The 72089-nt window shown below is 36.1% G+C and overlaps 1 protein-coding gene and 1 non-coding gene across 2 annotated transcripts; one reads left to right on the top strand and one right to left on the bottom strand.

The window, feature by feature from the left end:
* The first annotated feature begins 29780 nt into the window (after nt 1-29780).
* On the top strand, nt 29781-59787 carry LOC131070407 (ras-related protein RHN1). Its single transcript, XM_058005956.2, has 8 exons — nt 29781-30015; nt 32193-32270; nt 32373-32540; nt 48598-48646; nt 48766-48839; nt 51249-51342; nt 59249-59347; nt 59469-59787. The coding sequence occupies exons 1-7, from the start codon at nt 29977-29979 to the stop codon at nt 59344-59346; spliced, it is 600 nt and encodes a 199-aa protein (XP_057861939.2). The 5' UTR covers nt 29781-29976; the 3' UTR covers nt 59347; nt 59469-59787.
* A 7924-nt stretch (nt 59788-67711) lies between these two features.
* TRNAT-AGU (transfer RNA threonine (anticodon AGU)) lies at nt 67712-67782 on the bottom strand. The gene has a single exon. It is a non-coding gene; the product is annotated as a tRNA-Thr (tRNA).
* Between the last annotated feature and the right edge of the window lie 4307 nt (nt 67783-72089).

Genomic DNA, 72089 nt, shown 5'->3' with positions numbered 1-72089 from the left:
TAATTCAAGCATGCAATTGGAATAAATCATATATGCCCCTTCACTTATGTTGGGACAAGGTATGTCTACCTAAGGCAGGAATGTTCCTATGGGTTACCATACAACATAGAATCCTAACGGCAAAATGTTTTCACAAGGTTGGGTATGTAGGTCCTTCCAGATGTCCACTATGTGAAGAAAAAGAGGAATCAGTTGATCATCTATTTGTAGGTTGTAGTTATGCATCTATGTGTTGGGATTGGTTAAAACATAATTTACAATGGAATGTTGTCATCTCGCAAGATCTAAAGACGTTAATATATAGATGGCCTTCACTTCAGAAGAAAGGTGTATATAAAGATTTATGGAAAATCTCACCTTCAATAATGATATGGGAACTATGGAAAGAAATAAACAGGAGAATATTTCAGGATAAAAATAGGAATTCACAATAATTATGTAACAAAATAGAGGCTTCAATTGTAGAAACTGTAAACCACGAGCTATAAAAGGACATACTTAAAGAAATAACTTTTTCAACATGGGATAGTCATATGAGGAAAAATTGGTTTGGTCTAATAATACCAGCTCAGTACAGATCAAGAGGAGTGCATACAAAACTTCTTAGGGAACAATGTAGATGGACTAAACCAGAATTCAGATGGTTTAAACTCAATTTTGATGGGGCAGCTAGGGGTAACCCAGGGAAGGTAGGGATTGGATGTATCATCAGACACTAGGGGGCTTGACTTGTGCCAAAATTGCAAAACCTATTGGCAACACAATTAATAATATAACATAATTCATGACTCTTGTGGAACGATTAGAATTTTACAAAGCCTTGGGAATCAAGAAACTAGCTATCGAGGGTGACTCTCTTATCATTATTAATGCTATTAGAACTAAGAAAGCACCTAAATGGATATTGAGAACTTTTGTAGACAAAGCCATGAGACTTATTAATTCTTTCAAAGCCACGACAGTTAATCATATTTATAGGGAAGGAAATTTGGAGGCTGATAAATTAGCCAACCTAGGGGTAGAAAGCAACTTCATTGAAAAAGTAGGGGATTAATTCACTCACGCTTGTAATCATATTTATTACAAGTTTAATGCTAAAGATACCCTCTTTAGTAGGATTGATAATAATAATAATAATAATAATAATAATGACACATCACGGCATAGGTATTTCGGCTCATATGAACCAACGATAATTATATCACCGCCAGCTACCAGTTATTATCAAAGGCTCTTGGGTTAGAGGAAAGGGCAAAAATGATGACGAGGCCTCGAGTAGCACTGCAGGGAAGGGTCGAGTTGAGGTTAATCCCTCTCACACAGATAGCTTAGTTTTGAAAGTAGCATATGTTCCTAGGATAGCTTAGTGCTATAAGCCTAGATATTGGCAATAGGTGCATATGGGTATATTGTTAAGACCTTCCGATAGACTTCAATTTTACTTAGCAGTAACAGACTTACTAAATATATTTAAGATATTGGTTGTTTGTATTAAGAAGGTGGACATACTTTGGTTTATGCATGGCAGGACATGCTCACTTTACAGTAATATAAGGAGATAGCTTACTATGTGGTGATTAGTAGAGTTAGATGGGTATTTCTTTTAAAATTTTCATTCATGATTAGTATGGTTAGCTTACTGTCAAATCTTTGGAGCTTTTGCATGGCTATGCATGTCGACAGACATGGATTTCGTACATATAGTGGAACCTATGGTGGCTTTCCCTCTCTGGCAGTATGCATAGACATGCACGAGGTCCTAAGATTCCTCATTGACTTTCTTGCCTCTGAATGTATTCTTTGTTCTTGTTTTGATAGGATTTTTCCTTTATCTATCATGGTTTATGATGAAAATATAATATTGGACAATGGTGGGTTCGGTTGTTTGGTTGGCTTTTGGACATGATACAGATCAAACTTCTAAGCCAAGCAACAGGCCATCCCCTAGCATAGATGGCTCAGGTTTGGAATGGCAGCGTGGGGTACGAATTTGTAAATTAATCGGTTAGTTAAACTGGGTATCATTACATTATGTCATTAAATTTGGCCACTTTGTTATCAGAAGTATATGCTAACCTTTGATGCAGGTAGCTAGATTTATGTCAGGTATGGGCTGCAGAAGTAAGCAAAATGTGGCTTAGTGAGGATAGTACATTACATCCACTTCCAGAGACATAGCTCTTATTTTCTGAGCACAAGAGTTATAGCTCCTGATTCCTATGTGTTTTTTCATATGTAAAGTAATATTTTGTATTTGGAGGTTCCAACACTCATTTGGATCTCCCATTTTTGTAACTGTATAAGTTTTTGTTATAGATCGAACCCGTCTTTATATACGAGATTTTAAGGTGAAGGGTTGAATAAGCCCCGGGCAAGACTGAAGGTTTTCTTATCTATTCTTTCCTACCAGTGCCCACACGAACAGATATGTATTTGCTTCTTATCTAATTAATAAAATCATCTGGCTTCGATCGTTTATTGATAAAAAAAAATAGTTGGACTATAGTTAGTAATTTTTAATTTAAATAAATTTATGAAATTTATTTAATTAGATTAGAAGAATAGGTTCAAATGAATTAATTAAATGTAAATTTAATTAATAGAAGAATATTAGTGCATTAAATATTTATTTAATTAGTGGACAGATCTATGTGTCTACATATTAGATCTTAGAATTTTGTTTAAAAACAATTTCATTGATAAAATACAATATTTTTTATAATTAGATACATTTTTTTTATTTTTTTTTAAAAGTAGATTTTCTTGTTAAAAGTGAGACTGTAAATAAAATAGAATGTTTTTAATTAATATATATCTATTTGATATTTAATACATTTAATTTACTAGTCATTTAATAATTCTAATATGATATGATTTGCATGAAAAAAAAAAGGATTATATTAGAATTGAAAGTTAATTTAAATCTAGATTTTAGTCTTTAACTTACTTTAGAATTATAATTAGTAATTGTTGATTTATTTTTAAATAAAAAATTAATTTTATTCATTTTTTGTATTAGATAATAAATGTTTATGTATTTTAAAAATACAATTTATTATAATTTTAGAGTAAATCGTAAACTTAAAAAAATTGTGGTGATTTGATTAATAATTTTAGATCTAATAATACTTAATTCCACATAGAAATAGAATTGTACTTAAAAGCACTTAAAATATTTATTATTAATGTCAAATTTATAATAATCCTAACCATAACCCTTATAATACTTAATTATGGTTTAATTCTATCCCAAGGTGCACACATAATCAATTGAAAATAAAAAACCATAATTATAGTTAACTTATTAGACACAATACAATATCTGAAGATCGTATCTAAATATTATGAGAACATACCCTAACTAACTACATAATGCATCATTCAAGATGTGATAAATCTTAAGGTTAAGATTTGGATTGTGGTTCAATTAATGTTTATGTTGTTTGTAATCTATTAATTATATGTTTTAGGTATATGATTTATTAATATTTCAATTCTAATAAATTTAAAAAATTAGTTTAATTTTTTATTTAATTATTTTTCATTTAAAAATATTTATTATTTATTATTAAATTTTTTAATTATTATTTTTATTAACATTTAGATTTTCATATATTTTGACTTATTTATTTTATTCTATTTTAATTTTAATTTTATATTGAAGTTTGAAATTTATTTTTAAATATATATGTCATTTTACAAAATTACAAATAATAATTAAAGTTATTAGAATTAATTTAATTTATAATTGTTTATCTTATTAAAAATTTAATTTATTGTAGAATGGTTATATTTTAAATTTTTATTTTAATTCATATAATACATTTAATTTATCTCTCCATCACTCTCTATCTCTCTATCTTACCCTCTCCCTCTCTCTCTCCTCTCTCTCTCTCTCTCTCTCTCTCTCTCTCTCTCTCTCTCTCTCTCTCTCTCTCTCTCTCTCTCTCTCTCTCTCTCTCTCTCTCTCTCTCTCTCTGTTACTCCCTCTTCCTATATCTCTTTATTTCTATATCCTCTATATATCTATTTCTCTAAATCTTGCTCACACACTCCTTGTTACTCCTCCCTATCTCTATCACAATATCTCTCACACTTTTACACACACTCCTTGTTTCTCCCTCCCTATCTCTATCTCCTCCCTCTCTCTTCTTCTATATATTACCTCCTTTATCTCTCTCTTGCTCCCTTTAGCTTTATCTTCCCATCTCTCTCTCTCTCTCTCTCTCTCTCTCTCTCTCTCTCTCTCTCTCTCTCTCTCTCTCTCTCTCTCTCTCTCTCTCTCTCTCTCTCTCTCTCTCTCTCTCTCTCTCTCTCTCATTTCTTTATTTTTCTCATTTCCTCTCCCTCCCTCTCTACCTATTCATATATCTATCTCCCTCTCCACCTATTGCAAACATATCATGATCTTGTTGGTAATGGAATCTAGTTCTTCCCAATTTAGAGATTTTTTCAGTCATGTTTGGATCCTTATAACTAGATGCATAGTTCATTTTAAGCTATCACTTCTTGATTGAAACCTTGGTTTCACAAACAATATCAATTTTTAAATTCCCTACCAATTGAACTTACACATTGAACAAATGTATGCAAAATACACCAATTTTTTCCCTAATTGACTTTTCACACCCCTTCAATGTACCCATTGCACACCAAAGTGCAATTGCTAGTTATTTAATATTTTTTTAAAAGACCTACTTTTTAAGGATATCTTTATCCATATCATTCTTATGATTTATTAATATAACATAGTTTTTAAAATATTGAAAAAAGCCCCCACTTTCTTGTTTTTTTCTAACCCCTCGTCGAGGCTCTCTCCATGTGGTTTTTGCAGTTATTGCAAGCGTGAGTGGAGGTGGGTGCATTCAATGCTCGATGGAGGCAGATTCAAGTGGACTGGACGTGACCCATCTACCCTCTTCAAAATCCATGAAAGAAGGACTTATTGGCAAGCCCTTTCAAGACGCCATCGTCGGTGATGTTGTGCAGGTCCCGCGTGAGGCCAAATTCAATCTGGTAAGAGCTTCATCTTTTGGCTGCCATGGTGGAGATGGAGAATGAAGTAAGGACCCTTCCTTGGCTCCTTGTACCTTTTCTATTTCCCCTAATGATTCCATGGCCGAATCCCTTGAACTAGAAAATAAGAGGCTCCAAGACATTACCATTTTCTTTGCAGTTACTAATATAGATAAATGTCCAGCTAGGAAATTTCTTGATGATTGGATGAAAAATATGTGGGTTAGAAAGCTAGGGCTTAATTTTTCTTTTTGTAGAATGATTCAGAAGGGTTTATTTGTTATTTTCTTTAAGGATAATAAATCGTAGACAGAGGTCCTCCATAAACAGTTCTGGGTCGTTGGAAAAACTACCTTCAAAGCCCTCAAATGGTCCTTTGATGCGATTAAAATGAATAAATTCTGGCTATTTCTTGCCCTCGTTGGCTCCTAATTAAAAATTTACTCCCCATTTTTGGGAATTTTGATGGTATGATGAAAGAATAAGTATCTAGTAGAATACTGAGAGGGGGGGTGAATCAGTATATTGAAGAACTGTTACAAAGTTCCCAAACTCAAACTCAGTCAAACAAAGAAAACATATCTAAGTCAAGATCAATATTCATAAGAATACTTGACATCAACCAATTTAACTATTATGACAACTTTAACAGTAAACAACTTCAATCTTGTAAACATCAACAATGCTTAATCATAACTCAACATATTCATCTCTCAATGCTTCTACTTAGCATGCCTTATCAGAAGTTAACTGAATCAACAAATAAGATCACAACCACAAAATCATTCACCACTTGACACAAATGTTTATACATGAAAAACCCAAATAGGTAAAAACCACGATGAGATGAGACTCACAAGGATAGCTATCTGAACTCTTCTGAAGTTCGCCCTGTTAGGAGCCAAGCCTGTTAAAGCTTTACAATAAGTCCTGTTAAGAACTAATTCTAGTTAGGAATCACCTGGTTAAGGGATTTACAAATATGCCTTGATTAAAAGAACAATACCCTGTTAAAAGTAACCTCACTAGAGGATTTAAGAATCCAAGCTAATGGACCACCTTGTTAGAGGATTTAATGAGTAACCAAGCTTGTTAGAGCTTACTCGGTTAAGGGATTTCACTTCTACTATTATTGTTAGAAAACAACATGTTTTCTTGATCTGTTTGAGTAGCACTACATTTGCTTGATCAGATCCTTCTAAGCTTCAATCTGTCGTCACTCAAAGTGCAGATCCATTCACTGGTTAGGCAACTACACACTCAATAGGTTTTCATCAATCTTGCCAACAACCTTTACAAACAACTTCATCGACCTTAAATACAAATCAATTGGGTCGGTAACACAACAAAAACCTAATTCTCATCATCGAGATTACAAACAAGTCGGTACAATCTTGACCATTAGAAATAATGACAATCTCTTCACATTCTTCAAGAAAATTCCAACCACTCCATGATCACCACTTCATCGGACTTTGTAACTCATCACGCGTTGTGCATTAGATGCAATCCACTTTGCTCCTTCCCTAGACAAAAAACAAACGCGCCAGAATGATTTGAACATATCCTCATACAATGATCACACGTGTCTCCATCATTACCACTTATTAGATAATAAACCATCAAACTTGATCGGTTAGGGTTTAACAATTGATAGGGTTTACCGGTTACATTACATAGAAAGGTTTAACCCTTTATACCGATTCACCAGTTCAACTCACAAAATTTACATACCGGTTTACATCATCTTCCACAAAGCTCTTCTTACTGATTACTAGCCAATATCAAAAATAACAATATCAACAATAACATGAATACCATTACCGATTCAATTGACATCAATGACAACATACCATTAATGTAATCTCTATGCAAAATGCCAACAAATTTCATACCTCAAATTCTTGAATCTATCGGCAAAGTGGTTAGGTTGATCATTCTTCGAATCTTGTCCCCCACTTGGATGCTAGAGTCTTGATTTCCATTAATCCTGGCATCAATTTCCCTAGATTTCTCAAAATTAAACTTCAAGACGATACCTTCACTTCCATTTTGGAAACCCTAGGGGGGTTGAACTCATGTTTCCTGTGTAAATGGGAAGGTCACATTAGATGATCATGCCCTATTCTCTCAAATTAAAATAATGGTGTAAAGCGGAAAATCGCGAGCGAACCCTAAGTGTTCCCCCCACCACTCCGAGGAGAGGGGAAGGAGGTCACTAGGGTTAACAGTTTTCACTTAGGGGAGACTTTACATTCAAAAGAGGGGTTGAAACCCACAAGATCCAATCCCACACAATGCAAGATTGGATTCTAAATGAGTTTCAAGGGTTAAGACAGCAAGGTTACCCTCTTTTGTAAAGAATGTAGATAGAAGGATTAAGCTAGGAATGCATGAAAAGTGAGAAAGATACACTCATAAACAGAGATAGGGATATAGGATGAAGCTGCGGACTTGGAATTAGCAGTAAAATATCAAGACAACGCTGTCCTGCAAAATTGAGTGAAAGTTGACGGGACGATGGCGCCCGACGTGCACACGGTCCTCCAAAAAATCCGCGAAACGAAGGGGGATTTGTTCGTCTCTGCACAAGGATTCCAGATCTTCAATTTCAGCCGCATACCTGCAACCTACACACAGAAAAGCGAAGACGATTGGGGGGTTAGGGATTAGGGGTTTGCCCTTAGGTCAAACCCCGGTTTTGGAATTAACCAAGAAATGAGAAATGTTGTAAATGTAAATGATTGTAATGTAAACAAGTACTTGATACCTTGTTGTAAGAATGTTTGTATTCTTACATGCGAACGTGTAGATGTTGTTGTATGTTGTATGTTGTATGTGATCTCCTCTTCAATGGTTGAATCCTTGTCTTGAATGCAACACTTAGCCTTGAATGGAGACTTAGAATGATCAATTTCTTGAAGGAATGCTTGAATGCTTGAATGCTTGAATGTTTGAATATTGCTTCCACCTTTTTTTCCCATCTCTTTTCAAAATGGGAGAGGAAATGTAGTTTATATACTTGCCAATTAGGGTTGATAGACTGATTTTTCCGACCTTAGGCCGACCAGGAAACAATATTTCCCGAATTGCAAACATAAAGACCCGAGGCTCCAAAAGAGACCGGGCCCAAAATAGGGCCAGGGACCAGGGCGCTGGGCACCATGGTCCCACCTCCAGGGACAGCAGGGTGCAAGGAGGATCAGGCCAAGGTGCTGAAAAATGCAGTTTTTGATGTCATGAACAAGTTTCAGGGTCTCCGTTCAGGTTCAGTGTTGCGTCGCCATTGTGAAGACCCAAATGCAGTCGAAATTGCAAGTGTCGCAATTTTAGGATGCTACATTTAGCCCCCACTTTAGCGGGAGTATAAGCGTATGCTCATACTTCCGGTAAAGTACAAGGAAACAACATTGAAAGACTTTCACCATGTCAAGGAGGCAAGACACACTAAGCCCCCAGTGGACTAAGGATCTTACGACTTCGATTTACAAAGTAAAAGGGAAGATCACGAGGGAGAACCATGACTGTCAGTAGTAAGGTTCCCTCACTATGAGTCATGCAAGAGAAATACCAAAAATTTTCAAGGCAAAGCTAAGTTCGCCAAGAAATTTTCAAGTATCCTGAAGGGATAGACGGGGTGTATGCCCCCCTATGTTAAAGTGATCGCACACGCCTCAACGGGGGTGATTGCTTTAAGGTAGTGATACACATAAGAAATGAGAAGGGAAAGGAGCACGTTATCACAAAGATTTAGCCCCCAAGTGTGAGATAAACCCAAGGATAATAGACACAAAACACAATGCACGAGGTGACTTCACTTTCCTCGGGGTTAGTATGCTATATGATAATTCATGTATATCATATGTATGTATTCATAATTGTTCTTCATTCCCCAATCAAGGAAGGTCACCTAGAAGAAGGGAACACATGTGTCTTTTGAGTCAACATGAGAGAGACCAAAAGAGATCTCAATGCTTTGCATCGTCCTCAAGTAGACAACACTAAGGACGAAAAATAGAAGAATGAGAATAACACATAGAAGAATTAACAAAAGAGAGGAGGAGAGAATCTGCTATGCTAATGAAACTAGTCTAGCACGTCATCTACCCCCCGATCTTGCTGATCAATGTTTCGAGAAGGCAGGGAACATGCTAGAGGAGGAACATTCAACACAGCAGATGGAGCTATCACAAGATCCAAACAAGGGCTATGTTCATGTTCCAAGCCACGTTGTTCTTGTCTAGGAGCTAGGATAAGTGCTTTAGAAAATTCGTTAGATAGATGGTTATCAACATCAACAAATTCATATTCACTATCAGAAGCAAGAGAAGTAATATTTTCATCATGAATAACATTTTCATCTATATCATCATCAAGATTTATAAAAATAGGGTCTTTAACTCACACAGGATCAAGATCATCATGCATCTTATGTTTAGGAGATTTTGGAGAAAATGGAATAATGCTTGTTGAAGGTGTTTTGGGGGATTGCAAAGTTTGAGAAGCAGCTGCCTGAGCTCTAAGATGACGCTTTCGTCGGCGTTCACGCGCAGAACGGTTTCTTCTAGTCTTAGTAGGAAGTGGAGAAGATTAAGGAGGAGGAATGTTCTCATCCTTATCACTTGGGTGTTTAGGTTGTGATCTCTTAGGCTGGATAATAGGATAAGAAGAAGGTCTCTTCTCTTTATAAAAAGAAGGAGGAGGAACTGCTCCATATAAAGGAGGAATATTTGGTTTAGGAAGAAGACCAAGTCCATCATGACGTGGAGGTATAGGTCTGCTTTTAGAAAGTTTATTAGACATAGACATAGTCACATCCATAGGAATGGGTTGGGAATCTTCTTGAGGAAAGACATTAGTTTTATCTTTCAAAGGAAGAACTTCCTTCTCAAGAACGATAGGAATATCAAGTTTGGGTGTTCTAGGTTCACTTAGAGATAGGATCATATCTGTTTTCCACTTTTGATAAGATTTGAAAAGATGATCACTTCGCGGAGGAAGAGATTGGAATTGTTTAGGCGAAAAATAATCAATAGGAACGCTAGAAGTTCTTTCAGCTGGTTTAAAGAGACTATGATTGATAGTAACAACTTCACCATTATGGGGAAATTTCAAACATTTATGAATAGGAGAAGCAATAGCTTTCATGGAAGATAGCCAAGGATAGCCAAGCTTCACACGAAATTGTTCGGATGAAGGAATAATAGCAATGTTCACATCAAGGGATTTGTTATGGACTTCAATAGGTAATGTAATAGAACCAATTGCAGGAGAAGAAAATGCATCAAATAATTTCACAACCACATCTGTTTTGTCATAGATCACTTGATTCAATTGCAAAGTAAAAAGGAATTCTTCAGTAATAACATTAACCATGCACGAAGGATCAATAAGCACTCCACGGCAAGGTGTATTCTTGACTTTTGTAACTATGTATAAAGGACCATCAGGTGCCCTGATAGTTTCACTAGAATCAAATGTGATGGAAGGTTCTTTCGGGTTTTCTTGCTGCTCTACAAAGTTAATCACATTCGGAGTCATAGACACGAGACCATCAGATGAGAAAGAGGAATCATTAGTTTCAATCGCATTAGAGGTATGAGAAGGTAATGGATTAGTAAAAATCTTAAGATTTTGGTTAGGAGGAGCTACAGATGTGTTGCCTTTATCATTCACACCAGAAATAGAGATAGTATTATTATCAATCAAATCTTGAATTTTACCCTTTAAGCAAAACATTTTTTAGTATCATGCGCAGGTTGACGATGAAATTGACAAAAAGATTTGTTATCAAAATAGGGTGAATTAATCTTTGTAGGATCGATTTGATTTATAGGAGGAAGAGTAAGCACATTTTGTTCCAATAACTTATTCATAATACTATGCAATGATTCATTCAAAGGAGTAAACTTTCTCTCTTTCTTGAAAAACTTAGAAATAGGAGGCACACCTGATGCTGCATTCACATTCTTGTTGATGATGTTTTCATTGAATTTAATGGACTCTCTGTTCAGTTTAAACTTCCCAAATGGTTGTTGACTACTATCACCCTTATCACTCAGAGCCATAGGATTTGCTTGTTCCATTTGACTCACAGTCAGTTGATAATTGTGAAGAGTTGCACACAACTGTTGGAAAGAAGTAGACTTAGAAAACAGGAGTTTGTCTCGAATATCTTTTTGTAAATTAGAAATAAAGATTCTTTGAATATCATTGTCAGGCACTGGAAAAGAAATTTGAGCATACAAATGCTTATATCTACCAATGAAATCAGTCACTTTTTCTTTAACACCTTGTTTACAATGCATTAAATCAATCAAAGTAACTTTAGGACTTATATTGTTTTGAAATTGTTGAATAAAAGCATTTGCAAGTTGTTCGAAAGAAGTAATAGAATAAGAAGGCAACGAGCAATACCATTGTAGGGCTTTATCTCTTAATGTCCTAGAAAACAGTTTTGCAAGCAACCTTTGGTCATAAGCAAAATCGGTACATATTGTTTGAAAAGTCTTAACATGTGTTAGAGGATCACCTTTACCGTTATAAAGCTCCAAATGCGGGATTTCAACATGTTTAGGAGGGATAGCTCGAACAATGTCAAGAGAAAGTGGGCTCGCAACATCAAATGTGGGCACACTAAACTTAGATTGATTCATAGAGGCAATTTGTTGCTGTAAAGAAGAGACAGTTTGTGCAAGATTGTTAATGGTCGCTTCAGTCGAAGAGTTCATATTAGACGTGTTAGATTGTGATGGAGGTATTATGTTATTGAAAGAAGGTGTTGATTGAGAGTAAGGTGGTGGGACACTATGATAGTTAGTCATAGGAGATGATTGGAAAAGAGGAGCACTACAAGGAGGAATGGAATGGTTGAATGAATTGCCCCCTTGCGCCAGGTTCATTTGTGGAGATGTAATAGGAACACTCATTGAAGGAATGAATGAAGAAGTCAGATTAAATGAAGGAAGAGGGTTAATTGAAGAAGAAGGATTGCCCCCATGACTGGTGATCATAGGCGGAATGTCTTGTATTGAAGTAGCCATTATGTTTGATGTAAAAGTAGGTATGCTAGCAATAGAAGTTGTCAAAGGAATAGAATGATTAACTTGAGTGGGAGGTTGTGTATAACCTAAAGTTTCAGCACAACTCTTCATAGGCATCACATTCGAATCCACAATGTGTGCAATACCACACAAAATATCAATTCCATTCTTATCACTTTGAACCATACGTTTTAGACCCTCAATTAATGAAAGAGCTTGACTATTGGGATACTCTTGAGACATCCATTGTCGAAAATCATCAAATTGGTTATCCAATTTCGAAAGTTGTTCTACAGAAACCTCATGGAGAGATTCTTCATCATTAGGAGGATTAGAGGAATTACCCGTGTCCTTGTTAAAAAGGCCATTCAAATTAGGTTCCATCTCCTCAGTAATTAAACCTTGGAAAGACTTAATTCTAAGGCTTCGTCTAACGAGAATAGTGTAAGTAGGGCTTATGGTTGTAAAACTCATGCACTAGAGAGGGAGAGAAAATTTTGAATTTTAGAGGTAGCAAATTTCAATAAAATCAGCCAATCTCCTAGATTTAAGTTGTTAAATGCAATCACGACAATCTCCCGAAATTTCGAAAAAAATGTCAGGGACCGTGGCGCTCGAAGTGCACACGGTCCTCGCAAATTTTTTCGAAATTTGGAGGGATGAAAGTTATGATGATTTTAAAGATAATATGAAAAAATTGAGTGATTTTACGATCAGTAGATAGGCCAAACTAAAGTTGCAATCTCAAAATTGAACCCTACCAAGATTGTTGAAAAATGCAAAATTTGAATTTTGAAAAAGAGAGGGAAACTGAAATTTTGAACTTTATGATTTTAGAGGGAATACCAAAAGCAATGCAAGTTTTGAATTTTAAAAGTTGACTCAATTTCATGCAAAATTCAATTTTGAAAGCGGAAATCAAAGTTGGTGTAATTAAACACTTAATTTCAAAAGTCACAAATTGCAAGAAATTTGAATAAAGCACTGAAATTTTGAATGAACACCAACACACTTTCAGATTTAGGACAGTAAGAACACAATTTCGACACAAAATTTCAATTTCAACGATTTTTGAATGATTAGAAGCCTTAATCCAAGCAATCCCTAGACCAACTTTGACTTTAATTTTGAAAGTGTTAGAATTGATGAAATCAGCCAAAATTCTGGATTTTAGTGGAAAAATACAGTAAGATCTAACTCCCGAAATTTTGAAAAAAATGTCGGGGACAATGGCGCTCAGAGTGCACACTGTCCTCGCAACTTTTTTCCAAATTTTCAGGGATGAAAGATATTATGATTTTATTGCGGAATCCAAAGTTACAGCTGATTTGGAGATGTTTTGATCATTGAAATTATCGGTCAAAGGTTGAATCAAGAGAGTTTTAAAAATTAGGGTTTTGACACTTAACCACTTAATTTTCAGAATTAAAGCATAGATATGATTTGATAATTTGCAGTAGAAGGGTAGATCTGAAACAAGCATTAATCATTAAACATTTCGCAAGCTCAATTACTAAAAAGAAAATTTAGGGTTTTTATGCAATTAACCTCTAAAATTTGCAAAAGATCAAACATGGAAATGTAATCAAGGCATCCAATTTTTAGATCTAACCATGAATAATCAGAAAGGATGTTCACGTCGGGTTCACCAAAATGTAAAGCGGAAAATCGCGAGCGAACCCTAAGTGTTCCCCCCACCACTCCGAGGAGAGGGGAAGGAGGTCACTAGGGTTGACGGTTTTCACTTAGGGGAGACTTTACATTCAAAAGAGGGGTTGAAACCCACAAGATCCAATCCCACACAATGCAAGATTGGATTCTAAATGAGTTTCAAGGGTTAAGACAGCAAGGTTACCCTCTTTTGTAAAGAATGTAGATAGAAGGATTAAGCTAGGAATGCATGAAAAGTGAGAAAGATACACTTGTAAACAGAGATAGGGATATAGGATGAAGCTGCGGACCTGAAATTAGCAGTAAAATATCAAGACAGCGCTGTCCTGCAAATTTGAGCGAAAGTTGACGGGACGATGGCGCCTGGCGTGTGCACGGTCCTCCGAAAAATCCGCGAAACGAAGGGGGATCTGTTCGTCTCTGCACAAGGATTCCAGATCTTCAATTTCAGCCGCGTACCTGCAACCTACACACAGAAAAGCAAAGATGATTGGGGGGTTAGGGATTAGGGGTTTGCCCTTAGGTCAAACCCCGGTTTTGGAATTAACCAAGAAATGAGAAATGCTGTAAATGTAAATGATTGTAATGTAAACAAGTACTTGATACCTTGTTGTAAGAATGTTTGTATTCTTACATGCGAAGGTGTAGATGTTGTTGTATGTTGTATGTTGTATGTGATCTCCTCTTCAATGGTTGAATCCTTGTCTTGAATGCAACACTTAGCCTTGAATGGAGACTTAGAATGATCAATTGCTTGAAGGAATGCTTGAATGCTTGAATGCTTGAATGTTTGAATATCGCTTCCGCCTTTTTTTCCCATCTCTTTTCAAAATGGAAGAGGAAATGTAGTTTATATACTTGCCAATTAGGGTTGATAGACTGATTTTTCCGACCTTAGGCCGACCAGGAAACAATATTTCCCGAATTACAAACATAAAGACCCGAGGCTCCAAAAGAGACCGGGCCCAAAATAGGGCCAGGGACCAGGGCGCTGGGCACCATGGTCCTGGGGGACCAGGGCACTAGGTGCCATGGTCCCACCTCCAGGGACAGCAGGGTGCAAGGAGGATCAGGCCAGGGTGCTGAAAAATGCAGTTTTTGATGTCATGAACAAGTTTCGGGGTCTCCATTCAGGTTCAGTGTTGCGTCGCCATCGTGAAGACCCAAATGCAGTGGAAATTGCAAGTGTCCCAATTTTAGGACGCTACAAATGGTAACCCCCTTGAACCGCCGTTATTAAAGACGGTTCCCCACCCCCCCCCCCCCCCCCCCCAATTCTTCCTCCAAGATTGGAGATTGGCCGCTTGTCCGGGATAAACTGGACTCTCTCAGTAAGGCCATTAATAATGTGGTGGCTAGTCTCCTAAAATTTCAACTGGTTAACCCTCCTATTATTGAAAAAGATGCTGACTTCAGCTCCTTTAATGCAGCCCCCCCCCCCCCACTCGGTTGTTTCTGCTGCCATCTCCCAAATGGAGGGACTTGAGGGCTCTGGCTTCCGGGTGGTCTCTAGAAAGAACAAGAGGACAAAAAAGAAGAATGCCCAACAATTGGCTCTTGAAAATATAAGGGCTAGAGGACATCAGAAATCATGTACTGCCAAGACAGGCATGGAAGATGATGGATGTAGACCCCCGCCTGAGACTCTAGTAATGAACAACCCTGACAATGACTCTCATATCAAGTCAATTGTTAGGAATTTTGAAGGGATTGATCTTAGAGGTGTGATAATAGAAGAAGGGATGCAACCCCCCTGCCCTCTGAGATCCTCAGTCTACTCCTACTTCTAATCAATTCCAAGCCTCGGATAATTTATCCAATTCGGCCTTAATGCAGATTGACACTGATGATCCCCTCAGGTATGGAGATTGTCCCCCTTACTCTATTCTCATTGCCTCCCCAGATTCTGTCCCTATGAAACCGAAGTCCTTGATTGATGATGATAATGTCTTCTATGAGGTTATCCTGGCTGCTCCAATGATTGACAATCCTAAAGTTTTTCACCCATCTGAGACAGGCCTATCTGAGGGTGATTGCCCTGAAGAAGCCTCCTCAGTTGACATTCATGAGTCTGAGGTTGAGACTGATTTGAGATCCAACTTGTCGATGATTAATGGTGAGGGGATGAAGGATATTGATAATCTGAATGAGGACATATCTGAGACTGAAGCACTCACTAGGAAGAAAAGAGGAAGGCCATTAGGCTCTAAAAATAAGCTCTCTCCCCTGCATAAAAAATCTAATCGGAAGGCTAGCTTCCCCAAGTGCTTTAGAAGCTTTAAGGCTGACAAGAATGATAATTAACTATTTGTCCTCCATTAAGTGCCTATCTTGGAATATCCGGGGGCTAGTCCCCAGATAGGAAATATGTGATGAGAAGAATGCTCAACCAGCATAAGGACTTGGATTTTGCCCTGCTCCAGGAGGTCAAAACCGTTAATTTTTCATTGGAGGTCAATCTTAATTTTATTTGGAGTGACTCCCTCAAATTCTTCACTAAGCATGAGAAAGGCAAAGGGGGAGCTGCTATTCTTGTTAACCCTACATGGAGAAGTTTTATCCTTTGCTCAGGAATTTCCCCATGCAATAGAGCTATTTGGATTACCTTCCAACATGGTGACTCTTCCTTTGGGTTGTGCACCATTTACGCCCCCCATGACTAAAGGATAGGTCTGGCCTCTGGCAATGGATTTCTTCACTCCCTGACATTTCGTGGATCCTGGGGGGGAGATTTCAATATGATTGAGCATAAGGAAGACAAATCAGGAGGAGCCGCTATTGACTGGAAAGGTGGGGAGAAGCTTCATTGGGATAGACTGAAAAGCATTGAGAGACTCTTTGATCCCTTAGAAGGCTTAAAAAAAGTCTATAAGGGCATTTGGTTTACCTGGTGCAATTATCAGAAAGCTAGCAACATGATCTTTTCCAGATTGGACAGATTCTACACCAACAAAGATATCTTTTCTTTTATCCCGGATCATCAAGGTTGCCTGATGGTTGTTAGGCCCTCCTCCCTTTCTGACCATCACCCCATTTTTGCAGATATTGCCCTTAGGAACTTGAGCAACCCCATTAACAAGAGTGGTGGCAAATTCATTCTTAACAAAAAGCTTCTTAAAGATCATGATGTCTTAGCTACTATCCATATTGTGAGGCTATTCAATAAGTGGAACTGTCAAGATGTTTCTAATATTCATAGGTGGAATACCTCAGTAACTAGTTGGCAGAAGATTCTTTATACCATTGGAAAGAAGAAGGCCAAGGATTCCAGACATGTAGAGCTTATCCTATCCTCTAACCTGCATAAGGTGGAGCAAGACATTCAAAATGATCCTAACAACTCTCACCTTACCCACTTGGTGGCGGTGGCTAGAGATAAGCTCAGGAAACGTCAACATTATAGAGCCTTGGGAGCTCGAACTAGAGCTAGGATGTTATGGTTATCTCAAGGGGACAAAGGCTCTAAGTTCTTCTTTAACCTTCTGAAACAAAAACAATGTAAGGAAAGGATTGACAAACTTTGGGTGGACGGTAGGGAAGTTTTTGTTGATGAGGAAATCATGAGTGAATTCCTCAACTTTTACAAGTTGTTGTTCTCCACAAAGGACTCTCCTACTTCCATGATTTCTAGGGACAAATGTCGGGCTCTTATACCCAAGATTTTATCTCCCGAAGAAGATAAGACTCTTAGTAGACCCTTTTCGACTGAAGAGATCAAAAGAGCCATCAACTCCCTACATAATGATAAAGCCCCCAGACCAGATGGACTTACCATTGAATTTTATAAGGCCAATATCACCTGGATTGTTGACGACTTACTAAAGGTCTATAATGAGGCCACCAAGTCAAGGTCGACATCAATAGAGGACTTATCAAGCTTATTCACAAAGAAGGGGACAAGGCTCTTATTGAAAACCGGTGCCCTATTACACTACTTAATGTTTCCTATAAGATACTTGCTAAGATGCTTGCTATTAGACTTGAAAATATCCTACCCAAGTTTATCTGTTCCACCCAAACTAGATTTATTAAAGGGAGATACATCTTGGAAAATCTTATTACCAGTTGGGAGGCTATGGAATGGGCTAGAATCTCGAATCAAAAGGTGGCCATGTTCTTGCTGGACTTTGAAAAGGCCTACGATAGGATTGAATGGAACTTTATCTCCACTATGCTTAAAGCCTTTGGATTCCCTGAGGTCTTTTTCCATTATGTTTGGGTTCTTCTTAGGGATGCTCATGCCCAGGTGGAAGTGAATGGGTTGATCTTGCAACCCTTCAAGCTTAGTAGATCTATTTGGCAGGGGTACCCTCTAGCCCCTGCCCTCTTTGTGATAGCCTTTGACGCTTTGTTCTACATGCTCAGGGACAACTCTCTCCCCCCTAGGGTTAGATGAATCTCCCTTCCAGATGAATCTGAGCTGCTTATCATCTAATTTGCAGACGAAATTGCTCTCTTCTTTGAATTATCCAAGGAGAACTTGAATGCTTTATCTTCCAAACTCACTTTATTATGTGATGCCTCAGGGGCAAAGATCTCTCAAACCAAATCTACTATGCTTGGATGGACTGAGCGACACTATACTTGGATGGACTAAGCCACCTCCAGATTGGCTCTCCACCTATGGGTTTCAATGGGGAAGATCGAACACAATTGTTAGATATCTAGAGGTTCCCTTTGCAATCTCTCCTTGCCTTAAGGATATGTGGGTGTGGGATAAGGGCAAGATTGACTCCAAACTTACCAAATGGAACAAGTACTATCTCTCACTGGCATGGAGAATGCAAGTGTGTTAGAAGATTATGTCTTCCTGCAATATCTACTATGCGTCTATATGGATGTTTAGTAACTACCAAATTAATGAGTTGCAGAAAACCATTAGGGAATTTTTGTGGTTGGATGGTAGAGGTCACAGGAAATCTCACTCTGTCAAATGGGAGTGGTGTTGTATGGATAAATCTATTGGAGGTCTGGGTCTTAAGGATCTGAAAGTGCAAGGGATTGCACTGGCTGCCAAATGCATTTTTCATGCACTGGAAGGTAATGAACCTTGGAAAGTACTCATTCACAATAATATCAGACTAGGTGTCCCCAAGAAGGCTAAATCTTGGTAGTTCCTCCCTATTAGTGATCTATTAGCTGGATCTTTCTCAGTCTCTACCGCAGGCTTTGTTGTCTTTAAAACTATTTGGAAAGCATGGGAAACCATTTGATTTAGCATTGGCAATAGTTGGATCAGTCGAGATAACCAAGTCTGTGGGGAAAGATCAATCTAGTGGAACTTAACCCACAATGGTAAGCCTCTTGGCCTCACTCAAGGGTGCTCGGCCAAAAAGTGGGCCAACAAAGGTATTTGTTGTCTTAAAGACATTATAGCTAATGGTGCTCTCATCTCTTGGGACGATCTCTCCAGTAAGTATCAGCTTCCTATATCTAATAAAAGGACTTATAACATAATGTGCAATGCCTATGATCTCTTGCATCTTCCTAAAACATGTAATGTGAATGAAGACCAATTTATTTCCTTTTCATGGATTGATGGCAGCCCGCTTGGTAATTTGAAACTTATTTCTATCTATAAAACTCTCTCTTATAATGACAATATTCTTAATCATGTTAATGCTAATTGGTATTCAAATCTCTCACATGCTCAATGGAGTAATATCTTTAAGGCTCTCTCGAGCTCTCCGCTGGCTCCCAGAAAAAAAAACGTTCAGATGGTTGCTAATGCTTGATAAGATGCCTATTAGATTTGATTATACTAAAAAGGAATTGTGTACTATATGTTCAGTCAAGGAATCCAATAGACACATTTTTTTTATTGTATTATTGCTAAGGAAGTATGGCTTATGTTTGGTTTTACTCTTCCGATACATAGCTGCATACTTGATGTTATTACTGGGTGTATTAAAGGCATTAAGAAAGACACTAACCTATTCTGGAATATGCTATCTGGTGAAATTATTTGGTAATTATGGAAAATTAGGAACTTAGAAAAGTTTAAAGGGCAAGAAAGGGCCCTTACTGAGTCTCTTCGAAGACTCACTTTTCACTCTGTTTTCTCATAGGTTACCATGGTTATTAGGCTGAATAAGGAGAAGTTCCATAGATTTCTTATAGACGGGCACACAAGAATTTTCATTTTTGAACTCTCTCATGGCTACACCTGGGGAAGGATGAATGTTGAACGAACACCTTTTGTCAACACCTTAGATGCTCTTATGGAAGAAATCAGAGGTAATGGTCAATTGGTTCGCCAATAAATGGTCCAGTCTGCCAGAATGTTGGATGATCGAAGGCTGATATGGATGGAAGGTCATTCGGGATGGATCGCTTGGATTTAGCACAAAACTGTCTCATGGTGGTTGTATTTAGATGGACAATTTTTTGTATTTACCTCCTTAGTTATATAGATAGGCAAATTTTGTACATGAATTTGTAGTTATATAGACCTGTATATTGTGTAAGGGTACATTTTGTATTAGCTAGTACTTTCTCAGATAGGGAGGTATTTTGACCTATTATGTACATTTTCTTTGATGTTTTTGCATATCTGGAGGGATACCATGTCCTACTGGTAAGCTCTAATATCTCTATTGTACCACAATTTACTCGCTATTATCAATATAAACAAAAATATTGAAAAAATATTTTAAAACTAAAATGAAAAGATTAATATAGAATAAATAGATGACTACAATTATTTATATATAAAAAACATACCGACGTTGTTAGATAGATTTAAAGACTTCTAGAAACTTTTCATGCAAAGATTCGCATATTTAGAAATAAAGAAAAAAAAAGTAAAACTAAAAAATTAAAAGCAAAAAATTGTGCAAGTAGAAGAATTTTTTTTTATAAAATTTTAAAAATTATTTAAATAGATATAACTATTTTTTTAAATTTTTTTTATCTATATGTAAAATTTGGATGAATAGAAGAAATACAATTAATTGAATAATAATCAAATGAGTAGAAAATTACACAATTAAATAATAATATTGTTTTGAATTTTTTAGAAAAAATTATAATTCTAATGGATAATTTTTTAAATCTTTATTTCTCTAATTAGTTAAATATTTTATTTTGATAAACCACGACCGAAGCAGTATTATATTAATATATAAATAGTTTACAAAATTCTGTATATGCAGATCCAGTATATTGTCTATATCAACATGCCTTATATGGCATTAATAGAGATTCACTGTCTACTATTAATAGGTTCCTGAGCCTTCTAAAAACTAATAGGCATGATAGATATAAAAAATTCATGCATTACATACAATATACTTCAAAAAACTTAAATAAACTTAGCCCTTATTGGAAGACAAGCCACCTAGAGAAGACCCTCATTTCTTGCCTTTTTCCTTCTTCTTCTTCAGAAAGATTTGGTCCACAAAGATGCACTCCCCGTGAGGAGGGAGGGGCTATTGGCTGCATGAATTGTCTCCTTTTGAAGCTCACTCAATCTGGGATAGTCATGCCTCCTCTTTGCCTGGCTCTGTGGAATTTCAACCACCTCCTTCTCCTCTCTATCAACAGCCATATCAGGTGTCCACGACACATAACCTTATGCAAGCATATACTCCTTCCACCAATCCCCACCTGCAGTCGCTTTTTTGGCCAAGCCACATTTGTAAAAATTCAATTTTTCTTGCAATACTAGGTTTCCTTTCTTCAAAAGTCATCCTATCTTTAACAATGAGGATGGACCTTTTAGGGACCTACTCCCTGTTCACACCCCTGTCTCTTGGCCTAGCCCTAACCATATAATACTCAGGGTATAGAGCCATCATCTCCTCATCTACATTATCCATGGTCAGATTCAAATCACCTAGAATCTCCTTCCGGAACAGTGCACGACAAAGCAATGTTGTCGAGAATTTTGGCAAACCCATCGCCAACAGAATGGATACAAACATCGTAGGGATGTCAATGTTCAGCCGGTAGCAGTGCTCATCTTTAATGAAGTCCTCCCCTAAAATATGTCTCGCAACTTTGTTAACCAAACCATCCTCTGACTTGAGAATTTCTACCCATTTTTGGTCCTTGATAGTGTCGAGAAATGACATTTGCCTTTTCTCAGAGAGCAAGCGCAAAGTGGACTCCATTAAGAAAGCCTAGCGAGATTAGAGATTAACCAGAAATCAATACGAAACTTCTAGTATAAGCTAGCTTTAAAAGCTACAAGTCTTGAGTGACACCTCCTCACAATGATGGAAGCAGAATTGAGGCAACCTCACACATGCAAAATTTCTTGCAAAGTTGCCAAATTTAAAATATTGTGCCAACTTGGGGATGTATTAGATATGCCCAATCTTCCTTCAATTCGTTGGCATCACTGGGAAATGATTACCAAGTACTCCTCATTTAATGAGGTTTTCATATCAAGCCCATCGAAGTCACGATGAGGAATTTAGCAATTCATATCGAGATCTGCCTGATGGGGATCACATGTTGAGGTGGCTGCCAAGTCATGAGCATCAATATGTTCTCCATCTGCACCCCGATTGGCTAACCTGTCCATAAAACCATTTGTCTCCCTACATGTGTGGTTGATCATGTAGTTCTGAATTAAATCCAATAATGACAGGGCTTGCACAAGAAGGCTTTTCAATTTCCAATTAGGAGTATCTCTCATTCTAATAGCATTAATAATGATTGTTGAATCACCCTCAATTTCCACATTTGATATACCTAAGGTTCTGCATAACATTAGATCTTCAACAAACCACAAAACTCTGCTATATTATTTGTGGTATGACCCAAACATACTGCTTTTTAGGAAATAATTTTGCTTTCCCATGAGTGAATTACACATCCTGCACTTGACCTTCCTAGATTTCCACAGGAAGCTCCATCGAAATTGAGCTTATAACACCCTCTCTTGGGCCCAAACTAGACACAATTCCTTATTTTCTCATGATTATCTTCATTTCCTTTGCCAAAGAATGGAGGGGTTCTAAGACCTTGCCAATTCTTTCTCATAAGATTGTCCCACTCTGAGAACTTGCATTCTTTCCTGACAAATTTCAAATTTCTATTATTCACTACTTCAATAATGGCAGCCTCGATTTTATTGAGGAGTCTATCTACTTCCATCTCTTCATCTTTGAAGATTCTTTTGTTTCTCTGTTTCCACAACTCCCAAATCATGATTGAAGGGCTGCATATCCAGAGAATGCCAAATAGACTGAATTTTTTGATAATTGGCCACCCTTTGAAGCATTGCAAAATACTCGAGGTTATTATTGTTGACCATTCTAACTTATTGAGAAGCCACATCCAACAAGATTGTGCGAAAGTGCATGTAAGGAGTAAGTGATCAATATTTTCTTCATCCATTCTACACAAAGCACATCTCGAAGGGCAGTGAGAAACCAATTTTCTTAAAATAGTCTGAAGTTAGGATCCTGCCTTGGATGACTGCCCAAGAGAAAGCATCGACCTTTGGTAGGCATAGTTTTCCTAGTAGAGAATAATAGGAAGATCATCCTTGCTCTGCTCAACTTCTTTGTAGATCACCTAAAACCCATCCCTAGAGTTATATTGACCAATTTTTTATTTGGTCTAAATGATCTTGTCACAACCTTCATGAAAGATCATAGAACTGGCCAAGATAATATCTTTCAGCCTCTTCCAATCAACCTGACTCATGTGCTATGAGAGCTCCTTCCAATTCTACCCCAGAGATGATTGGTCCTCATCCATCACTATATAGAAACAAAGAGATATGCTTTATTTTTGAACAAAATAATCCTTGAAAGACCTGGTATCCATTAAGTTGTCAATTAATGGGGGAAAACCTCCCTAGGAGTCTTTCCAGAAGAGAGTTGACCTGCCATCACAAATGTCCCATTATATATACCCTAGAAAAACTTTTATGCTCTCCAAAATAAAGTTCCAGAGCTTGGATCCTTTAGGAGGGTTTGCCACTTAAAAAAATTAGTCATTACTTTCAGAATTGAGATACTTGGTCTAAATAACATTGACCCATTTGAGGTTTGGTTGAGAGTATATCTTCCAGGCCAACTTTGCACTTAGGGCCTTATTTTGCCACATCAAGTTTATAAGGCATGTGCCCTCATCTTGCCTAGATATGCATATCTTCTCCCAAGAAATAAAAGCAATTTTAATCTTTTCTGAGACTCCTTGCCAATAGAAATTCCTCATGACTTGGTGATTTTTTTATTAGCCACAGCTGGAAGGGAAAGACAAGATAACATGTATATTGGAATGATAGATAAAATTGACTTTAGCATCACCAATCTCCCTACCCAAGATAGCCATTTCCTCTTCCAAGAGGATAGCCTCCTTCCCAACTTTTCATTCATTATTTCCCATAATTTGGAGTTCTAAATGCCTCTATCTATGGGAATTCCTAGATACAAGCATGGAAGTTTACCAATTTTGAATCTCAATCGAGTGGAAATCTTAACTTCTTTTCTAGGATCTACATTGAAGAAGAATGTATCAAATTTCTCATTACTCACCTCTTGGCTCGATGCCTTTCATATAGATTGAGGATCATTTTGAATTCTTGAGCCTCCTTCTTCCTACCCCTCCCCATCAACAAGGTGTCATCTACAAATTGTTAATGAGTACAAGCATCCACCCCACTAGTGATTTTAATGCTTGCAATCTTCCCCATTCTTTTTGACTCTAGAATGCTTCTCCCTAGAGCCTCTGCCATGATTATGAATAGGAAGGGTGATAATGGGTCCCCTTGTCTCAATCCTCTCAAGGATTCAAAAAATACTTTTGGAGTACCATTAACTATCATAGAGAACCACAGAGTTGAGATGCAAAATAAGATCCAATTTGTCCATTTCTCGCTAAAACCAAAACCCTCCATGCACTTGCATAAGAAAATATAGTCAACTTTATCATAGGCCTTTTTGATATCTAGTTTAATAATCATATCGGGCTTCTTATGATTTTGAATAGAATGGATAGCCTCCCGAGCCAAAATAATGCCATCCGGGATTGACTTGTCAAGAACAAAACTAGTTTGTTCATCTGATATAATGCTAGGGAAGACCTTTTTTAGTCTATTGGCCATCACTTTGTCCAGCAATTTGTATATCAGGTTGCACAGAGATATGGGCCTAAAGTCTTCCCATTTTGATGCATTCTTTTTTTTTGGAATTAGGGTTAGGTAGGTATGATTAATTTCCTTCAAGAATATGCCCGCCTTTTGAGCTACTAATAAGGCTTCCACCACATCATTGCCTATGATATCCCAACATTTTTGGTAAAATCCGGCTAGAAACCCATCTAGTCCTCGTGCTTTATCCATCTGAAATTGAGTTAGGGCTGCTTATATTTCATTTCTTGTTATCCACTTATTTAGCATATGGTTCTACTCATCAATTATTAGCTTAGGGATGAATTGAAGATATTTTCTCTGATTATATAGATCTGAACCTTCCAAGCTATTAATAATACCTTTGAATTAAGCTACTACACTTTCAACAATCAAGGAGGGACCCTCAATCACATAATTATCTTCTTTGCAAATTCGGGTGATTTTGTTTATTGCTCTCCTCTATTTGATAGAGTTGTGGAAGAACTTGGAGTTTTTGCCACCATCCTCTAACCAGGACTCCCTGAATTTCTGCATCCAAAATATTTCCTCCTTAACTAAAACATCTTCATATTCTTGCAATAAGTTCTTCTCCAAAATGAAGCTCTCCTGATCCATTCCAACTCTAAGGACATGCTCATTTAAGGTTGAGAGATCATCCTCTATCTGAATCTTTTCTGAGAAGATATCCTTAAAGTGCTCCCTATTCCATTTAGAAGCTTACTTTTGGTAGCTTTGAGATTGGATACCAGGAAGAAAAAATTAGACCTTGAGAAGTGTTCCTCCTTCCACCATTGCTGCAAAGTTTCAAAAAAATCTTTGCGTTTCAGCCACATAAATACAAATGTGAATGGATACTAGTGAGGTTTTTATCTCTAGCTGGATTGGATAATGATTTGACCCTGAACATGGTTGAACAATTGCTTTGAAGTCAAAGGGGAAGGTAGAAAGGTCCCCTTTGATGAAGAACCTGTCCAATTCCTCAACAATCTGATTGAAACCCAATCTCATGTTGTTCCAAGTGAACTCCCCTCTTCCAGTCTCAATTTCCAATAAGTTGTTCCTTCTGACCCTTTCGTTGAAATACATCTGAGATTGATCCATCAATTAAGAACCACCCCTTTATTAAGAGAAATGCAATATAGCATTGAAATCACCCCCCAAAATGAAAATGTTGTCTGCAAATCTTAACATAAGCCCATCAATCTCTGTCCATACTTCTCTTTTCCTTAAGAGTGGGAGGAGGACCATAAACGTTTATGAGAATGAATTTAAGGTTGCTATTAAGGTATCTCACCAAGCCTCCATGCCAATGCCTTTAAGCTATCAACGACTCAAAGTTGACTGTGCAAATCCTCTTGCATAATATGGCTAACCCTCCCAAGGCTCTTGCATCAACAACATCCACATGCCATGGTCCTAATTTCTTTGTGTAATTAACGATTTCTATAACATTCATTCTTTTTTCTTGGAGTAACAATATATCTTTCTTGCTTGAGATACACTTGTTCTTGACCAAGCACTACTTGATAGGGCCACCTGAACCCCTAACATTCCAAGCCAAGAGCTTCATTTCTCTTAGGGAAGGGGGTTTCCCTTCTCTCGGGATAACAGGATTGTTATCTTTGTTTGACCTTCTGCCTAACCATCCTTTGTCCGAAGCTCTAAAAAAGACTTCCTTCCTCTTCTATTGAGGGTCCCTTTTCCATAGTCTGATATCTTCTTGGAAGATAATTCCTATTGGAAGCCAAGTGCATGATCAATTCTGCCTGCATCCTCCTTAGTAGATTCATGTGGATCTACATCATCCAAGCCTTCACCATTCATGTTGTCCAACTCCATTATTTGTTGGATCAAGGCTCATCTTTCAACTTCAATTTCACATGCATCCAAGTTTTCAACCTCGGGATTCTCCATCTCAATTTACTTTACTCCCATTACCTTTGCTGTTGAGTCCTCATGGTTATCCTTGTTCTGAGATAATAAAGGATATCTTATCCATTTTGTAGTATCTGATTGATCTAATTGAGCAATTGTTTCAAGGTTGTTGTTGATTTCCTCTTGTAGGTTCTCTACCTCATGGACTAGATGCTCTAACTGCTCTTTTAGCCCAAGATCTCTCTGCATGGGATCATATTCCTTATCAAACACTTTGCCATTATCATTATCATTAGGGAGGGAGGGATGAGACTCCTTTCTTTCCTTGCACTGAGAGACTTGGGGAGGGATTATATTTCCAAATTCTAGGGAAGGGTTTTGGGGAGGCCTACCTTGACCCTTATTATTAACCCTCATCCCATCTAGATTCTGTGAATCTAGTATCGAGCCTACACTAGCTTCTGATCCAAAGTGCAAGATTTATATAATTAGACATGGATTAGGGATTTGTCAATCTGCTAATGATGGACTGCTTTCCCTTGATCTTCCACTCGCCCCAAAGATATAGTCTATAGATTTCCTCGAGGTCATCAAGCAACTAGCAATGAAACTTTTGCTCATAATGCATTTTCCCCCCGATGATTCAATTACAATCTTTTGAAACCATCTCCCCTTCTTTGTTAAAATCTCCAAACTGTCTAGATATATGAATTTCATATCTAGTTCAATCAAAATCTTGACAACCCCATATTTTCCTAGGAAGACCTCCTCTTCAAACCCAATCACTCTTCCTATAGATTTCTTCTTCAAATCCAATCACTCTTCCCATAGAATTCCCAATCTTTTCTAATATTTCTACACTCCAATATTCAGATGGGAGATTAACTAGGGTAACCCAAAATGGGAAGTGGGTTGGGCAGTGCAGAGTAGGATTGAAATTTGGTTCCCAATCCAGTTCGTAAAAACAAAAGCCCTCTAAGAACATTGGTTCACCAAATAAAATTTTCTTTTCTAGATTTTTATTTATGCATTTTAGAAGAAAGAAACCTTCAACAAGGGCTTTGACGCTTACCCGATCCTCAAAGGTCGATCTGAACCACTCCATCGCCCTTTGCATCGGAAGATCCTTGCCTAACCATCTGACAAATAATCTGCATTCCTTTAAATGCTCCCAACGTAGTTGAAGGTAGGATGAGGATAATGATATCGGCTTGGATCTTCTGTCTGGTGATGAATATGCTTTATTATTCTGGGCACTAATGATAGAAATCTGCGGATTGACTTTCCTTGATCGTTGATAGGGGGATTGCCATTATTTTTAGATCCCCAATTCTCTCTTAGATGGGGTCTTTTTTGATTCCCAATCCTCCCATGCCCGAGATCCTGAGTTTGCCTCTTTTGCTGCTTTGACCCTTCTTGGGATACTTTTGTGGCTCAATCCCCTTCACCTCTGCTGATGAAGCATTTGTGATCTTTCCTGCTGGCTGCTGCTTCAAAGATTCCCCAAGGCCTCCATTTGCTGATTGAACCGGTGCCTTGGTAGGTCGAACGCCAACTGGGATTGAGTTTTATCCCGTAAGCACTTTGTTCCTACCCTTTACGCTAACCTGCCCTTGTCGATGACCTGCTCTTCGCTGAGCTATTCGCCAGGTTTGACCTACAAAATTTCGCCTTTGCTGTACCTTTTGCACCATCTCTTTAACACACTCAAGATTGTTATCCTATTAGTTAAATAATTTTTATTTTATTTTAAAATTAATATGAAAAAATCTCTTTAAGCTTTAAATTTTCTATTCAAATCTTTTTTGTTTCCCCCCCAAAAAGGGGTAACAATTTATTAATTAGAAGAACTCAATGGAAAGCAAAGAAGCTAGGAGATCCCACAAAACTAGACACTATAAAACCAGGGATCAAACTAACCCTCCATAGCCACATGGACACACATATCTTCCATGACTAAATCTTCAAGGATCTGAGCATTATCCAAGGACAACTGCCCCCAATCCTCCACATTCCATTGACCAGCTTGCTCAGAAGCCCATTTTGCCAAACAATCTACCATCTCATTCCATTCTCAAGGGATATAGAGGAAAGTGACCGAGTCCAGATAAACACAAAGGCTGAGGATTTGTTTTGCCACTCGAACCAAAGACCAACAATTCAAATCTAAACTTAAAAATAGAAATAAACATTTTTAAAAAATATCATAAATATTTTTTAAATATAAATTGAAAAAGTTATAGAAATCCAAGCAACAATAGACGCACATAAAATCTATTTTTTGGGATATCTTTATCCATACCATTCTTATGCTTTTTTATTATAACATAGTTTTTAAGATATTGATAAAATATTTAAAATATTTAAAACTAATTTAAAATAAATAAATGACTAAACTTATTTGTATATAAAAAATAGACATGTCTCTCGATGTAATAAATAGCTCTTTCTTTTTTAAATAGATATATGAAAGATATATATAATTAATTATTCTCCCAATTCACAATCAATGAAAGAAACACCAAACAATAAAAATGTATTTTGTAATCTTAAAAAAATATCTTGATTTAGGTAATTTTTTTAACATATTTTTTAATCCATCAACATTAAAATCATCAACTTCCTTAATTGGTTTAATATTTTAAAATATTCCCTTTCCTCCCATATAATTTTCATAAACTTTTAAATCATTTTTATTAAAAAAAACAATACATATGGCCGTCAAATTTAACCTTTAACCACAACCTAGGAGAGCATCTAAATTGCTTCGTTGAGTGCCCCCTACAAGAAGTAATGTGTCAATTTTCCCCAACAAGGTGACCAACAGCAAAACCCTAATTTCAAATCTTTTCAAACTTCCAGCAGACAATTTTTTAAAGTATTCATACCACCATGAATTTTTAGCCGTCCGATTAAAAAACAAATGGATTTCACCTCTACCGCACAAAAACCTCCAAAACCCACGAGGCCCACGAGGGTCATACGAGAATATTTGTTGTTTGCGAACCGACACGTGTCCCTGAAGTATTCTAGCGTATGACCGGCTACGCTAAAATTAGTTTATTAGAAAAAAAAGGGTTTCTTCGTAGGCTTGGAATTTAATTAATCTAGTTGCTGCTGGTGGATGAGGGCCAGTCAATTTATTTCCGATAGACGGTTGAATCAAGAAGGTTTTCGTGCAGATCCGGTTTTGAGCTCTTCGGCGATCCAGCAGACGAGGAATTTGGTGATCTCGGAAGGAATTGCACGGAATTTGATTACTGTTTGTTTGCTCTTTCAATGGCAACCATGGGGAACAACAATATGCAGGCCAAGCTGGTGAGTTTGGTGCATCAGTATTAGTTATATATCTGATTTTTATGTGTCACATACGAAGAATTATGTCTTTGTAGGATTTTCAAGGTTAAATTGGTTTTCTGTTTGTTTTGTTTTGTTAAATTGTGATGTTAGCTCCTTGGGGGGATTGATTTTCGCTAAGACGCCATGATTAATGGCGTATCTGTTTTTTGATCTTGAGTTATGCAGACTCAGAGCTGAAACCCAATTCCCGATTGTTCCAATTGGGGTTTGTGGTATGTGCAACTTGTTGATCAATATGTGAAGTAAATGAAAAAAGCAATCTATTGTGTGGTTCAAAAGTAATTTATATACCAAATTGGTGTTTCAAGTGAGATAACCTTAAAAGTTGCCTTAAATGAATCAAAACAATCTTCCGGGGTTTGTAAGACATCTATGCTAACTTGATGTCTCGCTCAGGACGACCTTAAATACCATAATTACCTTATTTTAATTCGTTTAGGTTAGGGTGGGTGCTGGAGACATATGGTGGGGGATTATTGGGTTGTGCCATGATCCCAGACGATCTCCGGGCAGGTGACTGAATATGGACTGGCGATTCCAACAACCTGGTGAATATGCCGAATGGCGGGACGAATTACCCCAGCCCTTTAAATGGTAAAAGCCTAATTGTCTTCATCTCTACTTACGTGGCGTGAAGTTTTGCCATTGAAGTGAGATGCACTCAGAATTGGATGTGATATATGTTACGTGATATTCTGTTATATTAATTTGTTGTTCTGGGATTTGAACTTGGGTCTTTGCTATGACAGCACCATTAATCTACCACTTGAGACAATGTGAATCAGACCCTAGACCTTATTGCACGTTGAATTTGCATTGAATATGCTCATGGTCTCTGGGAATTCAAACCTAGGTCTTTTTATTGAAGTCTTATGGAATGAAAATGATTAATGAACTGAAGACATTGCACCTTGATGTGCAATGGGTATGCTGAAGAGGTGTGGAAGATCTATTAGGAGAAATATTGGTCTATTTTTTTCAGAAATTTGTGGAGTACATGAGGTCAATTGGTAGGCCATGATGTTTTTTGTGCGAGCCATAGTGGATTTACAACTCGAGACAATGTGAATGGAACTTCAGATGTTAATACACATTAGCATTTTTGTAAGGGTTCAAATTAGTTATTCATTATGAAGCCTCCATTCGTTTTACCATTTGGGTTAATTTAAATTGATATACTGACAATTGAACCAAGATGTTATTGAACATTAACATGCCTTTGGGGACTTGAACAGGGTTTTTTGCTTTGAAAGCTCCAGTGATTAATCCCTTGATTTGTTCTGTACAACGAGGATAGTATTGATGGCCTCCTCTATTAACTGCATACACACAAAACTCATCTATGATTCTATTCTTTGAAGAGCAAGTTGTTGCCTTTGTGATTAGCAGGGCCACTATTGTCAGCCGTGTTTTGTTCATTTAGATATCCAGATGGCTTCTATACCCTAGTTTTTTAAGAGTTTTATATAATCTGTTTCAGATTGATGTAGAGTTAATGTATCATGTTTGATGGTCTATTGTATTTACTTATTTATTTTTATTAGTTGGGAGGATAAACATTCCGAATCATTTAGCAACCTGTAGGTTTTGGGAACTCAAATCACAGGTGCATGAATAATTGACCTTTTTTTGGCTTAGCACCATGGACTGAGGGGGATGGTCTATGATTTTATATAGAAGTTTTTTTTTTTTTTTCAAGAATAGTTTTTTGGAGAGAAGTTTCTTTTAGGTTTTGGGTTTAGTGTTGTTCTCAATTAGATTGGATGCCGCTGAAGTGTGCCTATGCAGTTTGCTTGGTTTAGAGGACCTCATATTTCACAAACTATTATTGTGCTATTTTGGATTTGTTATAATGTATAAGTTCCTATCATAAGCATTTTCTCAATTTAGACAGATTTTTCACTGGAATTCCGGTTTTGGTCTTCCATTTTAGGAGTGTCAATTCTAATTCAGGTCAGTGTTTGCAGAATAAGATTATTCACAGAAAAAACAGATTGTGATTCTTAATCGAGACAGAAGATCATGGATATTTATAGAAACAGTAGATCAATATTATTTTTAGAAACAGCTGGCTGTATATTGTATGTATGTATTTGAACTACTGATTAGTTTGTTTAATAATCTGTTCTTGGTAGGTCCTTCTTGGTGATATGGGAGCTGGAAAATCAAGCCTGGTTTTGCGATTTGTGAAAGGCCAATTTTTTGATTATCAGGTTAAACGCTTTACATCTTGTATTTTTGTAATTTTTAAAACTTGGTTCTTGATTCTTATTTCAACACATTTGATTTAAGACGCCTTTCATGTTTTTTATCAGGAATCAACAATTGGAGCTGCATTTTTCTCTCAGACGCTTGCTGTAAATGAGACAACTGTAAAATTTGAGATATGGGACACTGCAGGACAGGAAAGATATCATAGCTTGGCTCCTATGTATTATCGAGGTGCTGCCGCAGCCATAATTGTATATGATATAACAAATGCGGTAGGTAATATTTATCACATAATATGGTATTTATAAATGGAATTTTTTTGTGATTGATGAGCTGTTCTGATTTTGTACATATAATTAAAAAATATGAACTGCTTTTAAGAGCAGAAAAGTTGTTATGGATTAATCAATAAATATAAAACTAATGTGAGTTTAATTACGTTTCTTAGTTTCTAAGCTAATCTGAGTTAGCCTAGAAGACCTATAAGGAGACATTTAATTAGAGATATAACCTATGAAGACATATGTAAAAAGAAACGACATAAATTCCTTAATTTCCCTGTAAAACATTGTTTTTAATTAAGAAAGCAAAGATGTTTTCACAGATATAAGATCCAGTGCATAAGATTCTTACAAATTCCAGTGACAATGCTAAAAGAAAAGCTTTGAAATTAAAATCTACCTTAGCTGAACATAGCAGGCCATGAGGGTTGATAAATGATTGATACCTGTTGCCTTCAAATGATTTATAACCAGTGCAGTTACTGTAGAGGGAAAAGTTCAAAGGTAGAGAAGGTATTGACAGCCAAACATGATGATAGATCTGCAAAGAATTGTTCTTTATTTAGAGTGAATTATAGGGGAAATGTTTCCAATTTTCTATAAAATAAGCCAAAATTGGGTGTTAAGTGAAATGACACCTGATAAGAAACTAAGGGGAAACAACAGAGAAATGCCCAAAATCTATTAAGACATAGACAACAGCAGATTTAAGCAAGTGCGTGCATAAAATGAATGATATCCTGCCAATCTAATAGGCTTAAATGCTGCAACAATCACATAAAAGTGCCAAATGTAAATATTGCCTAGAATGTGAGAACTCAAACTTCTGTCAAAAGTATTCAAGATTATAATGCTGAATTTCAAAAGTGATGGTCAGAATAGTATATATATCCCTCAATATTCTGCTTTATTATGCCACTAAGTTTTCTGGTAATCCTTAACATGGATGCTGCACAGTGGAATTCACCCAAAACTGTACTATTGCATTAGAAAACAGAGTTTTTAGTTACAGAAACAAAAAAAGACAAATGACAGGCAACAGTGGGATAGAATACCTGGAAAATTAAATAGGTCAGGCATGACACATGCAAAATCATATATTACTCCCTTCTTCTCCTTATTTTCTGATATAGTAGGATTTCTGATCAATAAATTGACTGAAGAAGCAATTCTTTCCATGGACTACTACCATTTTCCAACTAATCATCTAACACTTCCTGATCAAGAAAAAGATTGGTGGTGGAAAGTTTGTGGAGATACTCTCTTATCACTTATCAGTTAAAAATTCAAAGAATACTTTAGCCCAGTCCAAGAAGAAGAAACAACTCTAACTGTACAAGCTGAAGATTCAGGATCCCAGAATAATGACTCTAGAGAGTAAGAGGATGAAATCCTGATTGATCACACAAAATTAGTAACCAATTTGAAGATTAAGAAAGGGTATTTGATGCAAGGAGTACAAAAGTCCAAGGCATACACTTCGGAAAGTTGTATGCTTATATAAATTTAGGAACAAAGCCCAATTTCTCATAATTCTTCTGATAAGAGCCTGAGAACAGTAGATAAGATGCTTAACATAGATGATCTTATTGAGCCTTATGGTGTAATAAAGGTATTTATAGACAATCTCAGGAATCTCCAGCAGTTGAATAACATCAACAATTATGGATCGGTCATGCTAGCAGCCTGGAATTTCCCTGGTAAGGTAAGATACTAGACATGCATGGACTAAAACTGGTAGGTGCTGCAGGGAATGAATATACAGATCACACAAAGTACAGGATTTTTGATATACTTTCTCTGGATTTGATTGGCTAGAGAAGAAGCTTTATAATGGATTCTACTACCCTCATGGTAATAAAGGAAAAGCAGCTGCTGCCAACCTATTCAACATGCAGCCCTGTAATCTTGTCAAGTCAGAATGTAATAATTTCAACCTTGTTTACAAAATGGCTTATATACGGCAGAAATGCACCACAAGCTAGAAGAAAAGTCATTGGCTGGTGTGGGCTAGGGAAATGGGTGGATGAGAAGCTCAAAAAAATCACTGAAGGTCTCAAAGGAATTATTTTTACAGCAATAGAAGGAATGGTGCATCATTATGACATTATTGATAAAAAATGTCTAGATGCCAGGTTCCACATTAACTGAGAAGAATGCAATATCAGCTGTAACCTACAAGTTGTTTGCAAGGCATTTCCAGTTCAAGATGACTATGGTTGTACAGGAGGGGGAGGTTGCCATTGTTGCTGTTCACAAAGACATCACTGAGAGAAGAACATGTATAAGACATTCTGGCATAAAGAGCTGTGGTATCAGCCTAGGCAGTTTACATCAAACCAGTATAAAAGATCAGGCACCCCTGTATTCCTCAAAAGGTCTTACCCTCGCTTGTCTGCTCACCCTAAACCAGTAGCCTGTTACATATGTGGTGGTCTTCATCATGCTTCTGAAGGGAGGGACCTCCCTCAAAGTGAATATGGATACCTTCCAATGGCAAGAAATCATTAATTCTTTTGTTACCTCTTCTCTTACAAAAACATTATGGGATTGACTACCTCTTCACAATATGAGTTTTGAAGATCAATCAACACTTGCTACATCTGAACCTGCCAGAACAGAAGAAGTAGCAATAATTCAGTTCATAAGAAAAGGTAAAAAGATGCATCTGGATTCAGAATCTTCATCCATTTCTGATTAAGAAAAAGAACTACAAAAGAAGAGCTGGTAGTAGTAAAGGTAAACTGCAAAGATTTATAAACGCCCAAACCTTAGAGTATCTACAGCCACTCTTCAAGGAAAACAGAAGAAGAGGCAAATCTGGAAAACAGAAGTAACACCTGAAATAGCTCAAGGCACCTAAACACACAGCAAGGCATGGTTATAGGAAACTGCAATGGAGAGAAGAAGAATCTGACCCTGATGAAGAAGAAGAGGGTGCTGAAGAAATAAGTTCAGAAAACAAGAACATCAACCAGTAGCTGCGAGGTGTGACTAACATTCCTTGGTATAAATTAATTGCTCACATGTCAGGACTTATGGAGACTGTTCTTACACAAAAAAATCTGAAATCAAGCAAATAGAGAAACAAGTCAAACAAATCGTTGATTCCCTATGCAATGTGGGCGGCCCATAAGGAACTGATTGAGGAGAGAACAGAAGGCTGTGGTGCAGTTGAAATTGTAAATAAAGTAGGAATTAGGCAAGCAGGAAATGCCATCTTATGCTTCCATCACTCTACTGACCAAAACGTATAGTTATATCAACTTCGATGCTTTTGTTGGTATTGGGCATTCAAGAAACTTAGCCAAGACAGAAGCATTGCCATAGATGTGCTGGATACCTTTAAAAGAGGCAATATAAGCCAAAGCTGCAAGAGACCAATTAATTGAGTTTACAATGTAATCACATGTCATGCCCCTGCCATGCTGTATCTCTGTTGCACGTTATACAAAATCGGAAAATGGCCTTACTAGTAAGACTGACATTTTCCATCTCCCTAAACTGATCCCAAACTGATTACTACTGACAAAGTTATTAATGTATATTAAAGTCTTCCTCTCGTTTCTAACGGTTCTGCCTTATATTGCTACTCACCATGAAGGAATTCAGTGAAGTTTCCTTTCTTTCCACAACATGCCAAATCAAAAGAGAGGGACTGGTTGTGCAAAGGCTTGATAATAGAGCTTTGGACTTAGAGACCGGCCTATCCTTGAAAAGATGTAATAAGTTTTTCGAAAAATGGCGAAGTCTTACTAGTAAGGCCATTTTCCAATTTTGTATAAGGTGCAATGGAGATACAGCATGCATTGTGGGGGTACGACATCACAGAAGGCATCTTCAAGTTAGGGAACCATGTATTCAAAGATGATTTCCTACGACTTACTTAGAAAAGAGCAGATATCCTGGCAACTAATAGGACTGGAATTTAATAATTTATCGACAAGCACTCCCATTTTGGAGTAATGAGAAATGTGTTGCTACTAACTGTGGATTTGGAAATTGAAACAATATGAAGTCTTAGACAGGTTGAACAGAAGATAGCTTCCCTGTAAAAGGATTTCTATCATAGAGCTGAAGAAGCACTTAGAAGCATACAAGAAACTTACAAACCAAGGAAGGAACTGAGTCTCATCCATCCATCCCAAGATCTTGAGTTTGCCATCTTACAGAGTTGATGACCAACAGTTATTCCAAGAGAATGAGGAAAGATTCAATGTTTCAAACAGAACTGCTGCAGCATGAATCCTTTGCAATTCTAGGAAAAAAATATGGAAGAATGCCAAATAGAACTGAAGGAAGACTTAAAAAAAATATCACCAAATTTTTTTTCCGAGTACTAAATTCTGAACAAAGAAAAGAAATGGACAAGCAGATTTAGAAGCTGCTAGAAGGGGAGTTCATCAGCTAAGCGCTAGTTGCCTTTCTTATGCTGTGCCTTTCTTGTTGAAAAGCATTCAAGAGGTCAAAATTGATAAAAAGAGGTTTGTCATTAATTACAGACCCTTAAATGATCTCGTTGTTGCTTTCATTTACCCCTTTCCAGGTTTGTCATCAATGCAGGACGCTGCCAACTCTATTAGATAATTTAAGTTTGGCTGCAAGTCTGATTTTTGGCAAATCAGGATACATGAAGACAAGTACAAGACTGCTTTTTGAGCTGCACAAGGTCATTATGAATGGAATGTAATGCCTTTCAGACTATGCACAACACCTGCAAACTTCCAATGAAGAATGGATAAATTTCAGGTCCCATTCAATTCTTTTATTTCTGTGTATATGTATTACATTTTGGTTTTAAGTAGTAATATGCTTGAGTATGTTGAACGTTCAAGATATTTGTATGATTTTATAAAAAACAGTGTGATAGCTCTGTCTGAATCCAAACTACATGCAGGCCAAATTGATAGAATTCCTAGGACTCAAACTTCTGTGGAGGAAGTAACGTTGGAGTATCATTTCTGAAACGGACCACCAAGTTCTAGATTTCTAGGATGTTTGAATTATTTTTTCACTAGTTTTCAATGATTTAGCAAGATGGTGGAGCACATTACAGAAGCGGCTGAGAAAAAATTCTGCAATGGAATGAGGCTTGCATCCAAACAGTCTTGAAGATAAAGGAAAGATGCTAAAGTATACAAGCACATCAAATGCCACAAAAGGAATATTATTTTGAGTTATGTACATCAGTACCACATGGTCTGCTGTTTTGCTCCAAAAAATGACTCAACAATTTCAGGAACTCTGTGGATACTGGAGTGGTACTTTCTCAGGAGCATAAACAAGATACATGATGTATGAGAAAGAAATCCTGGATATCAAAACAGGGCAATTTTCTTAGTATACACTGATAGTAAGGCAAGCAATATGCTCTTTAACAATAGCGAAATTGAAAACCTTCCCCAGGGGAGAGTGACTGGTAGTCTCTCTAATGTCCCTATAATGACAGGGACATAGCCCAATGAGTCGTTTCATTTGTGTTACATGCTTATCATCTCTCTGTAAAATTTGACTAGGATATATTGTATTTAGTCAAAGTTTGCTTCTCTTCCTTATAGAAGTTAGGTTGAAGTCTGTCAGTCCTTTTATCGTGTAGCATTCATGCTGTAGACCTCATTATAGCCTAGCTCTGGTATGGTTTGGCTTTGTCTGGGATGTGATGCAATTGAGGCCGCCTTCATTAATTGAAAAACTGCTGCCTGTTGAGGTTGCAATTTGTCTGGTGGTCACTGTCTCACTCTTGGCCGCTGTTGTCAACTGTATCTGGCCCGTGTTAGTCAAAATAATATAACTTAGTGCTTTTCAAATTGTATAACTCTGTCAGTTTCAATTTTGTCACTGTGTCGATAGAATTAAAGCACATCCTATTCAGTCCACTTCACTGTTTAATTCGACAAACTGTTGAAAGTGGGCGTGTGCTCATGATTCCCATTTTCTCCACTTACTCACATTGTGCAGCTGCTAGTGTGAATGTCCATGCTATCTGTTGTTTCTAACTGCTCAGATCTGTCTTATTCCTTCTTGCTGCCGAATTCTTGCTCAGCGTGCTTGTGTGTTAAGTCTGCTGACATTGGCAACTGTCAAGACAAGTAAATTAAGAGTTGGCATCAGTAGATACAGATAATAGAATCATAAATGAACTAAATTTTCCAACTACATGGCCTCTCCTTTTTCGCTGGATTAAAATTCTGTCATCTGTACCCTTCATCACTTTCCTGTTGGACGGTAGTGCTGATGGTGCCATGTACTCTATGACTGTTCTCTTTGTATGGGCTTCCTCCTCATTTGTTCTCAAAAAGGGTTTGCCCTATTTGCTTTTCACTAGTTTCTATCTTTTTAAATGAATTCTATGTCAACCAAATTAATTTCAAGTCAGTAAACAAATTTCAAGCTCCTTAGACCTAAACATTCAAATGTTGTAATAAACATAGGTCAAAAACTCACAGCTTGGCAAAATTGGAAGACCTAAATTGGATTTAGACTTGGTTACTTGGTAAAACTCGACAACTTAAAAAATACTTAAATTCCTTAAAATACGTAGAATTAACACAAAATAGAGTTGCACAATGTATCGAATGGGTCTGTAAATGTTGGAGTATTATCCATAAAATTTGAATACAAAAAGAGCACAATATTGGATATTTTATCATCATATAATTGCAACAACCAATAAATATGATATGTTTCATGTAATCATTAATATTAATGCAAGTAATAACAATTTCCTTTTCCCCATGTACATTCGAGTGATAGATTGGAGCATACTTGCAATTGAGTGTGCCTCTTATTCTTGCTCAACATCATCATCTCCTATGATGTCTTTCAATCCAACAATTGCCACTTTTTCTACACCTTTTGTATTTCTTTCAAAATCAGCAATCTTGTCTTCTAGAAAGATGTGGGTTTCCTCTTGTGTAGTTTAATTTGCTACATAGATCAATCTCATTCAAGTCAATCAGCTTTTGATTAGTTATGTCTGCCTTTCTTGAAGGGCTCGTTGAAATACTTTTGTGTCAATTTGTTGTACTTCATGTGAATGCCCTCAAATAAACTCTGGTTGCATTCAGATCTAGAATTACTACAAGATTGAGACAATATAGAGGGTTAGTGTTTGGAGATTTGGGTTATTCCCATCCCAATCCTCTCACCTAGTAGTTGCAAAAAAGGCATTTGAAAGTTTGTAAGTAAGCAATAGTTGTAATTTGTAGTGAAGATTCCATTATTTTGTTACATGGTGTTTGGGTGGTTACCCCTTGGATAGCTATTGCTGAAGAAAAGATCCTCTCCTAACTTGGTTGTAATTTTGTAACTCCCAATATAGGTCCGATTTTTCAATATGAGGCATTGTCCTTTCAATGGATGTTGAGAGGCTTTCCAAAACCTCTCCATTAATATTTGTGGAGTCCTTTGAGAACAAAAATTTGCGGTTGATGTTATCCATTGGATAAATGGATTGGTGGAGTTGATTGTTTGCCCAATAGATACTTGATTTGTGAGATTTAAATTATGGGTATTCATGTTTTTTTAAAATCCTTTGGTCTAGTATTTTTGATAATTTAGTTCCTTGCCCCATGTTTGTGGCTTCTATTTATTGCCTTAATTATGTAATTTTACTAAGGATGATTGGAAATAGCGATGCAGTTGGTTTTCTTGCTTTTGTGTGTATTTCTTCCTTTTTGAAAGTCATGTTGAGACCTTGGTTAGTGTTCTTGATGGCTAGCTTTAAGTAGTCACCTTGGCCTTTGTTCATTTCGTACAATAAATCTGTTTGGCAGGCAAAGGACGCTTTGTGCTGTAATTGACAGTCGCAGCATTTAGTGGGTCCAAAATCAGGTTTAGAGTTATTGTATTTACATTCCACATCTATGTAGTGAAACGAACTAAGTTTGATGTCTTCAAGTTGGCCAATGGACCCAAATTGATTGTTTGGCAGCATTCTAGAAAGTTTTGTGGTTTTGTGGCTTAGTTTAATCAACTTTCTAGAACTTATAGTGGAGTTGTAATTAAGTTTTAATTTTGGTTTATAAATTTACTCACATCTAGTTCCTAGACACACATGAAGATTTGAAGTCTAGATTTCTTTGGATTGCTTCTCTATTGCCATGTGTCAACCTTTAGAGCACGTGCCTTGATCTTTATAAATTCAACAAGAATTAGATCTCTGATGGACCTGAAATGTTTTTCAAGTGAGACTTAATTCAAGTTTTTATGTTTGTAAGAGGTTAAAATTTGTTAACTTGTTCACCAAAAGCTCCCATGGACCTTAGAAAATTATGTGTACATTTCCATTTAGATTTTAGTTTTGGTTTAGTTTCTAGGTTGCATTGTTTTGAGTTAGAATTGTCTTGTAGGTTGTCAAGTATTGCCACATAGCTTCTTTGGAGTTGCTTTGACAATGATTATTGTCCATGCCATGGGATGCTTCAATACTCTTGCATGCTCCAACGTGTGTCCTTGGAGTGATCCTTGATTGACTCTTGTCTACATTACATTTACATGGAGCTAGGGTGTGTTGGGAAGGTTTTCTTGGCTTTGTTTAGGAAACAGGAAAATATATGTACATGATCAATGGTAGTGGCACGTCAGTTTAATATTTTGTCTACACTTTGTTGCTTTGCAAATAAGTTGATACTATTGATTTTGGAGCTGATCAACATGGACTGTTGATCTTGATTAGAACATAATAAATCATAAAGATTATGGTCAAGTGCCAATAATTTGAGGTACATGGCATACTTTGTTTTGTTTTTAAGGGTAAATAATTTCTTTGAATGTTTCAAGGCAAATTTGGATTGCAAAGATCGATCTTGAATGTTTAATAACAATGGAGAATGATTGTGGGCCATAGAACAAGCATGATTAAGCATCTTTTGTGGGCTGTATGGAACTTCTCAAGTGGGTATGTGCATTTGTAATTTTATTTGGGTGGATTTGAATCATTGAACTTGCTTGACATTGAATGAATTTAATGAATAAACCATAATCCCTCTAGTTGTGATTACTTGAATTATTTTTTGAGAAGTTATCTCTTTTTGGTGTAAAAGTGAACCTAGGTTGTGGATCTTTAAAACAAAGGAACTTGGGTTGTATACCTACAAGTATTTCATGAACTAAATGCTTTATTGGGAAATGAATGAAAAATATGTGTGGCACAATTTGATTGATATTGGTGCATTGACCAATTATAAAGCAAAACACTTTGATGCTCCACCATTGGCTTGCAACCATTAATCTAGAGATTAAGACCAATTTGAGCCATTGGTTAAATCTTTTAATTCAAATTGTTTAATCAACTTATTAATAAAAGGTGGTTGAGTTTCAATTGGGAAGGAGACTTAGTGAGTAAAAATAGGAAGGTGGAAAATTGAATGATGTGCGCATGATTTGATTGAGAAGGGGAAATTCTTAATTGCATTGGTGAGAAGTTTGATTGCAATGGTAATTGAGTATGTTATATGTATAAGATGATATTTGTAGATGCCAATGAGACTTGATGGTTGTGTTGCAAGTTAAGATGGTAATCAGGAACTAGACACTGGCTGCAATACCTACAAAAATTTGAAAGGAATTTGAATTTTTGAGGCATTTGACTATTATGTCATTAATGGAAGTTAGGAAACAAACGAATTTGATGCATTCAATTAGTAGTGTATAGGTTTGAAGAAGATTTTCCTAGAAATATAGGATAGTATGATCTATGGGAAAGCATTGTAGTATGCCTAGTGTGGGTGTGGTGATCAAGGTCTGTCTAAATTGAATTCTCTTGTGAGAAATTTATTCAATTTGCGTTTTGCTTGTAACAAATTTAATGTTTTAGCCAGGAGGTTGTTGTAGTAGCTTGTAACAAATTTAATGTTTTAGCCAGGAGGTTGTTGTAGTAGCTTAAAATAGATGTGATGCTTAGGCATAGAGGATTGGAACATCTCAACTTTCAATGAAATTTGGGGCAAATTCAATGGGTTATAAATATAACTTCTCTTTATGAAGTTAGGGCTGAATCTTTCTATATTGAAATCGACTAATTGTGCCCTTTGGTTTTGTATATTCTCTAGTGTCAAGCTCTAGTTCAAGTACAATTTCTTGTATCTTTCATGTTTTTATAATCTAGAAAAGTGCTTGCAAGTAAAAATCCTCTCCATGATTTGAATGTCTCCATAGTTGGTTAAGAGTTTTAGGATATAAGTAGTATATCTTTGTGGCTAGATGTGGTAGTTTTTTGCTATTTTTGATTATTTGATTTCTAGAACAATTGTAAAATTTCTGTTGAAGGCTTTGAAAATCATTTGCAGAATAGAATCTGACGTTTTATTTGATCAGCTATGGATTGTTAAAAAAAGTTGGTCATTTAAGCTTCTTGAGTTTATTAATCACATTCAGATGAAATTATAGCAAGATTAATGGGATTTTGAACTGCATTTCTAGTTCTCAATTTTATGTTGATTCATATCTTGCTATTATTAGAATATTTAATTATATTTTAGTCACCTATATTTAGTTCCTTGTTTAATGGTCATTTAGCTTTTTAGTTAATTAGCTTTTAAGCTTAATTTAGCTTTTAGCTCTTTAATCGTTTACTTTAATGTTATGTTCTAATTATAGAACATCGTCTTGTAACCTCTATATATACGTGTGTATATTGTTCAATGTAATCATCCGATTATTGAATCATTCATTCAATTTATTTTTCATGGTATTAGAGTGGGTTGATGGGATTCTTTAAAGTTTGGCGAATTTTTTAATAAAAATTCATAGCCTTTTTTCTGGAATATTTTCCAGATTTTTAAATTTTTTTTTTTATTAAAAAACGATTTGCTTCTTTTTTGAAGGCTTTTTGAGGGTTTCGTGGGTTTCTGATTCTTGGTGGGTTTTTCAAGACCTCAACTGGGTCATCGTCAGATTTTTTTGGGTGCATCGTTTTCCGTGCCTCAATTTTTGAGCCGTTAGATCTGCATTCTGTTTTCAGATTCTTGGTGGGTTTTTCGAGAGCTTTTTTAGTTTGATCTCAAATTTTTCTGGGTGCCTCGTTTTCCGCACCTCAAATTTTGTGCCAGCAAATTTGTCTTGGAATTTAAAAACAGTTCACAATTTCTGCGGACGTCGGGATTTTTGCTGTTTTTTTGGGCACCATTTATGCTATTTTAAGTTTGCAGAATTTTTTTAATTTCTGGATTTCTTCCAAACCTCGAAATTTGCACCTTAGAATTCATGTCAAAATTCTCCTTCAGGGTTTCAGATTTTTTGTGCAGCTGCTTCTATTCTGATTTTTGAATCAGATTCTTTTGTCTCATGCTTTCATTAGGTTGACCTCGTTCAACCTCCATTTTTGTGATGGCATCTTTGACCAACATCATGTTGGAACACAGTCAGAAGTTCAGTGGCCTCAACCACAACACTTGGAAACAATGCATGTTCACGATATCTGAATATCGTTACCTTTATCAGATTGATTTAGGTCAGACCTCGTCTTACAGGTCCCAGGGTTTTCACGATATTTTCTTGAAAAATTGTTTGTTGGTTTTCTGATTTTTTCCACAAAAAATCATGGGAGGGTTTTCATGATTTTTTCCTCAAAAATTGTTCGTAGGGTTTATAATTTTCCCTTAAAAATTATCTCATTTGTAATCTGCGATATTCGCGTAAGATTTTAGTTATCTATGTTTTACCCTTTTTTTCCACAAAAACGATGATTTGTAACCTCAAATTTTTTGGTTTTTCGATTTTCTCCTCAAAATCGTAAATCCTCTTTTCAAGGGTTCCCATTTCAGGGTTTGACGGTTTTTTCCTCAAAAAAATGTGCTTTGTTGCATATTAGAATATTTAATTATATTGTAGTCACCTATATTTAGTTCCTTGTTTAATGGTCATTTAGCTTTTTAGTTAATTAGCTTTTAAGCTTAATTTAGTTTTTAGCTCTTTAATCTTTTACTTTAACGTTATGTTCTAATTATAGAACATCGTCTTGTAACCTCTATATATACGTGTGTATATCATTCAATGAAATCATCCGATTATTGAATCATTCATTCAATTTATTTTTCAGCTATTTGGTTTAGGTTTACACATGTTTGCACTTTGATGTTAGATCTCGACTTTATCACCAATGGATTAATGCATTGGTCCTTTAGTAGTTGATTCATCTATATTTAGAATGCAATATATGTTCTTTGTAGAATTAGTTTAGAAAGTGTTCTACCAATTTTGCTCAATCTAGTGATATCGACCTCTTCGTTTGAAAAGTTCTCATTTATCAATTATCTTTAGAGGGTTGCACATGATTGTGTTTTCATGGGTTATATGTGAAGTATGATATTTTGAAGGAAATCACATTTGAGAATATAAATCTTATTTGGTCCTTTTGTTTGTTGATTCATCTATATTTAGAATTCAGTATGTGTTTTTTTCAGAACTATTTAGAAAGTGTTTTACCAACTTTGCTTAATCATATGGTCAAAGAGCTTTCATTTATCAACTATCTTTAGAGGGTTGTGCTTGATTGTGTTTTCATGGGTTATATGTGAAGTATGATCTTTTGAAGGAAATCACATTTGAGAATATGAATTTTATTTTGCATTTTTAGTTGTATATATAACCTTATAGTAATTTGGTATAAAGAGATCTTTAGGTCTAGAAGATCAGTAACCTTGTAGAAGTGGTAAGTGACAAATCTCTAGAATATTCTTATGAAATAGTTGTCGCTAAGATGTGTGATCTAGTTTGTTTTTCATTTTTCTTTAGCTGTCCTATCAAGATATCTATGAAATCCTCCTTGGCATTGTAGAGACAGAATGGTAGAAGAGTTGTTTGCTTTTGCCAGTTGGCCCATAATTTTTGGTGGTTTGATCATGGATATCACTTTATCAATCCAAACTGACACAAGTCCCCGACTTTAGGTTTTGTGCATTCTCTAGAATGGTAGGATTCAATTTGGAGCACCAACACCACTTTCAATTAGCAATCTCTTAGATGGGGTCGAATTTGGCTCTATCTTATAGTAGTTTTGGATGTCCTCGACTTTGTCCATGGCTTCATAAATGTAGCTCATTGGGTTTTTCTCTCCATTCACCAAGCACAAAACCTTGATCAAAGGCCTTGACCTATACAAAAAGATTATAGCTACAATTAAAATAATAAAAACTTCAAAAAGTTGGATAATCTCGTGATTAGAATTTATGAAAAGTTAAAAGGATAAAGTTTGAAGTTACCTTGATTGCCTTTCTGACCTCTCCATTTTCCTTCTCTGAATAGAACAAATACAACTATTCATGGATCATAAACATTCACATCAAAGACACCAACAAATTATAAATGCTTCACAAGGAGAGGAAGTTAGTTCCGAATTGTGTTATGTCAACACCCACAATTTCTTTCCCCTTGGTGTGATCTTTCTTCAAACTGAGAAGTTAAGGGTGATTGTTGATATATTTGGTGATATTTGTTGTATCTTCCCCCATCGGATTCACACAATCAATTTTGCCTTCGTTCTCCAAGTGAAGGTCAAGGCAATGGGCACAGCTCAAAGAGTCCAAAAAAGTGTTGGGTGCTCACTTGAAGTAGCCTCCTTGTTGTGACATATGCTATTGTATCAAGTGTTGCAATGCTTATGTAAAGATTGGATTTTTAAATAAACAAATCAAAAACAATAATGCATGGAAAAAAAACCTACTGTCATAAAGGTCTGGAAACTACACTTAATTGCTCATAGTTTTGGAGTATAATAAAAAGTTTGAGACATCATTTCATGAAGAAGATAAGTATGGAAAGTACAACACGAGTACCTTGGAAGGTGAATTTCATTTGGCAACACACTGGTCTGCTGATTAATAAAACTCAGTCTTATAGACTGCTGCTGCTGTAGGTATACAAAGGTACAACCCTTAAGAATTGCCTCAACCAAAATTGGTCTGCCTTCTACCATCAAAGGACATCACCTCAAAATGCTTCCAACTGTCCAACTACCCTTGGCACACCGAACACCTCATAAAGTACTGAATCTGAGCAGAAATACAGTCACAGACCTGCTAGAACGGCACTCAGAATCAGGGGCAATTCATATTAATTTTTATTGACCTTGCTAGGGCTTGTAAATGGTCTTTAATGTTCCTTGGGGTATAGAATTCCAGGCAAGAGCAGCAAACTGAGTTCAAAACCTTCACGACAAACCCTCCAAATTCAATGCCAGCTAAACAAGTTGTATGGCCTGCTAAGGCTGTACGACCTCTCTACAAAAATGAAACCACGACTCAAAACTTTGTGCAATGGATCAAATGGTGGTGCCAAACAGAGGGAAATACCTCAGAACAATACCCATAATCATCACAACCACAAATCAACCATGGCGTTCAAAACAAGGGGTATGGCCTTCATGGCAAAATGAATGTCCCAGCTTAAGGAAATCTGCAAAAGCTTGGAAACCTCCACTAAACTCTTCACAATCTCTGCAAAACACGCTAAACTGGAAACCCAAGGCTTGCCTTTCAAAACACACTAAAAATCTTCATGATTGTGCAAACCCCAGATCCAAAACATCATTAAACCTTTAGATTTCCTGTGAAGAATCACTATACTAGCTAGGGTGGGTCTCTCACCACCAAAACTTCACTATACTAGCTAGGGTGGGTCTCTCACCACCAAAACCAGCAAGATTCAAGAGGGTTTTCGTCTTCAACAATATCTGGAAGAACCCAAAAGCCCATTCCGACAGCATATCTGTATGTGTGCAAACTCTCCATGAAGAAACGAGAGCCCAAACTCCAATTTATAGAGTTTGGAGGGAAATTAGGACATTCAAATTTTTAAATATTTCATTTCCCTCAAAAAAATCCCCATAACATCTTTTTAAAATAACTTTAGTCTCCCAACCTAGGTGACCAACTTGGGGACATTCGCTTTATGAAATATTTAACACCTAGGTTACTATTAAAACATAACTTTGATACCTTTTTAGTGTAAATATTACGATAGATCACATCACCTTACTGAAAAATTGCCAAGGCACCAAAAATGAAATCAGTTTGCACTGAAGCAGAATTGATGCTGAAGCGGATGCCAGGCACTAGAAATAGCACTACTAAAAATAGCATATGCTAAGAATAGCACTGCTGTTGAAACCCAATGAAACTGGAAACCTGAGCTCTCTAAGGAAACTCGAGTCCTGTAACGATCATTGAATTGTCTACGGGAACCTGAGCATAGGCTAATGGGAAGCAAAGCTGACTAGGTGCAAGAAGTGGACATTACAAATAATTGTAATTATTAATGCTCCTATGCTGGTTTTCATTCATGTGAAGCTTCAGACTGTAAATTCAAACTGAACTGAAATTGAACCGATAACTGCTTAGTATTAAACTAGTCAGCCGATTTATTCCGGTAAGGAACTTTCCCTAACTGACAGGTGTGATGCTATAACCAACTCAGCCGCTCTAACTGAAGGATTGACTTGCTGCTCAACTTGAAGACACACAGATACAACTGCTTCCTAATGGAAGACTCAAAGTAATCAGACTCATCTATGGATTGAAAAAGTGGGCATGACATCTTAATAGTGTTTCAGATGACCTGAAATTCATGTGCTTAACAAAGGGATTAAAAAATGCACTGTGCAACTCCTCCACTGAAGAATGGATGCACTGCTACAACTATACACTCAAAAAACTGCAACTCAAAAATTCAGTGACTATAGCTAAGAAGATGAACAACACCTTTTGTTTTCAGTGTTTAGAAACATGTTTTCAGGGTTTGAGAATATGCTTCAGTGTTGGGCTGGATACTGATCCTGTGGCAAGTACTCACAAGCAAACTTGTTCAGTACTTTCTACTGACCTGGCCTGAAGTGCAGGCAAGTCCAGGGGCTAGTTAATTGCTTCTGAGTTCAACTTTTAGTCTTTTACCCATGGGTGTGCTGCAATTTTTTAAAATATGATAAGAACAATTCAAAACAATTCTCTGAAGATATATTAACAGATATATGTTGCCATTATGCTTACAGACATATTTGAACTTTCCATTGAACCTAATATGGGTGTTTTGATCCCAATTCTTGCATATGTAGGATTCTTTTGCCCGAGCAAAGAATTGGGTACAGGAGCTTTTAAAGCAAGGTATTATCATTATATTTGGAAAGAGTTGGTCTTGTGTTATGGTGTATATTGAGAATTGATCTGAGCCCTAATGATTTGAAATTTCTAATTACTTACCAAGAGATAAGCTTTATGTGCAGGCAACCCAAACTTGGTAATGGCACTCGCTGGAAACAAGGCTGATGTGGTAGCCAAGCGCAAGGTTGAACCAGAGGTATTATTACTTTTTTGGTATAAACTTTGTAAGTTAGATTTTTGGGTTACTGCCTTAGTTGTTAATTTAAATTCTATATAACCAGTGTGACATTTTCTTTGGATATTTTAAATGAACAATTTGTCCTGTACCTCCTTCCCCAACATCTACATGCATATTGGAATTAAGTCTATATATTAGATTGCAGGTCATTGCATTTGAAAATTCTGTCTTCCTTTGAAATTTCCAGTTCAATAATGTATTTGCATGGAATTTGATTATTTGGCATTTGTGGAATAGAATTCGGATGTGATTTAAGCTTGTTATCAAATTCTAGTAGACTCCATTAGGATGACTTCATAACATCGAATCCCATGGATTGTGTCGATTGGTATTAAGAAGCTTGAAGCAACAAATATAAGGTAATGTTAAAAGGCCTTGCTTCTATGATGGGGAGATATGTACCCCAAATAGGTGGCCTGCAAGCTTGGACCTGAACGGTCACATTTATATTTTACCTTTAATATATTTCTTAGGCTGACAGTGAGCTGACATGAAAATCTGAAATCAAATCAAATCACTTCACTTCAACATCATATAGCTAGTCTAGTAATGGAGGCGAGCACTATGAGTATATATCTGCAGTAATGCTAATACAAGTCAGTATTGTCAAATTGTCATTATGCATGCTTATATTAATATTCATACAATGATATTATTAAACCAATTGTTAAGGTCTGCTGTCATCTCAATTTACCCTCATAATAGATGTAATCAACTGTAAATGGACCACCGAGTTGCTTTTTTTGTGTGAACTGAATCTTATAGTGGATGTAATGAACTGAATCTTATAATGGATGTAATAAACTGAATATTCCTTGCACTTCCTAAACAAGGTTTTATAGTAAGGTTTAAAGTAAAGTATTTGGTGAGTTCTCAGTCCAAATTGGGGCAGGCCCAAATGATGCCTACTGGTTCACATTAGCAGACTTATCAAGTCTGGACGAGTAGCATGTAAATGATTAGTTACCTAAATATTTAAGGTTTGGATGGACGTGGATGTGGGTACAGCTATATTTCAAGACCCCTTACTTTGTCTTCTTTTTGGATTGGGCTGGCACCCAGCCATATCCAGTCTGTACCATACCTGGTATGCTGGTACACTACCAGGGGAGGGGGTGTATCCGGTAACCTCGCTTAAAAGTTATTTAGAGTATAAATGAATAGAAAAACATTTGCTTCCTTAAAAAATATTTGTAGATGAATATCATGTTTTCCTAATATTGCAAGTTGCAAGTTCTTTGTTGAGTCTGAGTCTGAATCAAAAATCAGCTCACTGAATCTGTGCTGAGATGGAGTTTGGTAACACTATTTTAAACCTTAAACTACACATTGTTCTCATTTATCTTGCTGCAAATTTTAACCATCATCTTAATTTGCCCTAATCATCTTCAATGCCAATGATGATAAGAATATTTATATTGATTGTTACTAGACTTTTGGGATTGCATATGACATCTTTGTCATCTAAAATATGGTAACTACACATTGTAAAACATGGAATGAGTAAGCCCTTGATTTTTTCAGCATTGATTCTCTGCATTCTATCCCATCAGCTTTTTGTAACTTTACTAATTGGTGGAGTAATAATGGGTATGAGTGCTATATGTCTACATTAGAAGTTGAAGTTCCATCAAGTACATGACATTGCATAAACTTAGCATGCAAAAAGGGTCCTAAATCAAGTTAAAATTTAGACATTAGTGATTTGAATAACGTGTCTAGAGATAATTTTTAGTTTTACTATGCTGCTATAACAAAACTGAGTAATATCAACAAACCTGTAATTAAGGTCTTGTTTTATTTTATTTTGAATTGATTATAGATTACCAATAAAAACAGGTTACAAACCAAAGGTCAAAAAAGGTTACAGGTAACAGTATAGGTCAATACAAATTCGAGTTAGCACCTCTTGCCAAGATTTTAGCATTTGAATCATATCTCTCCTCTTAGCACCCATTCAGAAGCACATTATGTTTTATGTTGTCATAATTATGGATCAACATCTTATTCATTGTTGTGAAATATTTGAGTGGATGAAATGCCTCAACTGAAATTTGATAAATTTAAGACAACAGGGCAACAGTTTTAAACATGATTTTCACTATTGTTTTATTACAAATTCCAGTAATATTAATTGACCTATAAATTTTTTGTTGTATTATTGCCAAATCTTGGAAAGATTTTATCCTTTGTTTCAGTGTCTGTTAGCTTCATACCAAAGCACATAATGTTTTTAACATCATGCGTTAAGTGAAATTTGTTGCATGCTGATTATAGTCAAGATGTAGAATCTGAATTGTAAACATGTTTTTTGGCATGTTAAATATGATGCTAACTTGCCTGTCAATTCTTTGATTAATTTTGCAGGAAGCAGAAACATATGCAAAAGAAAATGGGCTGTTTTTCATGGAAACATCAGCAAAGACAGCACAAAACGTCAATGAACTTTTCTATGAAATTGGTAACTCTTACTATCATGCTAAAGATTAAGACTTTACTTTTTAAAATTGTACCATGCCTAAATTAGCTTCCTTTTTGTGTCTATCTTATTGCACTTTCCTAACATTGTATGACTGGCAATATTCTCAACAAATAGAAATGGTTATGCATTTGGGTATTGGAATTCGGAACCATTGTTTTGAGGGTCCCTGGATATCGAATGGCATTGAACTGCACATATGTGACTAGAAAAATATAAAATATAAAAAATAGGTAAATCTGTATAGTCTTTTGATATTTGAGTTGACAGCGATGCTGGCCTTTAAGGGTATCACAATCTTCCACCAGAAGGTCATTCAAATTGTTTAATACCCCCTTGCAATTCTTCATGGAGCTCATGCCTCTTGTAAAAGGCCAACTTCATGGTAAGCCTGTCATCTGTCTATAAATACAGGAGAGGGGAATAGAGGAAAGTAAAGATGCAAAAGAAATAATTTCTGCGATTCTCTCACAGAGAACTTATTCTTCTTTGTTCTCAGATTTTTGACGTGTTTCAGAGTATTGAGATTAAAGAAATGGGACTCGGACTCGGCGCGGACTTGGCAAGGGTGACTTGACTTGGGACTTGGGACTCGGATCGGCTAGGACTCGGCAAAGTGAAAAACCCAAGAATTTTAGCGATTTTTAAGGATTTAAAACCTGTTCATGCACCCTTTATTAAACAAACCTTAAATACACAATAATCATCAATAGAAGTTAATTTGATCACATACACAAGTATACATCGATCACATTAGTATAAACGCAAATTGTAGCTGAAGGAAATAGCAACCAATAACCATAGATATATAAATAGTGTCAAATGTTACAAAACTCATGGAATATGAAATCCATGACATCAAAATTCAAATGTTCCAGTTCCATACATATATCAAAAGTAAAACAACTACAAGTCTATGGCTCAAAGGAGCTTGGGTCCTTCCTACGAAGGCGTCTAATCCTAAGGTAGGTCTTGGATGCGTCAACATCCATACTCTCTGCCCGTGACTCCATTCTACCCTCACCAACATCAGCTATGTCTGGCTCTGGCTCTGGCTCTGGCTCTGGCTTTGGCTCTGGCTCTGGCTTTGCACATGCTCTAACCTCCTCCTCTGCCATGGTTACAACCTCAGCCTCTCTATCTACCTAGTCGATCCAATCTAAGTCCTCATCACCAAAGATAGGATCTGTAGCCTCACTGATCCACTCAGATTCTGGATCAACCTCCTCTAGCGTGATCGGGGTGTTGTCATGGTCCATAACCTGTTTCTATCTAAGATGGACCAGATCATTCAACCTCTCCACAGACAGTCTATTGCGCCTCTTGGAGTGTATGTGCTCAAACATACTCCAATTGTGCTCACAATCGGAAGCACTGCATGGCTGGCTCAAAATACGAATGGCTACCCGTTGAAGATTTGGTGTTTTAGGACCAAACATCTGCCACCACCTATCTCAGATGAGAAAAAGGAAAAAAAAATCAGCCTCATTTAATAATTAATAACAAATTGAATAACATATAATTAAAATTATGCTCTTAATTTCTTAAAATGTACATTTTACCTGGCTGCATTTTTGTCTGATTTTCTTTGCAAAGCTGATGAGAGAAAACCTCCCCTTCTGTATTAGAAAAGGCCTCTAGTTCCTGGATTATACTACTGCTATGACCAGGCGACATTCGCTCTATCATTGAGTAGAGCCCACTAAGAACCTTCTCATCTGCCTTGAAATCAGGGCAGAAATGGAATGCTGGATTGAGGTAATAAGTAGTTGCATGAAGGGTCCTGTGAAGTTAGGCCTGCCATCTCTTGTCAATGATATCCCAAATGGGACGATACTTACTCTCATTCCCTTCATAGGCAGATCTGATGCCCTCCTTGGCCCTATCCATGCCCTCGTATATGTAGCCCATTGCGGGCTTCTCATCGTCAGCAACACATAGGAGAACTACCAAGGGCTCAATGAACTGCAAATATTGTGAAACAATATCTAATATCAATGAATGTAAGTGTGAAACTGTGAATGAAAATAAGCAAATAAAAGAAAAATATGAATAAAAATAATAAGTTAAAACTTAAAACATAATGTAGAATGCTTAAAAATTTTACCTTCACAATCTCAGCACAAGGGGTCCAAGAGCCTGGCTCATAAAAAATGTAATCTGTAACATCAACTCCTGCAACACTCGTAGCATAGGATGAGGAAGTCCACTCCTCACCAACAAACATACGTCTCAAAGTTGCCTTACTCTGAATCAAGGATTGCAGTGTGATGAAGCTAGTGGCAAATCTAGTGATTCCAGGACGAGCCAACTCCTTCTGCCCCGTGTATTGCTTCATTAAGTTAAGGACCCATGCATGATTGTATACAAATTTGCAAATAGTTTTTGCCTTCTCTACACACTTCCTGATCCATGCAATCTTACCAATGTCCTCCAACGTGAGGTCCATGCAATGGGCGGCACATGGAGACCAAAATATAGATGGGTGCCTCTCCATCAAAAGTTTACCTGCAGCAACATAATTTGCTGCATTTTCGGTCACCACTTGTACTACATTCTCCTCACCCACTTCATATATGACCTCCTCTATAACCTCACATACGTAAGTGACATTTTAGAATGTGCGGAAGCATCAATGGACTTCATGAACATGGTGCCACCTGAAATTTGAAAACAAAGCAAAATCAGTGATCAATGATCATTCAATAAATCTCAAATCAAAAATAAAACGCGAATCATTAAATAAAATTCAAGTTATTCAATCACTTGCAGAAGAAACAAGAAAATTTAGGAGCGTTTGATTTCTCCTATTAGTCCAACCATCGGTCATGATGGTGCAACGCTTCTTCCATATCTCTCGCTGATCCTCTAATGTGGCTTTTACATCAGCCACTGATTCTGTCAAAATTGGGCCACTTAACTGAGAATCAGAAGGGGCTTTGAAACCCGCCCCACAAATAGTGATGACATCAACCATGCTCTGCCAATAAGGAGACCTATCACAAATAAAACCAAAATCTTCCAATTGCACCTTTAGCCTTATTGTGTACCTCTTTGTTCCAACCCATGCTCTCAAGTGAAGGTTGGGCACCAAGAGTAGTGCATGGCTCAAAATATGAATCCATCCTAGATTTACGAACTCTAGGACCAATGGTTGCACTGAAACTCCCACTAGCACTGGCACTATCGGCAACAGAAGCACTAGCACTAGCACTCCCACTAGGACAGTATGGAGGCATGGAAGAGGCCCCTCCAACACAACCAATGCTAGCCTGAGCCAACTCCTCCCTTTGCCTCTTCTTTATTTCTTTTCGAGTCTCAAATGTGTCTAATAACACTTGGCACTCACGAATAGCCTCAGGAAGTGCTAGTGTGCAAGGCTCTGCATCATGGCCACGTATGCCGGCAAGGTGGTATTTCAATCTATTTATGCCTCCAAGAAAGATTGTTTTGCAAAATTTACATTTTGCCTCTCCTCTTTTTGGCCCGAGAAAAGGTTCTGTATATTTCCAAGCTAGATCTTTTCTACCTGGGATTGCTCTACGAGGAGGAGTGGAACTAGACATTGTTTTCAAAAGTTGAAGGTTGCTGGAATAAGACACAATTACAAAAAAAATGAATATTTGTCCATTGTTAAATTATAAATTAATACAAAAAAAAATATAATAGCAATGTTTTGATTTTGATACAAAAATCAATGTAATAGAATTTGTATTCATTTTTTTCAAAGAAATTAACAAACCTACCATGTAGATTGTTTTTTCATTTCAAAACATAAAAAAATCAGCAAACCTTACAATGTACATTTTTTTTTTCAAACATGGAAAAAAAATGGACATTGTAGGGTTTGCTGATCTCTTTAAGTTTTGAGAAAACAAAAAACAATCTACATGGTAGGGTTTGCTGATTTCTTTGAAAAAAATGAATAGATATTGTTACAAATGTTTTAAAAAGAAAATGTAAATTTTGCTTATAAAACACCAAAAAAACCCAAAAAAATAAATCTTACCTCTTATAAGAAGGTTGAAATGAAATGCAACCTCTTTCCAATCCTCTCTAACAAGCTTTTGATGCACCAAATGCAAGTATTACACTGCCCCAATGTGATTTGTTGAAGAAATTTTACTCCTCCTCCTTGCTGGTTGCCCTACTATGCTCTCTTCTTTTTCCTCACAACTCACTCTTCTCCTCCTATTTTTTCAATAGAATGAAATGAGATGCTTTTTAAAACTTAGAATCAAATATAAATGAAAAAAAAAGCAAGTAAAACCATTGTTTAACATGTTTTTATTTTACTTTTCCGGTACTTTCCGCCGGCCGAGTCATGGACTTGGGACTCGCCGGGTCCGAGTCGAGTCACCAAGTCACGTGACTCGCCATGACTCGGCCAAAACTCGCCGAGTCCGGGTTCAGTCCACCCAGGACTCGTTGAGGGTCATTTGGCCCATGACTCGCCGAGGGTCACTCGGCCTATGACTCGCCGAGTTTTGGTGAGTCATGGCAAGTCATGAAACTCTGATTGAGATAGGGTCGAGTCACCAAGTCACGTGACTCACCATGACTCGGCCAAAACTCGCCAAGTCCGGGTCCAAGCCACCCAGGACTCGTTGAGGGTCACTTGGCCCATGACTCACTGAGGGTCACTCGGCTTGTGACTCGCCGAGTTTTGGCGAGTCATGGCGAGTCACAGAACTCTGATTGAGATAGGGGCTGAGCTTGAACTCTGATATAGCTTAAAACTTGGCAAATTAATATGCTTAAATGTCTAAAAATCACTGAAGAGAATTCAATAAAAATGAGTGTTGAAAATCCTGTTTGGGGTTGGACTCTGATTCAGCCCAAAGCTTGGCAAATTAATATGGTCAACTGTCAATGAAAATCACTGAATAGATTAACTGAATTCAATAAAACTGAGTGTTGCAAATTCTGTTTGGGCTTGGTCTGATTCAGTCCAAAACTCGGCAAATTAATATGGCCAATTGCCAATGAAAACAGCTGGAATGATTGACTGAACTAAATAAAATGAGGCCCAGCACGTTACAAATGTGTTTGGGTTTGGAGTCTGGACTCTGATTCAGTCCAAAAATTATCCAAATTAATATGGTCAAATGCCATTCAAAATTACTGAAACTATTGACTGAACAAAGTAAAAGTGAGTGCAACATATTGCAAATTATGTTTCTTCTTTACATAGGGTGAAGCAGAACAGAAATTTATATATGTTTAAATGAGGGTGAAGGGTAGCTTGCCAGCTTTAAGTTATTTTGTTTTTAATTTTTTTTGGTATTATATTATTGAGTGACAAGTGTCTGGAATTAGGTCAGTTGGAGTTCCTTGGGCTTACTTGGATTAGGACTTGACAAGTTTAACTGAGACTCGCAAATCCTAAAAACAATGTTAAAGGTGACCTAGACAAAGGGTGAGCTAGGATAGATAGGGGTATCAAATTTTCTAACAGCAAACGGACAACAGCAGCAGATGTCACAGCTTTTGGAAGAAGGGGATTTAACAACATTGGATGATATAAATAAGTAAACAGCAAAACAAGAAGTAAGACAGCTAGAAAATGATGAAACCTGGAATAGAAATGGTCCAATTTGCTCCTGGTTGAATGGTGAGCTATCCCACACGTTTTCCTATCACTCAACGCTCCCAACTATCCTGAAAAGCACTTCCAGCTCCACATGCCTTTAATCTTGTTCTTCCCTCCGATTTTCTGCCCAAAGTTGACCCCCATGTTGCAGATTCGAGGGAGGATGTGGTTGGGTCTCCAAAAGCATACTGTTGTTGGTCAAACCCTGCAATTCATTCAGGAGGTCACCATGCTTCATAGTGGCATGGTTACCCTCTCCCACCATCTTTAATGCCATTCCCATTAAGTGCAGGATGTCTCCAGCCGTGAAAAGTATGCGGCCCATTAATGACATTTTCCTTGCTGGTCACCTTCTGCCAGGTCACCTCTTTATGGCTTCTCCTTTCTTCACTTTTTTTGTTTTTGTTTTTGTTTTACATTTCTTATTCCATTGGGCTCGATGGCTTAATATGCATAGCTGAGTTGTTTTGAGAAAATGATTGAAATTCATGATATTGTCTGTGGCTACATATTTAAATAAGTGTTTATTGATTATAATTTATATATCTATTATACATTTATATACACAATTATTTACTTATTTATTCTTTAATGAGTTCACTATTATTATTCAAAGCCTATGGTTAACTTGAACTAAATAAGGTTATTATCAGTGTCTCATAACACAATCAGAAAAAGTAAATAATCGTAACTGATTAAGAGTCTGGTTCCTAGGGTTCAGCGACGAATTGAAAAAAGTCCCAGTAGACCTGATTGATTGATTAAGAAATTATTAAATGTCACATTGTTTATTCTGACTTGGTTATATAACCCTAGGTTTAGCAACTGTTAACAGGTGGTCTTGACACAGAGTATCACACTGCAGTATACCTATATCTCTTCACAGAAACACAGAACCCACCTCACCTTGCATCATGGGTACCTACAATCAAACAAACTTCCTTGCACAACTCGACCATTCCAATCATTAGTTCAGGTTAGTCTAGAACATAATCACTGCATTAAATTTAATATACAACATGATAACATTCATCAATACTGACATTAAAGTTCAGAACCATCTCTCTCACACACACAACATCAAGATTGTATGAATTCAAGTTCCATCCCTGGTCCAAATTACAATGGGACTAGGGATTTCACAAGAAAGTGAAAAGGGGTTCCTAGGGGATGTGACATTCTATTCCTGTTTTAATTCCTAACTCCAGGCATGTCATGTTTCATTCTACTTGCCAGCTCGTACTGTAATTCCTTTCCTAGACATTTTTGTGTGCAATTGGTCTTACCCAGTTTTCCACATGATGCAGAAATGGCAGATCTGAATTTTTTATTTTACTTATTCTGTAAAATTGATCGCATGATGCTTAAGTATTCTTAGTTCTGTCCAGACTCCATATATTCATTTGGATCTTGGTGTTTTTGGCCGATCTGTTTGCACTTTGCAGAAGTATCAAAGAGTTTTAGTTTTGGGGAAAATCCTAATGACTAGGTTGTCAAGAGATTGTTTCTGACCATCGTCAATGCTTGCTCACCAAAAATGAAAGCATGAAATGAAACAATAGATGGTAAAATATCGTTATATCAAATATCACCATTTTTATGCAATAATATGCATACATGTGGCTGTGGGATGCATGCAACACTCAGATGCAAATCTTGGATTGTTTAATCTTTTGGTTTTACAGCTTGATGTCTGGGTATCTCAACTTCAGAGTTTTAGCTGTCTTTATTCAGATGGTTTATCAACAGCAATTTTTTTTCTCAGGAATAAACCTGCAAACCAAAAGATAAAGATTGTTTCGACTAATTGTGATTTAACTGGGAAAAAATGGGGTTAGGGCTATGTAAAAAATTGAGAGTGGGCTAGGGAGAAATATTGCTGCAGAAACCACTAAAAAACTAATAAACCTTAATTTTTTGGACCAAAACATCACCGAGAATCGTGGAAAATTGAATTTTAAATAGGGTTTGTGATCTTAGCAATGATTTATCATTTATTTGCCAATTTATCTGCAAAAAATCATTTTGGTCATTTTCTCGGAAATAAAATCAAAGTTTTTTCATTCAAAAAATTGGGAAATGTCTGAAGTTGCGGTTTCTGTATATTTGATTTATGTTTTTTCTAAAAATATGAATGCGTCAAGACTGATAACATAAACTTTTGTATCTCTTTTTATGAAAGTTAAATTTTAGGTTCTTCCTTTATATTTTTCATTTCTTTGACACTCTGCTCTGTCATCTTATTCTTGTATTAGATTGTTAAGGTGAGATCTTGAGTTATTATTTTATGTGCAGCACGGAGATTGCCCAAAGCTCAGCCTGTGCAGCATCCTGCAGGAATGGTTCTCACAGATCGACCTGCTGAAAGAACAAGAAACACATGCTGCGCTTAAGGTAAAGAAATGTCACATATATCATTCATACAAGCCTTGATTGATAATACTGTTGAAGGCTGTGCTGTATTCCTCCAAGATTCTTGCTAAAGATTATTATCTTCCTGTAATGTCTTTGCCAGGGACCATTCACAGAACGTCGTGTTTTGCATGCACCTTTCAGATAATTATTTTTTGGCATCATATAGGTCAAAATATACCTTAGCATGTGGTGATCTTGTAATACGCCTTTTTGATTTGAATAAAAATGATTTGGTCAGATGTCATCTTTATTCTTGTCAGAAGGTTAAGTAGATTGGAACTGATCATATTTACCCCTTTTGAGTTTATTTTTTAATGTGTTTATTTTCTCTCCAATTGATATTTATTTACATAAAACAACAAAGTCTGTACAGGAATTTATGGTGTTGCAACCATTGTAATGCAAAATTTGCCTTTTCATTTTGTTGGTTATATTTTACTAGAGATTTTTTTTTGAGCGAGTCAAAAGCTGAGATCAAATACAAATTTGAATTCATAAGAGAGATTACAATCAAAAGGGTATGGTATTTCAAAGAATGTAGTTAAATGATCTGATGCCAAATTCAAAAAGGCTGAGATAATATGATCAAGTTTGATAAAACATAAAAAAGCATACACAAGAATGTTGTTTTTTAGATGTCCTCCAACATGTATTTATGGTAATGACGATTCTTAGCAATCGTTAGGCAAATTTTTTCTGTAGGACTGAACAAAGTTTATCTATTTAAATAGCAGATTGTTTCTATGATCGTTAAGCTTTATGAAGAACTGTCTAATCTTTGTTTTATTGGATTCGTTTGCTAATTTATAATTTCAAATGTCTATGTACTGAAAGTCTGAAATGTCATGGAACTTTTACATCATATGTTATTTAGGAATTAAGGCACTCTGGACTTCTGTGAAACTTAGCAGTGGTTTGGCTCTGATCAACATGCAAACATAACTTGTTTATTAATCCTATATATAAACACACAACAAAAAATGTGTGATGGCCCACGTTCATTTAGCAGATAAAGAGTTTGACACTTATGTCGAGAAGTCTGTTTTCACAAACTTTACATCATTATCCATTGTAAGAAGTATATTAGAAAACTTGATATCAAAATGATGAAGTGAAGGTTTTTGGTATGTCAGCTCTTGATATTCCTTGACCTCCATATTTTATGTAACGTTATGCTTCTCTTGAGAGTATTACATGATAGAAGCTGTAATAAAATGACTAGAAAGTATTCCCAAGTTTTGTAAAATGGAAATATAAAATCAAATTCTAAATCAAGAGGTGTTTACTGCAGCATAATTGGAAGAAATCTCGTAGATTTTTATTTTTGAGTAATATAAAAAATAAATGTAGCTTTAGAGTCTGTTGAGTTGCGCACCAATTTTGGTGTACGGGAGAACTGTTTTTACCTTGTGCATTATTGTTTTGATTGATGCAACATTATTCTCATCCAGATTCAAACAAAGACTATTTTTGAATTAACATGCTTTTCCGTCAAAACCAACTTATAAGATGAGAATAAATATAAATCCTCAGTTTCAGTGTTATTAAGCATTCATTTATCATGTTGAATACGAAACTATATGCATTATACTAAAATATAGTAAATCACAAAAATGTAGTAAAATATCTTACAAGTTATAAAACCCTTGTGATAACATATACGTAACAATATTATAGTTTTAATTTTTTAATCATTAAATTGTTGTTGTAATAAATTTTCATTAAAGTAGAATGTTACTCTTTAAACACACTTGAAATCTTCTTGTGAACCATTCGAGGGAGTATCAATTAGCTTGCTAGCCGAATATCTTTAAGACTCTCTTGATTCGACATAATTATTCATTGTATGATTTACTATACAAAGGATAATTAAAATAATAATTATTGATTCAAATATGTCGAAGAAATAAATTCGAATTTCCAACTTTAAAATCAATTTGCCTGTGAAAAAATGGGTGATATTTTTTTTTTCTAGTTCTAAGCATGTGAAAGAGAATAAACATTAGCGATCATGGTATTGAGATGAGGTATAGAAAACACTCTGATCTTAATATTCTCTATGAATATGCATGTAATTTTTTTAATGCAGGGTTACATGTGTATTTGAATTTTCGTATTTGAGGTAATGCTAGTTTCTAGTGTCATGCACGTAGATGTGTGATTAGGTTTTGACCCCGCTAGATAATTTCTTGACTTCATTACTATAGTAATTATTTTTTTACTTAATTTAACTCTAGTAATTATGTTTTTTGAACTATCTGATATTTTGTGTTGCCCTTGGAGCTTAATTTGTAGGATGGTAGACTCTTAGTATATGGTCTTTATCTTTTTTTTGGAGCTAGGTGTTTTTTTATTTTATTTCTGTTCAAACGGTTTGATTTTGGGTATGATTGCATGCCACCTTATTTCGAAGGATACTAATGCATTTCTTTTAATAAATGGTCTTTGATGTTCATACAATGTGGTGGCACTTAATTTGATCTAGATAAAAATGAATTCATTCCACAGTTATTCCATGCATACAGGTTTACCTATTCGTTTAGCCATACCTTGTACATTTAGAACCTACTATTTAGCACTTTTTTTTTTGTACTTTCTTAATCAGTGAAGGATTTAGGCAATCATTCATTATGGTGCAATTAATAGTGATGCTTTTTGATCGAGTATTTATAAGGAGTAACAAATTTGTATTCTTAGGTGTCGTCTTGTTTTGATCTTTCTCAAATTTTAGGGTGTTGATTTGGGAAAACTTGGTTCTCTGTGTGTGAACGATAAACCTCAAGATGGTTTTAAATATTTTTAAGTTCCCAAGTATTCATGGGGAGTAGAACAAGTGATGCATTGTGATTTGGTGTAATGAACCAAGTAAAAAATGTGTATGCTTGGGTGCTTTCTTGTTATCTTTAGTCTTGTTCAATTGCCTCCCTATGACTAATCTAGAGCATTTAAGTGTTTTTAAATGTTGCCAAGTTTGGAACTATTGAGGAGTAAAGTAAATTATTTCACATTAGGTGTAATTGCATAGAAAAATACTATTGAATTCTAGGTTGAGTTTGGAGATGGAGCACATATTTGTGACAAACTTTATCTAGATTTTCCAACTTATCCTTTAATAGAGCAAAGATCTAGAAGTTCTAGAGTTGACTTCCAGGAGGTTGTTGATAGAGGCATGGTTCCCAAGTTTGATATCAAGCCAATTCTAGATTCTTATTTATTTGCCTCTCTCTCTCTCTCTCACAATACAAGCTCCTTATAAGTAAACACACGAGAAATCACCTATGGAAGACTAAGAGTCACTACTTAGAAATTCACTTTTTATAAGTAAACACACGAGAAATCACCTATGGAAGACTTAAGAGACACTACTTAGAAATTGATTTTGAATCAGATTGAAACGAGAATAGGGAGTTTTAATTTGAATGGTGATAATGACGATAGGTTTGTAGATGTTTTAGTGGGTGGGGTTTGTCAATTGGAAATTAAAGGCTCGATGAACTCTCACTTGGTTGATGGGACATGTTCTATCGTTAGGGGTGCTTTTAGGGTACTTGCGGAGCCAGGTGGTTAGATTTCAAGTTTTGTCCTTAAGATTCTTGGCTTAGATTTTTGTAAAGATGGTTAGAAAGGATTAGAGGGTCTTGTCGAAACTCCTCTTAAATCAGCACCATAATGAGCGACTCTTTTTGGCACTGAATCTAAAAGTAAAAAATCTTCTCCTGATCCTTTGTAAGGCAAATCTTGGCACATGTGAGATCTCCATTTCTATCTCTGGTTGCATTATTGAGAAAAGCAATTCATTAATGGATATGACGTTGGTGGTTAAATTCTTGGGCTCTTGCTCCAACATTGACCTTATGAGATCTCTGGTTCATAATAAATGGAAAACTAAAGGACAGGTTGATGTTTTGGTTATGGTAGAGGTTTTTTCTCTTTTTCTTTTTCGTGTGAGGAGAATTTGTGGGCTATTCTTTCTGGTGGATCGTGGCTCATTGGTAATCTACTCTTGTGTTCAAAAAATGCGAACCAAGGTTTGATACTACAGAATTTTCGTTTAGCTATGTCCCAATTTGGGTTAGGCTTCTTGGGCTTCTAATTCAATTCTGGGATGATGAAATCTTTAAGAGTATTGCTAGTGCTTTTTGTCAGTTGCTAACCATCGATAAAATGACTTCTTCCAGAAAGCGCTTAGTCTATTTCAGATTTTATGAGTGGAAGACACTTCAAATTTACTTGCCTATATTTAGTGATTAGGACCATGTGGTAAAGTTTGAATTGATCCCTTTTGCATGCTTATGCAAAAAATGGGCCATCGGGCAAAGAACTGTCCAAGTAAGTCTCAAAAGTCCGAACAAAAAGTTTGGAGAGAGGTGTGCAATATTGATAAACCCAAAGGTGTTGCTAGTTTTAGGGTGATTGTGGCTGATAAATCTTTTGAAAATATTGCTATAGGAGATCCTCCTAGTGAAACTCTTAATGCTCATGTCAGATAAGGAGGATATTCCTCATAGTATGATTGTCGTCTCTAATTGTTCTCTTCCTTTGATGGATGATGCACCTAAGGATATTGCTTCCAAATATTTTAAGGCCTATTCGGAATTGATGACTGGTTCTCAAATCGTGGCAGAAGAAACCAACTGAATCCATTAAGGAAGGTTCACAACTTGTAAATCAAATGGTGATGGTTCTTTTATCAAAAAGTTTGTTCCCGTTTAGGATTGGCTGCTACTATGGTGAATTAGAAGAGGCCCCTTTCATAATGGTTAAAAATCACGAATTAAAAATAATAACTTATTTCTCTAATCCATCTTAGGGGGTGACTACAAGGAATAGACAAAAGTTCAAATTGTGGCTTGAAAACAAGAGGTAAGGGAAGACCATCTTCTCAACAAAGTAGAGAAAAGGAATGGAAGCTGGAAATTGTAGATGGGATCCAACATATTGTTTGAGGTGTGCTCCATGAAAACTTCTCAAAATACCCAATGAAAGTCCTTTCATGGAAATATTAGAGGGTTAAACAACCCTCATAAGCATGATTTCTTATATAATTTAATTAGGGACTATAAGCTTGATATCTTGCTTGTTCAAGGAACTAAAATGTGTGGTTTTGTGGAAGTAGTGTAGATGGTGCTTTAGGTGGCTTGGCCATGTTTTGGAACCCCAAAATTGTCAAGGGTGTGATCTTAATTGAAGACTCAAACCATGTTGCTACTTATTTTCATCATTTATAGGATAATACCTCATGGATTGTCTCTAATATTTATGCCCCTAATAACAAGAATGCTAGAAAGAAGCTTTGGCATAGATTGAGTATTTTTAAAGCTTCCTATCAATAAGTTAGATGGTTGGTTATGGGGGTTTCTAATACTCCCATAAAAAAAGAGAGAAAATCGGGGAGATCACAAGCTCCTTTGAATAGTAGGTTTGATTTAATGGATTTCATTAATGACCAAGTCATGTTTGATGTGGACCTTAAAGTTGCTTCCTATACTTGGTTGAATCGTTGTGTTGGGAATATTTTATTCAAGTTAAGCTAGTTCATGCTCTTATCTTGGTGAACTGGCTTGCCTCTTATTCATGTTCCCTTTCTTCTCTCATGAAATTGGGTTATGACCACTTTTCGATATCGTTTTATCTAAGATTCTTAGTAGGAAGAAGAGGTTTCCATTCCGATTTGAAAAGATGTGGCTTTGACATACTGATATTTGAGGAAAAGTTAGAGAGCGGCAGTAAATTTAGATCAAGGGGATGACAATGTTTAGAGTGGCCAAGAAATTGGCCTTTATTAAATCCAATGTTCAAAAAGGGAATAAAACTTCTTTTGCCCATATTTTTAGTGAAAATGACTATATCAAGAAGAAATTGGATGTGGTGCAAAAGATTATTTAGATTAATGGGTTGGATGAGTTGGTTCGGGCCTAATATAATGATCTCTTATCTTGCCTTCATAACATCATTATTAGAGAAGAAGACTTCTAGAAACAATGTTTTAGAGTTGTGTGGATGAAAAGCAGAGATAGAAACACTAAGTTTTTCCATCTTTCTACTCTCAAGCACCATGTTGCCAATCACATTAAAGTCATTCATTCCGATAATTTTGTGAAGCGTTAGGTTCACCCAAATGTAAGGCGGGGAAATAGGATTCCAACTTTATGTATGCAAACAATGAACCTATTTCCATGTGCTACCTTACCATCAGAAGGAAGATGATCCACTAGGCTTAAGAAGGCTCAATCACAAAGTGGATGCAATGATCCTTCACCGTGGGGTGCTTGAAAATGACTATGCAATTGTAAATGAATAAAAATAGGCTAAGATAGACAACTTTCAACATGCATATAGAGACAACAAATTGGCATACCAATTCCAGAAAAGGAGATAGTAGAGCAAACTAAGATTGTCTTGCAGTCCAAATTTGAGTTAGAAATGGGAGGAGTGGGTTGATCTGATCAACAGAGTCCCGAGATAGGGTCTATCTGATCAACAAAGTACCAATAGTTTCAATTTCAACAAATTGCAAATTGTAGCTCTCCTCCTAATTAGCATGCACTTATTTTCATAGGTTTGCCACTTGTTCCTGCACACACAAAAGAGAAAAAATGTTGGGTAGAAAGGGGTTTTCCTAAGTCAAACCCTAGTTTTGGAATCAACCTTGAAATTGAATTAAGTTGAACATGAAAGGAAAGTGTGCTGATATATAGTACATGCTAGATCTAAGAATATAAATGTCTTGTACCTTGATGATGTAAATACGTTTTTGAAGATGACCTCAAATGTTAATGCAATAACATGACTCCACACAAAAGACCTAAAAGGAAATCATAAAAGATATGCTTGCATGAATATTGTTGAAGGTTGCCACAATGAAGGATATCATGAAATGAAATGCCTTGAATGCTTGAAGGCTTGATCTCAATCTTTCCTTATTGATTGATGTGAACTTACCGAAAATGAGGAGGATACTTTGCTTATATACCTCTCTCAAGCATTTTGGGGTGCAAAACTCAGATTAGACCAACATGAGAAAATATTTCCCACCTAACCACTTCAAGTGTTATGTGATTCAAATTTAGGGCCAAACATTGGGGACTAGGTTGATTTGATCAACTCAATCCCCCAATGTGGCCCCAAATTGGACCCCTTTGGGTAAGAGATGCCAAAAAGAGATGCTAAATTGAGCTATGGAGAAGGGGACTAGATGTAGGAGGCCATACATGCTAAAATAGGGCCAGATGAGCAAGGAATTGCATAGATATACTATTTACGATGCTACAAGAATATTAATTATGTTTTCCCTAATTCTATTGATATTCTTTAGTCTCAATGGCATGCTCCTTCTAGAAACCACGCTCTTAAAATAATTTGGTCTCTCATTATCCCTCAGGTTGCCTGGTGTCTCTAGAAAGAGAGAAATAATAAGGTTTTCAAGGAGGAATTTTTGAATCTTGATAGAGTTTTCATCAAGATTTGTAGAGCTATTAAGGAGAACTTCTTATTTAGGGTTGTTGACAAGATTGTTTTCAAACCAAAGATACCCGTTTTTTGTGAGGGAAATAGATTAATGGATGTGTTTTCTAACGTTGGGGTTTCTAGGCACTCTACTTGATTTTTGGGGTATTCACGACCCCTTAACCATTAATATTGTTTACATCATAAACTATGATTAGTAGAAGAGTTGTGTATGAGTTGCCATTTATTGTCATTATTAATTAGTCACTTCACACACTTTTTGGGTATTGTTTGGGCTTCTTCTCTACCTTTTCTTCATTTTTTGGGCTAGTTCTCTATTGTCTTTTTGGTGGGGTTTGATTGGTAATTGTTTTTGGTGGGGTTTGAGTGGTTATCCTTTTCTCCTGTTCCTATTTGTGGTTGTTGGTGTTGACAATGAGAGGGAACAAAAGTACAGTAGAATGACTTGTCTTGGAGAATAATTGAAGAAGGGAGTTTGCTTCCTTTTTTGTAGAGGCTTAATGGGTATGACCTAGTGGTTGCCAAAAATTTTGTAAGGAGATTGAAGCTGCACACTCTTTGCTTATTGTAAGATCACAAATTCAGAAGATCTCATCTCTCATATCACATGCTTTTCTATGTAAAGGGTGAAGTTCTTAAAGGATAGAAATTTTACAAATGCTACAATTTGCCAATTTTTTAAAGGGAAAGAGAGGGAAAGACTTGTGAAGCTGGCGTGGGAGGCTATGACAAGCTATCCATCAAGCCCATTTGGTTCATAGTTGCAAAAAATATTACATTGTATGTCACTTTAGAAAGTAGGTTTGCTGCTATTTATAGAGTTCATTTTATGCTCCTAAACCATTTTCGCCATAAGAAAATGGTGTTGTTGAGACATGGACCAGCCAGGACTTGAACCTAGGACCTTCCAACACTGCTGGAGTGCTCTACCACTGAGCTACTGGCCCCTCTTGGACCAGTCCATCGTCGGTCTAGGTGTGGCTTATTTCCAACACCAACACCCCCCCTTAAGCCACACCTCTTGTGTGCTTGGGGCTCCTAGCCTGGACCTGTCTTTGATACCATGTTGAGACATGGACCCGCTAGGACTTGAACCTAGGACCTTCCAACGCTGCTGGAGTGCTCTACCACTGAGCTACTGGCCCTTCTTGGACTAGTCTATCGTTGGTCCAGGTGTGGCTTATTTCCAACACCAACAAGCATCTTTTCCATTTTTTCTTGTTGCTTGTTTGGATAATGACATTAAAGATCATTGGAAAATTTTGAAACTTCTCATTCTCCATAAAGGGTTAAATTTTCTTCTGATGGGATATGTCAAGGATTTTTTCCCAAAAGTTGATTCTAAGAAAGTTTAAGGACTAGTAAGAAACAAAACCCTATGATCACTCATTACTCAGATATGAGTACGGATTCAGAGGATAAGGAAATTAAGGATAATTATTATGAAGATTGGGAGGAAGCTAAAAGTGAGGATGTTTATGTTCAGATGGTCTCTTGACCACCCTCGAAGGATGGAAAGAATAAGAAGAAAACATAAACCAAAAGGAAAATGATATCAAATTTCATGGACTGATGCTGGGGAAGAACAAGTTGGCGATGATGTCAAATCAATTGTTGAGTAGGTTAAGATGGAAAAATCAAGGGAAGGACAACATAGTGATAAATCTAGAGGTCAAGAAAAGGTGGGAGAACACCTGTCTGATAAAACCCAAATTTTGGTAATTTAAGGAGAAGAGAACCACTTATACATGTCTACATATATCCAAGAATGTATCTAAGCATCACATGCCATTTTTCACATATGCACTTTTTAGATGATATCTCAATATATTGGGAACAAAGATAAAACCATCAAAAGTTCTAACCTTAACCACTAAACATGTGTTTATTTTATTAAATCAAGATTACACAAGTAAAGCAAGGCAATTAGGTAAAACCATGAGTACACAAAACCATTGACCTCATATTAACTTTTTGGTACTAATTTTCTCAAATATTAAATATTTTTTCAATGTGCAAATTGCACATAAAATATCTAACCCAATGTTACATGAAACTTTACAATTGGATCCACAATGTGGCTAAACACATCATCTAAGATCCACCATGAATAAATATTTATTTTACAAAATTAAAATTATCGACGCTATGCAAGGTGTACAAAATCTATTCCTACATACTTATGGATCATAATGAGTGGGATCATTTTGTATGCTCCTAAAATTTGACCTTATCAAAGTAGTTTAGAAACTAATCTCTAAGAACTATGATTCTTGTTCTTATCAAATCGTTAAGTTGTAAACACAAATATGTGAAATTATTCATTGCTTATTTCATAATAAGTTCCTTTGAGCCCCTTTTAGATCCTATTTACATGCACTTACATTAAGTATGCATTAACCATTTAATAAAATCAAATAATAGATATTTAAAAATGGATACTTATATCTCAATGTTCTTATGGAAAGTTTATAATCTAATATATCATATGAAATCTTCTCTTTAAATGGTAGAGTAGCTATTTTTAAGAACTAGAAATTTAAAACAAAAATATTAATGAATTTATTATTAAATTAAAAAGTTGTATAAATAAGAAGAAAATAATAAAAAATCATGAGATCACTAAAAAAAGAAAGGTTCCTAAAATATTTTAAACAAAAAGTTTGAGCTAAATGACTACACCATACTTTAATCATTTTCTTGCTAAGAAAACTTGACACTGCCCTTAGATATTATAATATTAAAATAAAAAAAATATTAGAACAAAAAGATAGGGGCTCATGAGAGAAGGTTCCTATTTTTAATGAGTGGGACAATGGTCACCTAATGGGCAGTTGACACTTGTCACTTCACTTCACATTTATAAGTCAAAGTAATCACTCCCAAGTTACACAATTACTATAGGTGTATACAACAAAAAAACAATGATTTCTCATTGTTGGAAGTTTTGTGAGATTGTTGGAAGAATGCTGCAAATATGTGCTTGAGAGATATTTGAGAGATGTGTTGTCATTGATGTCAACATATTTCTTTGTCTATGACAGTGATGTAGTGAAGTTTAGTGAGTTGGTTTGTTCAACATGTTGAATATCAGAGTTTGCAGATTAAAGGGTTTGTGGAGGGATGTCTGTAGATGATTTAGTTCAATTTGTAGAGGTCTGCATGAAGATTTGAATAAGTTATGGATATCTGTGTTGTGGCTGGTTTTTCAGTTGTTCAGTGATGACACAGTGTTCAGTATTTTGATCTGCATTGCTTCGCATTGTAATATTTTGATCTGCGGATTTGGAGATATGTTTGGGACATTGATGTGTATCCTCAATTCAAGTGGTTCGAGGCTTGGAGGTCCGCAAGTGATTTTTCATGGTTGACAGTCATTGTAGTTAGTTTTCTTGAGGTCCGGTATGATGATGCTAATGATTCTAGTAAATTGTGTTGGTGTGGATGTTGCGGTGGTAATTCATGATGCTTGTGGATGTTTCTATATCATGTGCCTTTTGTATTGATGGTCCACATTGTTCGTTGAGCTCATAATTGATGATTTTCTTTGGTATGTTTGTGTTATTCGGTTCTCGGCCGATCAGATGATTGTAGCATATTGCGGATGATCATGGCATAATTTTTGGAGGTGTAGCATGTTTGAGGTATTTATTTGGGTCCATGCTATGTCTTGGATGACATTGCATGGTCCACATGTGATATTGTATTGTGCGTGGTTATATTTTTGTAATTAGGTGGTGAGTGTTGAGCCGACCTTGTTGATCCTTCCAAGGTTGATGTCTTGTATAAATAAATGTAATATCTTTGTATTTGAGTGTGTTGTGGATGTAGAGTGCGCGAATAATGTATTAATATTTTAGAAGCAAAGAAGAAGGGTGAAGAAGGAAAAATTGTTATGTGCTTAATCGAAATTGTAACCAGGCATTAGGAGATGCTATTTCTTAGTTCATGATTTTTCGGATGTGATCTGAATCTTTTTGTAAGGCAGTGAGCCTTCCCTGGGTTGTAGCCCTTCTTGTTTTTTAGCAATGACCTCTAGGCAGTGTGCTTGAATGCATTTGCATTCTCCATTGTAATACTTCAATACTTAACACAATACAATCTTATTGTAGGTGTGTTCCCACCATGGTTTTTCCCTTGACCAAGTATTCCACGTAAAAAATCTTGGTGTTATGTGTGTTCTTGATGTGTTACTGATTTATGCTTGCATGCTTAATTATCAAATCTAAAAATAAGTTTAAGTAGTGTGAATTTTTGAGACAATTGATTCACCCCCCCCTCTCAGTTGTCTACCCTATTTTCATCACTCACTGTCTCTTTAAATCATCAATAATGGAATATAGCTTGTAACTAAGTCATTTTGCAAATTATACAAGCATTATAATATCGTATATTGGTTTAGACGAGTAAGGAAGGCTAATGTGTTGATTATGCTAGTGACTTCCTCTATGAGTTGGAATTATCTTAAAAAAATAAAAATAGTATCATATTCCTCTTGAGTCTCCTAAATGACTTGTTCCATGGTAGTTCAATCTCATTAATATCTCAATGTTGTTGAAGGTGAAGCCCAGTTTTAAGTTAATGATGAAGAGCAATTGAGAGTGGAAAGAGATTCCATCCACTATATAACATTAAATTTTTTAATAACAACTAAATAGGAGTTTTTATTTTATTATAATGAAGTAGACTTCTCTTTCTAGGAATTTATCTAGACTCTTTGGTAGACATCAAATCCATGAATCATGTGAGTCATTCCTTTAGTCAAGAGAAGTGTAGTCTTTATGTTTGGGATACCTAATTAGTCTCCAAAAGGTTTACAAAATTTTTCTATGTACTATATATTTGTTTCAAAGATATGTTGCTTTGAACTCCGCACTATTTGCTATCAATTTTTTCAAGAAGGTAAATACACGTCCACATATAATATCACGATCATGGACATAGGTAAAATAAATGAATGAATAGGAATACATTGACAAGTCATCATGATATCTTGAGAATGCAGGGTGATTCCATTACCTATTTTAGACTAATGATCATTTGCTAGATGCCACTACAAAGACTAGAAGACTACTTGTAGGACTCATTAAAAACCTTGATTTAAGCTAATCAAGTGATTGGAAACTTATAACTTATTTCAATACATTTTTACCAAAAGTGCATGTATCTAATTTATCTATTGGAATTGATCATGTCATTGATCATTGTTAATTATATGATGTATATTAGAACATTTATTTGATAAGGTGATTTC

The sequence above is a fragment of the Cryptomeria japonica genome, chromosome 5, assembly GCF_030272615.1.
Source record: "Cryptomeria japonica chromosome 5, Sugi_1.0, whole genome shotgun sequence".
NCBI lineage: Eukaryota > Viridiplantae > Streptophyta > Pinopsida > Cupressales > Cupressaceae > Cryptomeria > Cryptomeria japonica.
Note: the sequence above shows the minus strand (reverse complement) of the source record. Positions and strands in the feature narration are given on the sequence as shown.

Bases quoted from the DNA above. Each gene is read 5' to 3' on its own strand.
- LOC131070407 (XM_058005956.2), top strand. From the start codon at position 29,977: ATGGCAACCATGGGGAACAACAATATGCAGGCCAAGCTG. The intron at 30,016-32,192 runs GTGAGTTTGGTG...TGTTCTTGGTAG, and splicing joins ACAATATGCAGGCCAAGCTG to GTCCTTCTTGGTGATATGGG. The intron at 32,541-48,597 runs GTAGGTAATATT...TTGCATATGTAG, and splicing joins TATATGATATAACAAATGCG to GATTCTTTTGCCCGAGCAAA.